The sequence below is a fragment of the Loxodonta africana genome, chromosome 11, assembly GCF_030014295.1.
Source record: "Loxodonta africana isolate mLoxAfr1 chromosome 11, mLoxAfr1.hap2, whole genome shotgun sequence".
Lineage (NCBI taxonomy): Eukaryota > Metazoa > Chordata > Mammalia > Proboscidea > Elephantidae > Loxodonta > Loxodonta africana.
The window spans coordinates 13413705-13474652 of NC_087352.1; the positions used below are offsets into that span (position 1 = coordinate 13413705).

General features: G+C 48.2%; 8 protein-coding genes across 8 annotated transcripts; all 8 read right to left on the reverse strand.

The window, feature by feature from the left end:
• Positions 1-25594: 25594 nt before the first annotated feature.
• LOC135232664 (melanoma antigen preferentially expressed in tumors-like) lies at positions 25595-27058 on the reverse strand. The gene has a single exon (XM_064293144.1). It carries the CDS (start codon positions 27056-27058, stop codon positions 25595-25597), a length of 1464 nt encoding a protein of 487 aa, XP_064149214.1.
• A 3217-nt stretch (positions 27059-30275) lies between these two features.
• On the reverse strand, positions 30276-31739 carry LOC135232665 (melanoma antigen preferentially expressed in tumors-like). Its single transcript, XM_064293145.1, has one exon. It carries the CDS (start codon positions 31737-31739, stop codon positions 30276-30278), a length of 1464 nt encoding a protein of 487 aa, XP_064149215.1.
• Positions 31740-34956: 3217 nt separating this feature from the next.
• On the reverse strand, positions 34957-36420 carry LOC135232666 (melanoma antigen preferentially expressed in tumors-like). The gene has a single exon (XM_064293146.1). The coding sequence runs from the start codon at positions 36418-36420 to the stop codon at positions 34957-34959; it is 1464 nt and encodes a 487-aa protein (XP_064149216.1).
• A 3217-nt stretch (positions 36421-39637) lies between these two features.
• Positions 39638-41101, reverse strand: LOC135232667 (melanoma antigen preferentially expressed in tumors-like). Its single transcript, XM_064293147.1, has one exon. The coding sequence runs from the start codon at positions 41099-41101 to the stop codon at positions 39638-39640; it is 1464 nt and encodes a 487-aa protein (XP_064149217.1).
• Positions 41102-44318: 3217 nt separating this feature from the next.
• Positions 44319-45782, reverse strand: LOC135232668 (melanoma antigen preferentially expressed in tumors-like). Its single transcript, XM_064293148.1, has one exon. It carries the CDS (start codon positions 45780-45782, stop codon positions 44319-44321), a length of 1464 nt encoding a protein of 487 aa, XP_064149218.1.
• A 3217-nt stretch (positions 45783-48999) lies between these two features.
• On the reverse strand, positions 49000-50463 carry LOC135232669 (melanoma antigen preferentially expressed in tumors-like). The gene has a single exon (XM_064293149.1). It carries the CDS (start codon positions 50461-50463, stop codon positions 49000-49002), a length of 1464 nt encoding a protein of 487 aa, XP_064149219.1.
• A 3217-nt stretch (positions 50464-53680) lies between these two features.
• Positions 53681-55144, reverse strand: LOC135232670 (melanoma antigen preferentially expressed in tumors-like). The gene has a single exon (XM_064293150.1). The coding sequence runs from the start codon at positions 55142-55144 to the stop codon at positions 53681-53683; it is 1464 nt and encodes a 487-aa protein (XP_064149220.1).
• Positions 55145-58361: 3217 nt separating this feature from the next.
• On the reverse strand, positions 58362-59825 carry LOC135232671 (melanoma antigen preferentially expressed in tumors-like). The gene has a single exon (XM_064293151.1). It carries the CDS (start codon positions 59823-59825, stop codon positions 58362-58364), a length of 1464 nt encoding a protein of 487 aa, XP_064149221.1.
• Positions 59826-60948: the final 1123 nt, after the last annotated feature.

Consider the following 60948-nt stretch of genomic DNA (forward strand, 5'->3'; position numbering starts at 1 on the left):
ATCCATGTAAAGGTTCCTCATGAGCACAATTAAGTGTTCTGGAATTCCCATTCTTCCCAGTGTTATCCATAGTTTGTTATGATCCACACAGTCGAATGCCTTTGCATAGTCAATAAAACACAGGTAAACATCCTTCTGGTATTCTCTGCTTTCAGCCAGGATCCATGTGACATCAGCAATGATATCCCTGGTTCCAGGTCCTCTTCTGAAACCGGCCTGAATTTCTGGCAGTTCCCTGTCGATATACTGCTGCACCCGTTTCTGAATGATCTTCAGCAAAATTTTGCTTGCGTGTAATATTAATGATATTGTTCTATCATTTCCACATTCGGTTGGATCACCTTTCTTGGGAATAGGCATAAATATGGATCTCTTCCAGCCAGTTGGCCAGGAAGCTGTCTTCCATATTTCTTTGCATAGATGAGTGAGCACCTCCAGTGCTGCATCTGTTTGTTGAAACATCTCAATTGATATTCCATCAATTCCTGGAGCCTTGTTTTTCGCCAATGCCTTCAGAGCAGCTTGGACTTCTTCCTTCAGTACCATCGGTTCCTGATCATATGCCACCTCTTGAAATGGTTGAATATCAACTAATTCTTTTTGGTATAATGACTCCGTGTATTCCTTCCATCTTCTTTGGATGCTTCCTGAGTCATTTAATATTTTCCCCATGGAATCCTTCACTATGCAACTAGAGGCTTGAATTTTTTCTTCAGTCCTTTCAGCTTGAGATATGCTGACTGTGCTCTTTCGTTTTGGGTTTCCATCTCCAGCTCTTCGCACATGTCATTGTAATACTTTACTTTGTGTTCTTGACAGGCCCTTTGAAATCTCGTGTTCAGTTCTTTTACTTCATCAATTCTTCCTTTTGCTCTAGCTGCTCTATGCTCAAGAGCAAGTTTCAGAGTCTCCTCTGACATCCATCTTGGTCTTTTCTTTCTTTCCTGTCTTTTCAATGACCTCTTGCTTTCTTCATGGATGATGTCCTTGATGTCATGCCACAACTCGTCTGGTCTGTGGTCACTAGTGTTCAATGTGTCGAATCTATTCTTCAGATGGTCTCTAAATTCAGGTGGGATATAGTCAAGGTCATATTTTGGCTCTCGTGGACTTGCTCTGATTTTCTTCAGTTTCAGCTTGAACTTGCATAGGAGCAACTGATGGTCTGTTTCACAGTCGGCCCCTGGCCTTGTTCTGACTGATGATATTGAGCTTTTCCATCATCTCTTTCCATAGACGTAGTCAATTTGATTTCTGTGTGTTCCATCTGGTGAGGTCCATGTGTATACTCGCCGTTTATGTTGGTGAAAGAAGGTATTTGCAATGAAGAAGTCGTTGGTCTTGCAAAATTCTATCATTTGATCTCTGGCATTGTTTCTATCCCCAAGGCCATATTTTCCAACTACTGATCCTTCTTCTTTGTTTCCAACTTTTGCGTTCCAATCGCCGGTAATTATCAATGCATCTTGATCGCATGTTCAATCAATTTCAGACTGCAGCAGCTGATAAAAACCTTCTATTTCTTCATCTCTGGCCCTAGTGCTTGGCGCATAAAGTTGAATAATAGTCTTATGAACTGGTCTTCCTTGTGGGCATATGGATATTATCCTATCAGTGACAGCATTGTACTTCAGGATAGATTTTGAAATGTTCTTTTTGACGATGAATGCAACACCATTCCTCTTCAAGTTGTCATTCCCAGCACAGCAGACTATATGATTGTCCAATTCAAAATGGCCAATACCAGTCCATTTCAGCTCACTAATGCCTAGGATATCGATGTTTATGAGTTCCATTTCATTTTGGACGATTTCCAATTTTCCTAGATTCATACTTCGTACATTCCAGTTTCAGATTATTAATGGCTGTTTGCAGCTATTTATTCTCATTTTGAGTCGTGTCACATCAGCAAATGAAGGTCCGGGACGCTTTACTCCAACCATGTCATTAAGATCGACTCTACTTTGAGGAGGCAGCTCTTCCCCAGTCATCTTTTGAGTGCCTTCCAACCTGGGGGGCTCATCTTCCAGCACTATATCAGACAATGTTCCGCTGCTATTCATAAGGTTTTCACTGGCTAATGCTTTTCAGAAGTAGACTGCCGGGTCCTTCTTCTAGTCTGTCTTAGTCTGGAAGCTCAGCTGAAACCTGTCCTCCATGGGTGACCCTGCTGGTATCTGAATACCGGTGGCATACATCCAGCATCACAGCAACACACAAGCCCCCACAGTACGACATTAGGCCCTTACAATCCTTCTCACACTGCCCCTTTCAATGGGAGCATTGAAGGAGAAAGGAGGGGACTGTTTTTCAGCAGAAAATCAAGTGCTACAGCCAGAAGAAAAGGGAATGGATTTGGGAGGATAGAACTAACAGGCTTCCACTAAACTTCTGTTTAATTTATAAAAAACATATATGTGTATTAGAGCCCTGGTGATGCCAAGGTTCAGAACTTGGCTGTTATCCAAAAGTTGGACAGTTCAAATCCACTAGCTGTAGGATCTTTAAAGTATTCGAGGCTGAGGCGGGGCCAAGATGGCGGACTAGGTAGACCCTACCTCGGATCCGTCTTGCAACAAAGACTCGGAAAAACAAGTGAATCGATCACATACATAACAATCTATGAACTCTGAACAACAAACACAGACTTAGAGATGGAGAACGAACAAATACAGGGAAGCAGCGACTGTTTTCAGAGCCTGGAGCCAGCATCCCAGTCAGGAAACCTTGGCGCCGGGCTTAGGTCTGGGCCCAGGGGAGCTGAACTTAAAAAACTTGTGACGGTGCAAACAAGGGGCACAGCCCTACCCCCCTGAACTGACCCTGGGAGGGGGCCCATCCAGTCCGCACTGGCGGGATGGCGACGCGGCGAAGCGGCTGGTGGGAGAAGTACCCGGGATGCAGTGACTGGATTTGGAGCCAGGAGTGCAGCGCCCAGCCAGGGAACCTTGGCGCCGGGCTTTTGACTGGACGCTGTCACAGTGAAAGCACGGGGCGTAGCCCTACTCCCCTGAACTAACCCCGGGAGGGGGCCCAGCGGGTCAGCAGGGACGGCGCGGTGACGCGGCTGCTGGAACGAGAAGTCCCCCGGGAGGCAGCAATTGATTTAGGAGCTGGGAGTGCAGTGACCCAGCAGAGGAACCTTGTCGCTGGGCTTTGGACTGGTAGCGGAGGATCTGACCGTGGCTTCAGCGGGCCAGACCCCCGGGGACAATCTCCACACAGCCAGCATACATAGGCGACATGCACCTCAGGAGTCTCAGATAAAATAGTCATTCCAAGCAAGACAAGTAACTTTGGCTATATTGCGGGGTGCTTTTTTTTTTTTTTTTTACTCTCCAGTTCCTCTGGACCCTTCCCCACCGTTCCCAGGCGGCTTCATTAACATTGGAATTTCCTGAGCCAGAGGGAGAACGCTCCCGCTCCACGGCGGCTTTGCTTTTCCCTTTTTTTTTTTTTTTTTCTGTCTTTTACTGACCCATTCTTCCGGCCTGAGAGAAGGAACAACGAAAAACCCAGGGACCAAAAATCCATCCCTAATTGGACTGAAAACACAGAAACAGCTACAGCCAAGCATATATGATCCAAATCTCGGACTTTCATCCTTACAGGGAACAAGGTGGTGGTTATAATCCAAAGGCAGTTCTGATAGGGATCTGACTGCATTTTTTTTTTTTAGCGGATTTTCTGGAAAAACAAGTTTCCCAGGTCTGATATCTCTGCTTATTCAACAGTGCCCTAACTGACCCACAACAGGGAACTGAGGACTGAGGCTCCGCCCAGACCACCTAGCCTCTAGCCTTAGGGGTCTAAGGAGGGTGACACCTACCAATCAGTAGAGGTACTTGCATTGGGGGCCTAAGGTACAGCTGCAGTGTCCTCCCACCAAGGTGCTACAGGAATAGAGACACACCTACCTCACTGACACTTCGGGGAAGCCTGTCAGCATCCTGCCCCCCCGGAGTGTGAACCCCAGCTGCTAATAGAATCTGGTGCACACAACTATCACCACTACTTCTCGAGGTGGATAGGTGTTAGGGTGCAGCACACTTGATGACCCAAAATCAGATTCTACTCAAGAATAGTGAATAGACTCAGGCATGTATATCTGGCAACAGCCCAAACCAGCTGGTAATAGGTCATAAGTAAGTCAAGGGCTACAACAAACAAGACATCACAATCTAGTAGCCCATCCACGTATATTGAAAGAAAACAAAACGAGATAAGACTCAGTGAGCAACTACAGAATAAACCACTACTATATTAGTGATGGCTTGGAGACAGCAGTCGATATCAAACCACATAAAGAAGCAGACCATGACAGCTTCTACAACCCCCCAAACAAAAGAATCAAAATCTTTCCCAAATGAAGATCCTATCCTGGAATTATCAGATAAAGAATATAAAAAACTAATTTACAGAATGCTTCAAGACATCAGGGATGACCTCAGAAACGAAATAAGCCAAAGGCAGAAAAAGCCAAGGAACACACTGATAAAACAGTTGAAGAACTCAAGAAGATTATTCAAGAGCATAGTGGAAAAATTAATAAGTTGCAAGAATCCATAGAGAGACGGCATGTAGAAATCCAAAAGATTAACAATACAATTACAGAATTAGACAGCGCAGTAGGATGTTAGAAGAGCAGACTCGAGCAATTAGAATGCAGAGTGGGAAATCTGGAGGACCAGGGAATTAACACCAACATAGCTGAAAAAAAATCAGATAAAAGAATTTAAAAAAATGAAGAAACCCTAAGAATCATGTGGGACTCTATCAAGAAGGATAACTTGCGTGTGATTGGAGTCCCAGAACAGGGAGGGAGGACAGAAAACACAGAGAAAATAGTTGAAGATCTGCTGACAGAAAACTTCCCTGACATCATGAAAGACGAAAGGATATCTATTCAAGATGCTCATCGAACCCCATTTAAGATTGATCCAAAAACAAAAACACCAAGACATATTATCATCAAATTTGCCAAAACCAAAGATAAAGAGAAAATTTTAAAAGCAGCCAGGGAGAAAAGAAAGGTTTCCTTCAAGGGAGAATCAATAAGAATAAGTTCAGACTACTCAGCAGAAACCATGCAGGCAAGAAGGCTATGGGATGACATATACAGAGCACTGAAGGAGAAAAACTGCCAGCCAAGGATCATATATCCAGCAAAACTCTCTCTGAAATATGAAGGCGAAATTCAGATATTTACAGATAAACACAAGCTTAGAGAATTTGCAAAAACCAAACCAAAGCTACAAGAAATACTAAAGGAAATTGGTCAGAAAACCAATAATATCAGATACCAGCACAACACAAGGTCACAAAACAGAACATCCTGATATCAACTCAAATAGGGAAATTACGAAAACAAATTAAGATTAATTAAAAAAAGAATGCTCATAAGAGGGAATCATTGAAGTCAATATGTAAAAGATCACAATAATCAAAAAGAGGGACTAAATATAGGTGGCATAGAACTACCCTACGGAGAGTGATACAAGGCGATATAGGACAATACAAGTTAGGTTTTTACTTAGAAAAATAGGGGTAAATATTAAGGTAACCACAAAGAGGTATAACAACTCCATAACTGAAGATAAAAGCCAAGAAAAACGTAACGACTCAACAAACATAAAGTCAAACACTATGAAAATGAGGATCTCACAATTTACTAAGAAAAACGTCTCAGCACAAAAAAGTAAGTGGAAAAATGAAATGGTCAACAACACACATAAAAAGGCATCAAAATGACAACACTAAACACTTATTTATCTATAATTACGCTGAATGTAAATGGACTAAATGCACCAATAAAGAGACAGAGAGTCTCGGACTGGATAAAGAAACACGATCCGTCTCTATGCTGCCTACAAGAGACACACCTTAGACTTAGAGACACAAGCAAACTAAAACTGAAAGGATGGAAAAAATATATCACGCAAACAATAAGCAAAAAAGAAGAGGAGTAGCAATATTAATTTCTGACAAAACAGACTTTAGACTTAAATCCACCACAAAGGATAAAGAAGGACACTACATAATGATAAAAGGGACAGTTGATCAGGAAGATATAACCATATTAAATATTTATGGACCCAATGACAGGGCTGCAAGATACATAAATCAAACTTTAACAGAACTGAAAAGTGAGATAGACACCTCCACAATTATAGTAGGAGACTTCAACACACCACTTTCGGAGAAGGACAGGACATCCAGTAAGAAGCTCAATAGAGACATGGAAGACCTAATTACAACAATCAACCAACTTGACCTCATTGACTTAGACAGAACTCTCCACCCAACTGTTGCAAAGTATACTTGTTTTTCTAGCACACATGGAACATTCTCTAGAATAGACCACATCTTAGGTCATAAAACAAACCTTTGCAGAATCCAAAACATCGAAATATTACAAAGCATCTTCTCAGACCACAAGGCAATAAAAGTAGAGATCAATAACAGAAAAACTAGGGAAAAGAAATCAAATACTTGGAAACTGAACAATACCCTCCTGAAAAAAGACTGGGTTATAGAAGACATCAAGGAGGGAATAAGAAAATTCATAGAATGCAACGGGAATGAAAATACTTCCTATCAAAACCTCTGGGACACAGCAAAAGCAGTGCTCAGAGCCCAATTTATATCGATAAATGCACACATACAAAAAGAAGAAAGAGCCAAAATCAGAGAACTGTCCCGACAACTTGAACAAATAGAAAGTGAGCAACAAAAGAATCCATCAGGCACCAGAAGAAAACAAATACTAAAAATTAGAGCTGAACTAAATGAATTAGAGAACAGAAAAACAATTGAAAGAATTAACAAAGCTAAAAGCTGGTTCTTTGAAAAAATTAACAAAATTGATAAACCATTGGCTAGACTGACTAAAGAAATACAGGAAAGGAAACAAATAACCCGAATAAGAAACGAGATGGGCCACATCACAACAGACCCAACTGAAATTAAAAGAATCATATCAGATTATTACCAAAAATTCTACTCTAACCAATTTGCAAACCTAGAAGAAATGGATGAATTCCTGGAAAAACACTACCTACCTAAACTAACACATTCAGAAGTAGAACAACTAAATAGACCCATAACAAAAAAGAGATTGAAACATTCATCAAAAAACTCCCAACAGAAAAAAGCCCTGGCCCGGACCGCTTCACTGCAACAGAGTTCTACCAAATTTTCAGAGAAGAGTTAACACCACTACTACTAAAGGTATTTCAAAACAGAGAAAATGACGGAATACTACCCAACTCATTCTATGAAGCCACCATCTCCCTGATACCAAAAGCAGGTAAAGACATTACAAAAAAAGAAAATTACAGACCTATATCCCTCATGAACATAGATGCAAAAATCCTCAACAAAATTCTAGCCAATAGAATTCAACAACATATCAAAAAAATGATTCACCACGACCAAGTGGGATTTATACCAGGTATTTATGCAAGGCTGGTTTAATATTAGAAAACCCATTAATGTAATCCACCACATAAATAAAACAAAAGACAGAAACCACATGATCTTATCAATTGATGCAGAAAAGGCATTTGACAAAGTCCAACACCTATTTGTGATAAAAACTCTCACCAAAATAGGAATTGAAGGAAAATTCCTCAACATATTAAAGGGCAACAGCCAACATCACTCTAAATGGAGAGAACCTGAAAGCATTTCGCTTGAGAACGGGAACCAGACAAGGATGCCCTTTATCACCGCTCTTATTCAACATTGTGCTAGAAGTCCTAGCCAGAGCAATTAGGCTAGACAAAGAAATAAAGGGCATCCGGATTGGCAAAGAGGAAGTAAAATTATCTCTATTTGCAGATGACATGATCTTATACACAGAAAACCCCAACGAATCCACCGGAAAACTACTGAAACTAATAGAAGAGCTTGGCAGAGTCTCAGGTTATAAGATAAACATACAAAAACCACTTGGATTCCTCTACATCAACAAAAAGAACATCGAAGAGGAAATCACCAAATCTATACCATTCACAGTAGCCCCCAAGAAGATAAAATGCTTAGGAATAAATCTTACCAAGGATGTAAAAGACCTATACGAAGAAAATTACAAAGCTCTACTACAAGAAATTCAAAAGGACATACTTAAGTGGAAAAACATACCTTGCTCATGGACAGGAAGACTTAACATAGTGAAAATGTCTATTCTACCAAAAGCCATCTATACATACAATGCACTTCCAATCCAAATTCCAATGTCATTTTTTAAGGTGATAGAGAAACAAATCACCAACTTCGTATGGAAGGGAAAGAAGCCTCAGATAAGCAAAGCAGTACTGAAAAAGAAGAAGAAAGTGGGAGGCCTCACTCTACCTGATTTCAGAACCTATTACACAGCCACAGTAGTCAAAACAGCCTGGTACTGGTACAACAACAGGCACATAGACCAGTGGAACAGAATTGAGAACCCAGATATAAATCCATCCACATACGAGCAGCTGATATTTGACAAAGACTCAGAGTCAGTTAACTGGGGAAAAGAGAGTCTTTTTAACAAATGGTGCTGGCATAACTGGATATCCATTTGCAAAAAGATGAAACAGGACCCATACCTCACACCATGCACAAAAACTAACTGCAAGTGGATCAAAGACCTAAACATAAAGACTAAAACGATAAAGATCATGGAAGAAAAAATAGGGACAACGTTAGGAGCCCTAATACAGGGCATAAACAGAATACAAAACGTTACCAAAAATGACGAAGAGAAACCAGGTAACTGGGAGCTCCTAAAAATCAAACACCTATGCTCATCTAAAGACTTCACCAAAAGAGTATAAAGACCACCTACAGAGTGGGAAAGAATTTTCAGCTATGACATCTCTGACCAGCGCCTGATCTCTAAAATCTACATGATTCTGTCAAAACTCAACCACAAAAAGACAAACAACCCAATCAAGAAGTGGGCAAAGGATATGAACACACACTTCACTAAAGAAGATATTCAGGCAGCTAACAGATACATGAGAAAATGCTCTTGATCATTAGCCATAAGAGAAATGCAAATTAAAACCACGATGAGATTCCATCTCACTCCAACAAGGCTGGCATTAATCCAAAAAACACGAAATAATAAATGTTGGAGAGGCTGTGGAGAGATTGGAACTCTTCTACACTGCTGGTGGGAATGTCAAATGGTACAACCACTTTGGAAATCTATCTGGTGTTATCTTAAACAGTTAGAAATAGAACTACCATACAACCCAGAAATGCCACTCCTCGGAATATACCCTAGAGAAATAAGAGCTTTCACACAAACAGATATATGCACACCCATGTTTATTGCAGCTCTGTTTACAATAGCAAAAAGTTGGAAGCAACCAAGGTGTCCATCAACGGATGAATAATGGCTGAATAAATTGTGGTATATTCACACAATGGAATACTACGGGTCGATAAAGAATAGTGACGATTCTATGAAACATTTCATAACGTGGAGGAACCTGGAAGGCATTATGCTGAGCGAAATTAGTCAGAGGCAAAAGGACAAATATTGCATAAGACCACTATTATAAGATCTTGAGAAATAGTATAAACTGAGAAGAACACATACTTCTGTGGTTACGAGGGGGGGAGGGAGGGAGGGTGGGAGAGGGTTTTTTACTGATTAATTAGTAGATAAGAACTGCTTTAGGTGAAGGGAAGGACAATACTCAATATATGGAAGGTCAGCTCAACTGGACTGGACCAAAAGCAAAGAAGTTTCCGGGATAAAATGAATGCTTCAAAGGTCGGCGGAGCAAGGGCGGGGGTTTTGGGACCATGGTTTAAGGTGACTTCTAAGTCAATTGGCAAAAGAATTCTATTATGAAAACATTCTGCATCCCACTTTGAAATGTGGCGTCTGGGGTCTTAAATGCTACCAAGCGGCCATCTAAGATGCATCAATTGGCCTCAACCCACCTGGAGCAAAGGAGAATGAAGAACACCAAGGCCACACGACAACTAAGAGCCCAAGAGACAGAAAGGGCCACATGAACCAGAGACCTACATCATCCTGAGACCAGAAGAACTAGTTGGTGCCCGACCACAATCGATGACTGCCCCGACAGGGAGCGCAACAGAGAACCCCTGAAGGAGCAGGAGATCAGTGGGATGCAGACCCGAAATTCGCATAAGAAGACCATACTTAATGGTCTGACTGAGACTAGAGGAATCCCGGCGGTCATGGTCCCCAAACCTTCTGTTGGCACAGGATAGGAACCATCCCCGAAGACAACTCATCAGACATGAAAGGGACTGGACAGTGGGTAGGTGAGAGATGCTGATGAAGAGTGAGCTAATTATATCAAGTGGTCACTTGAGACTGTGTTGGCATCTCCTGTCTGGAGGGGGTGATGGGAGGATAGAGAGAGTTGGAAGCTGGCAAAATTGTCATGAAAGGAGAGACTGGAAGGGCTGACTCATTAGGGGGAGAGCAAGTGGGAGTACTGAGTAAGGTGTATATAAACTTATATGTGACAGTCTGACTTGATTTGTAAACGTTCACTTGAAGCTCAATAAAAGTTAATAAAAAAATGTCATTGGAATTTGGATCGGAATTGTATTTATAGATAGCTTTTGGTAGAGTAGACATTTTTGCAATGTTAAGTCTTCGTATCAATGAGCAAGGTATGTTTTTCCACTTATGCAGGTCTCTTTTGGCTTCTTGGAGTGGTGTCTTGTAGTTTTCTTTGTAGAGGTATTTTATGTCTCTGGTAAGATTTATTCCTAAGTATTTATCTTTTGGGGGGCTACTGTAAATGGCATTGATACGGTGGGTTCCTCTTCGATGTTCTTTTTGTTAGTGTAGAGGAATCCAACTGATTTTTGTATGTTTATCTCGTATCCCAATACTCTGCTGAATGCTTCTATTAGTTTCAGTAGTTTTCTTGAGGAGTCTTTAGGGTTTTCTGTGTATAAGATCGTGTCACCTGCAAACAGAGATAATTTTACTTCTTCCTTACCAATCTGAATGCACTTTATTTCTTTCTCTAGCCTAGTTGCTCTGGCTAGGACCTCCAGCACAGTGTTAAATAAGAGTGGTGATAAAGGCCATCCTTGTCTGATTCTCCATCTCAAGGGGCATGCTTTCAGACTCTCTTCATTTAGGATGATGTTGGCCGTTAGCTTTGTATAAATGCCCTTTATTATGTTGAGGAATTTTCCTTCTGTTCCATTTTGCTGAGAGTTTTTATCATGAATGGCTGTTGAACTTTGTTAAACACTTTTTCTGCATCAATTGATAAGATCATGTGGTTCTTGTCTTTTGTTTTATTTATATCATGGAATACATTGTTTTTCTAATATTGAATGATCCCTGCATGAACCCCACTTAGTCATGGCGCATTTTTTTTATATATGTTGTTGAATTCTATTGGCTAGAATTTTGTTGAAGATTTTTCCATCTAAGTTCATGAGGGATATAGATTTGTAATTTTCTTTTTTTGTGTTGTCTTTACCTGGTTTTGGTATCAGGGATATGCTGGCTTCATAGAATGAGTTTGGGAGTACTCCGTCCTCTTCTGTGCTCTGAAATACCATTAGTAGTAGTGGTGTTAACTTTTCTCTGAAAGTTTGGTAGGACTCTTCAGTGAAGCCATCCCAACCAGGGCTTTTTTTTGGTTGGGAGTTTTTTAATTACCTTTTCAATCTCTTCTTTTGTTATGGGTTCATTTAGTTAGTTGAAGTAGCTAGTGTGTTTCTAGGAATTCATCCATTTCTTCTAGGTTTTCAAATTTTCTAGAGTACAATTTTTCTTAGGAATCTGATATGACTCTTTTAATTTCAGTTGGGTCTGTTGCGATATCGCCTGTCTCATTTCTTATTTGGGTTATTTGCTTCATCTCCTCTTTTTCTTTTGTCAGTCTGGTCAATGGTTTATCGATTTTGTCAATCTTTTCAGAGAACCAGCTTTTGATCTTGTTAATTCGTTCAATTGTTTTCTGTTTTCTATTTCATTTAATTCTGCTCTAATTTCTATTATTTGCTTTCTTCTGGTACCTGGAGGTTTCTTTTGTTGCTCTCTTTCTATTTATTCAGGGTGTCGGGATAATTCTTTGATTTTGGTCCTTTCTTCTTTTTGGATGTGTGCATTTATTGATCTAAATTGACCTCTGAGCACTGCTTTCACTGTGTCCCAAAGGTTCTGATAGGAAGTGTTTTCATTCTCATTGGATTCTCTGAATTTCTTCATTCCATCCTTACCATCTTCTATAACCCAGTCGTTTTTGAGCAGGGTATTGTTCAGTTTCCAAGTGTTTGATTTCTTTTCCCTACTTTTTCTGTTATTGATTACTACTTTTATGGCCTTATGGTCAGAGAAGATGCTTTGCAATATTTCAATATTTTGGATTCTGCTAATGCTTGCTTTGTGACCTAATATGTGGTCTATTCTAGAGAATGTCCCATGTGCACTAGAAAAGAAAGTATACTTGGCTGCTGTTGTGTGGAGTGTTCTGTATATGTCTGTAAGGTCAAGGTGGTTGATTGCGGCATTTAGTTCTTCTGTGTGTTTATTGAGCTTCTTTCTGGATGTCTTGTCCTTCACCAAACGTGGTGTTTTGAAGTCTCCTACTATTATCAGCCCCAGTATCTATCTCACTTTTCAAAGCTGTTAGAGTTTGATTTATGTATTTTGGAGTCCTATCATTGGGTGTGTAAGTATTATGGTTATGCCCTCCTGATGTATTGATCCTTTAGTCATTGTATAGTGTCCTTCCTTATCCTTTGTGGTGGATTTTACTTTAAAGTCTATTTTTTCAGAGATTAATATTGCCACTCCTGCTCTTTTTTGATTGTCGTTTGCTTGATATATATTTTTTTCCACATTTGAGGTTTTAGTCTGTTTTTTGCCTTTAAGCCTAAGGTGTGTCTCTTGTAGGCCGCATGTAGATGGATTGTGGTTTTTTTAATCCATTCTGCCACTTCCTGTCTCTTTATTGGTGTAGTTAGAGCATTTACATTGAGTGTAATTATTGACAGGTGTGAGTTCAGCGCTGTCATTTTGATGTTTTGTGTGTGTGTGTATTTTTCAGTTTCTTTGTTCCACTTAATTTTTTGTGCTGAGTTGTTTTTCTTTCTGTATTTTCTTTTCATTGTGTTGATTTTGTATTTGCCTGAGTCTTTATGTTTTTCTTGTTTTTTATTTTGGTGTGTAGGGTTGGTAGTTTCCTTCGTGGCTACCTCAATATTTAACCCTATTTTTCTAATCGGAAACATATCTTTTATTTCTTTATATCGCCTTGACTTCCTTTCCATAAGAATGATCTACGACTACATTTTTTAGTCCCTCTTTTTTACTTTAACGTTGTCATCTTTTACATATTGACGTCTCAGCTTCCCTATTTGGAATGTTTTTGCTTTGACTAATTTTTGTGACTTCCTTATCTGGTTACCGTGTCCTGTGCTCTAGTCTTGGGTTGTTACGTGATGTTGTTGATTTTCTAACCGGAGGACTCCCTTCAGTATTTCTTTTAATTTCGGTTTGGTTTTGCTGATTCCCTAAATTTCTGTTTATCTGAATGCCCTAATTTTGCCATTATATTTGAGATACAGCTTTGCTGGATATATAATTCTTGGTTGGCAATTGTTTTTCTTTCAAAGCTTTATATGTGGCATTCCATTGCCTTCTTGCCTGCGTGGTTTCTGCTGAGTAGTCTAAACTTAGTCTTACTGATTCTCTTTTGTAGACGACTTTCATTTATCCCTAAAAAGTATAAAGAGCCACTCTTAAATTTCTGTCTTCATGTTTGGTCTTGGCAAGTTTGATTATGATATGTCTTGGTGACTTTCTTTTCTAATCTACCTTGTGTGGTGATGATAAGCATCTTGGAGAGGTATCTTCTCATCTTTGATGATATTGGGGAAGTTTTCTGACAACAAATCTTCAATAGTTCTCTCTGTATTTTCTGTTACCCCCCGTTCGGGTACTCCAATCACATGTAGGTTATTCCTCTTGATAGAATCCCACGTAATTCTAGGATTTCTTCCTTTTTTAATTATTTAACTGATCTTTCCTCAAATAAGTTGGTGTCAAATGCTTTATCTTCACCCTCACTAATTCTGACTTCCATTGCCTCTGTTCTTCTCCTTTGACTTTCTATTGAGTTGTCAAATGCTGAAATTTTATTGTTAATCTTCTGTTTACTTTCTATGGATTCTTGCAGCCTATTAAATTTGTCGTCGTGCTCATCTCTATTCTTCTTAAATTCCTCTATTGCTTTGCCTATGTGCTTCTTGGCTTGTTCTGCATTTTGCCTGATCTCCTTCCTGATTTCTTGGAGCTCTGCATGTTTATCTTTTGTATTCTACTTCTGGTAATTCCAAGAAATTCTCTTGCTCCTGAAAGATTTCTTGATTCTTTGTTTTGGGAGCTTGCTGAAGCCATCATGGTCTGCCTCTGTATTTGATTTGGTATTGACTGTTGTCTCCAAGCCATGAATAAGTTACTATGTTTATCTATCGTATGTTCTCTTGCTGTGTCCTAGTTTTTTATTTTGTTTGGTTTTTATATTCCCATTCGGCTGAATGAGTGAGCTACCTTGGTTATTGGCATCTTTGAAGCTCTCATGTCTTATCACCTGGTGGTTAGAGCTACTAGTAGGTGTGTGAGGCCAGGAGTCTGTTTACTTTCCTTGTATGTATTCAGCTGTGGTATCCAGGAAGTCATTCACCAAGTGTGTGGTGCACGCTCTCATCTACAATCCTAGGTGGGGAAGCGTAATTGGAGTAGACACAGCTATCTGGTTGCAGTAGTCTGTCACTTGATGAGCAAGGCAAGGGGCTGACAGCTGCCCCTGAGTGTCTGGGAGGAAATCGTGTCCCTGTTCTCTAGAGTGCTTAGGTGGCCGGGTTTTGCAGCTGGAGTATGGGCACCCAGTGCTGTTGGCTGTAAGGACTGGGAGGCACAACTTATTCTTGGACACCTGTCGTGGGTGGGTAGGTGGCATGGGTGCAGCCTCCAGTAGTCAGGTCCCTGATGTGGGTAGGTGAAAAACCAAAACCAAATCCATTGCTCCCGAGTCAATTCCAACTCATAGCCACCTTCTAGAGCAGAGTAGAACTGCCCCATGGAGTTTTCAAACAGCACCTGGTGGATTTGAACTGCTGACCTCTTGGTTAGCAGCTGTAGCATCTAACCCTGGTGGCGTAGTGGTTAAGTGCTACAGCTGCTAAAGTCCTTAGTGGGCCAAGGGGTATCAAATGTCACAAACTTCCCACTCCACCATATAGCTGATACAGTTGAAGTTAGGCTTTAGGTATACACCCTGTTGTACTGTGTTAACAAGGGCCTACACTGTTGAAATATACCTACACAGGTCAATGCAGGGGGGAGAGGCATTCGAAGTCTGTGAACCCTTTATACCTGTGCCTAGGCAAAGGAGCTGTGCCTGCCCTGAGTTTTCAGCTTAGGGGAGCTGGCAGATTATTTATTTTCATGTGTGTTCATTTTTTCCCTCTGCAAGGCTGGGTGAATGGCTCAGGGCACTTGACAGGTCCTACTTCCAGCCCATGGAATGTGGCAATCTCTGAAGCTGGCTCAGGGCACAATGTAGAGCAGGGAAGGGGCAGGTAAATGGGAAAGAGGTATTTCCCAAAGAGGTGTTTTTTGATCCATGTTGTAGGTTAGATTCATGTACTTCTCTTTTGCTAACTGAAGGCCGCTTTTCACTGGTTCTTGAGACTTGAGTAGCCACTCTGCTGCTCAGCCTCTCCCGATGTGGAAAACACATCCCAAGTGCCACTTCTTGCCTCACCTCGCATGCCAGCCAATCTGACCTGCAGGGTGCTGGTTCCTGCTGGGTCAGGTCTGGCATCTTCTTGCTGTCTCTAAACCATCTCTCCCTCTCCCGGCCACTCAGTGCAATTCCTCAACTTTGCCTTTGATGTTAAGGGCTCCTACATTGGCATATATAATCAACTCACTTGTTTTTTGGGGTCTTTGTGTAAGAGCGATCCTACGAAGCATCTGACTACTCTGCTGTCTTAGTCCCATCTCCCTCATCCTTTGAGTTTTAGGTTGTTTGTGTCTTTGAGTCTAAGGTGTCTTTCTTGTAAGCAGCATATAGACAGATTGTGTTTTTAAATCCATTTTGCCACTCTCTGTCTCTTAATCGGTGCATTTCATCCATTAACATTTACCGTATCATAGATAGGTATGAGTTTAGTGCTGTTATTTTGATTTGCGTGTGTGTGTGTGTGTCGTGTTGACAGTTTCTTTGTTCCACTTAATTTTCTGTGCTGAGTTGTGTTTCTTTACGTATTTTCTTTTCATCTTTTTCATTGTTTTTGATTTCGTATTTGCTGAGTCTGTATGTTTTTCTTCCTTTTTGATGGGTAGATTTGTTAATTTCATTTGCGGTTCCCTTAAAATTTACCTCTATTTTTGTAAGTTTATACCAATCTTTTATGACCAGATATTGCCTCAACTTTCTCTCCATATGAAAGCTCTGTAAGTGCACTCTTTCATCCCTCTTTTTTTGTTTTAATGCTGTCATCTTTTACATATTGACATCAATGTTTCTCTATTTTTAGTGTTTTAGCTTTGACTTATTTTTTTGACTTCCTTCTCTGGGTTGATATCTGGTTGTTCTGTCCTGTGCTATAGTCGTGTATTGTTATCTGATATTGTTGGTACTCTAGTCAGATGAATCTCTTTAATATTTCTTGTAATTTTGTTTTTACAAACCCCCTTAAGTTTTGTTTATCTGGAAATGCCCTAATTTTACCTTCATATTTGAGAGACAGTGTTACTGGATGTATAATTCTGAGCTGGCAATTTTCTTTTCCTTCAAGGATTTATATGTATTATCCCATTGCCTTCTTGCCTGCATGGTTTTTGCTGAGTAGTCAGAATTTAGTCTTAGTGACTGTCCTTTGTAAGTGACTTTTGTTTATCCCACAGTGCTCTTAAGATTTTCTCTTTATCTTTGGTTTTGGCAAGTTTGATTATAAAATGTCTTGGAGACTTTCTCTGGGAATCTGCTCTGTGTGGGGTTCGATGAACTTCTTGGATAGATATCTTCTCGTTTATCACGATATCAGGGAATATTTCTGACAGCTAATCTTCAACAATTGTCTTTGTATTTTCTATCATCTCCCCCTGTTTTGGTACTGGAATTCCTCATAGGTTGTGCTGTTTGATAGTGCCCCACATAATTCTTAGATTTTGTTCATTTTTTTAAAAATTGTTTTATCTAATTTTTCCTCAAATAAATTGGTGCCAAGTGCTTTCTCTTCACCCTCACTATTTCTGACTTCCATTGCCTCAATCCTTCTCCTATGACTTTCTATTGAGTTGTCTAGTTCTGAAGTTTTATGGTTAATCTTTTGAATTTCTATTTGCTGCCTCTCTATGGATTCTCACAACCTCTTAAATTTGTCATTATGCTTTTCTATAACCTTCTTAAGTTTCTCTTTTGTTTTGTCTGTGTGCTCCTTGGCTTGTTCTGCATTTGCCTGATCTCCTTCCTGATCTCTTGGAGAGTTCTGTATATTAACCTTTTGTATTCTACCTCCAGTAATTCCAAGAAATTATCTTCCTCTGAAGGATTTCTTGATTCTTTCTTTTGGGAGCTTGCTGAAGCCATCATGGTCTGCCTCTGTATGTGATTTGATATCGACTGATGTCTCCAAGCCACCAATAAGTCACTGTATTTATTGTATGCTTGCTTACTGTGTCCTAGTTTTTTTTTTTTTAATCTTGCTTTGTTTTTATGAGACCAAATAGGCTGGGCGTGTGAGCTACCTTGGTTATTGGCTTCTTTGAATCTCTCCTGTCTTGTCACCTGGTGGTTAGAGCTGCTACTAGGTGTGTGAGGCCAGGAGTCCATTTACTTTTCTTGTGTGAATTCAGCTCTGGCGTCTAGGTAGTCAGTCACTGAGTGTGTGGTGCAGGCTCTCAGCTACTTTCCTGTATGGGCGAGGCTATATAGGGTTGATCAGAGCAGGCACGGTTATCCAAGGGCTTATCGATTTTGTTGATCTTTTCAAAGGGATCAACTTTTTGTTTTGTTGATTCTTTCTATTGTTTTGCTATCATCTATTTCATTTATTTCTGCTCTGATCTTTATTATTTCCTTTCTTCTGGTGGCTGTGGGCTTCTTTTACTGTTCTCTTTCTGTTGGTTTGAGTCATGGAGCTAATGTTTTGATTTTGACCCCCCTTTTTGATATGTGCATCTATTGCTGTAAATTGACCTCTGAGCATTGCCTTTGCTGTGTCCCAAATGTTTTCATATGATGTGTTGTCATTCTTGTTTGATTCTAGGAATTTTTTTTTATTCCATCTTTGACTTCTTTTATTACCCAATGTTTTTTAAGCAGGGTGTTATTCAGTTTCTATATATTTTATTTTTTTCCCCTTGCTCTTCCTTTTGTTAATTTCTACTTTTATGGCACTGTGATCAGAGAATATACTTTGTATTATCTCATTGTTTTGGACTTTTTGAGGGTTTGTTTGTTGCCTAAGATATGGTCTATTCTAGAGAACGTTCTATGTGTGTTTGAAAAGAATGTGTGCTTTGCTGCTGCTGGGTGGAGCGTTATATACATTTCTATGAGGTTAAGTTAGCTGATTTTGGCTTTTAGATCTTCTGTATCTTTGTTGAGTTTCTTTCCAGATGTGCTGTCTTTTCCCGTGAGTGGTATGTTGAAGTGTCCTACTATTATTGTGGAACCGTCAATTTCTCTTTTCAATGCTGTTAGTTTGTTTCTTGTATTTTGGAGTCCTGTAATTAGGTGCACAGGTATTTAGTAGGCTTCTGTCCTCATGGTGGATTGTCCCTTTAATCATTATATACTATCTTTCCTTGTCTTTTATGGTGGATTTTGATTTGAAGTCTACTTTATCTGAAATTCATATTGCCACTCTTGCTCTTTTTTTGGTTGCTGTTTGTTTGATTTTCTTCAATGCTTTGTTATTTAATATATTTATGTCTTTGTTTCCATGGTGTGTCTCTTTTAGATAGCATATCGATGGGCTGTCTCTCTCTTTTTTTTATCCATTCTATGCCTCTCTGTCTTTGGGTGCATTTAAGACATTTAAGTTCAGTGTCATTATTGATAAGTGTAAGTTTATTTTTGTCATTTTGTAATGCTTTTTTGGTGAAGCTGACTTTTTTCTTTGTCCCTCTCATTCTTCTGTGTTGAATTACTTTTGCTTGTGCATTTTTTTTTATTCCAGCTGGTTCATCTGGTGTTTTATTTTGGTCACTTTCTGGAGTCTTCTGTACTCTTTTTTTTTTTTTTTTTTTAAAGTGTTTTGATATTGTCTGCTGTCTCTGGGACATTCATTTATTATTGCAGAATTATTTGTTTCATCTTGCTTTTTGTTTTATACTCTTATGTCTGGGCATGAGGGCTGGGTGTGATTTGTTGCTTGCTTGCTTGTGGGAATGATGTTTCTCAACAACTTGTCCAAGTGAGCAGGGCTGATCACTCAGCTATGGTGCTGCTGGATGAGTCCAGTGGGGGAAGGGACCAGGATCAATAGCTCGTGGCACAAACTGAAGCCAAGTGAGCAGGACTGAAGGGCAGTGCAGGCCGGGGTCCAGGAGCCTATGTGAGTGCTCCTCTGGGGCACAGAGCTCAGTGGGCAGTGCTGGTAGGCAGCAGGGTAGGGAGTGGATGTGATGCACAGAGCTAAGTGGGTAGTGAAAGAAGAGAAAGGAGAGAAACAAAAACAAAACAAGATAAAGATGAAGGAAATAAGAAAAAACTAAATAAAATGGCAACACAGTGGCATTCACCAAGTGTGTGTCAAGCAGACACTATCAGACTGTGTACTGATGAATCTCTAACTGAGCAGTGTGGCTCAACCTGTCAAGAAGGGGCTTGAGGGGTGCATGGGGCTAGGTGGGTCAGAGAAGGAAAGGAAAGATGGGAAAGAGAGAGAGGAAAACAATCAACAACAAAAAAGAAATATAAAAACAGCAGCAAAATCAATAAATATGATGGGTGAGTGGTCTGTTTGGTGCAGGGTGGAATTGGGGTGGTGGCAAATTGATGTCTTTCTCACTGGGTAGTTAGGCATGACCCCTCAGGAAGGTGCAAAGGCAGCTCATGGCCTAGGTGGGAGAGAGAAGGGAAAAGATAAAGAAATTAAAAAACATAGTGCTGAGTGGGGCCAAGATGGTGGAGTAGTCAGAGGCTTTCGGGGATCCCTTTTATAAGAAAAACCTGAACAAACAAGTGAAACAATTATATTCATGACAAGCTAGGGACCCTGAACATAAACGGCAAAGTTACAAAATGGACTGAGGGGCAGGGGCAGGGAGAGATTGTTCAGAAGCAGTGAAGGTTGCCAGACTTGAGTCACCGGGAACCTTCAGGCAACATTCCTGGGAGTGACCATGACAGGCTGGTGGTAGCATTCAGCTGTAGTTTCCTCAGGGAGAAACAGCCAGCCACACAGCCTACTCACACCTCCAGAACCAGAGAAGAGTGGTGCTCTCGGCAAAAGCTAAGTACTTGCATTTATTTTACTGTGCTCCCTGCCCCCAAGCCAGCTTCAGTGGCTATCGATTTCCCTGGGCCTGAGATAGGCTCTGCTGAGCACCCTGAGCCATTCTCCCTGCCTGGAAAAGGAATAAATTCACAATTGGGGAAAAGATAATCTGACGGCTCCACTAACCTGAGGAGCTTAGGACAGAAGTGGCTGTTGTCCAGGCATAAACGGTCCACAGACTTTGAATACCTTTCTCCCCACGTAGACCTCTGTGGGCCTATTTCAGGAGAATAGGTCCCTGTTGGCAGACTTCAACTGTTTCAGCTGTGCAGTGGAGAGGTGGGTGTTAGATGGTTTACACCACTTTGCCTATTAAACAGGGTCCTCAACTACCACATCAGGTGCCTAAGGATTGGTGGCACTACTCACATTATCCAGCCACCCATGACAGGGATCCAAGGGTAACTGGTACTTCCCAGTCCTTACAACCAAAATCAATGGGGGCCCATGATCCATCTGCAGAACCGAGCCACTTGTGCGCTCAAGGGAACAGGGACGCCCTTCCCTCACAGACACTTGGTGGACGGTTGTAAGCCCCCTGCATTGTTGACAGCATGACCTCCTGCTGCAATCAAATACTGGTACCTACACCAATCAACCCCCCACCCAGGACTGTAGGACAGAGCCTGTACCACACACTTGATGACCAAACACCTGGACACTTGAGCTGAAGCCATACAAGAAAAATGAATGGACTCCTAGGTTCATAGACCTGATAACAGCTCTAGTCCTCTGGTGACAGGACGTTAGAACTTCAAAGGCAAAAATAATCAAGCTAGCTCACTCAAGCAACCTATCTGGGCATATCAAAACAAAACAAAGCCAGAAGCTAGGATACAGTAAGCAAACATAAAATAAACTAATACAAAAACTTATAGATGGCTCGGAGACAACAGCCAATATAAAATCACAGAAAGAAGCTGACCGTGATCGCTTCAACAAGCTCTCAGAACAAAGAATCAAGGGATTTTCAGAATGAAGGTGCCTTCCTGGAATTACCGGATGCAGAATACAAACAATTAATATACAGAACCCTTCAAGACATCAGGAAGGAGATCAGGCAACACACAGGACAAGCCAAGGAGCACACAGAGAAAGTAGTTGAAGAAATTAAAAAGGTTGTTCAAGAACATGATGAAAAATTTAATAAGCTACAAGAATCCGTAGAGAGACAGCAATCAGAAATCGAGAAGATTAACACTAAAATTACAGAATTAGACAACTCAATAGAAAGTCAGAGGTGCAGAATTGTGGAAGTGGAAGGCAGAGTTAGTGAGTTTGAAGATAAAACACTTGGCACCAATATATTTGAAGAAAATCGTAAAAAAAGAACTTAAAAAAATGAAGAAACCCTAAGAATCATGTGGGACTCTGTCAAGAGAAACAACCTATAGGTGCTTGGAGTACCAGAACCGGGAGGGAGAACAGAAAATACAGAGAGAATTTTGAAGATTTTTTGGCAGAAAACTTCCCCGATATCTTGAAATATATGAAGACATCTATCCAAGATGCTCATAAAACTCCACATAAGGTAGATCTTAAAAGAAAGCCACCAAGACATATTATAATCAAACTTGCCAAAATCAAAGCTAAAGAGAGAATTTTAAGAGCAGCTAGGGAGAAAAGAAAAGTCACCTACAAAGAAGAGGTAATAGGAATAAGCTCAGACTACTCAGCAGAAACCATGCAGGCAAGAAGGCAATGGGATGACTTATATACAGCACTGAAGGAAAAAAAATTGGCAGCCAAGAATCGTATACCCGGAAAAACTGTTTCTCAAATATAAAGGCGAAATTAGGACATTTCCAGATAAACAGAAGTTTAGGGAATTTGTAAAAACCAAACCAAAGCTACAAGAAATCCTAAAGGGAGTTCTCTGGTTAGAAAATCAATAATATCAGATATCGACCCAAGACTAGAATACAGGACAGGGCAACCAGATATCAACCCAGATAGGGGAATCACAAAAATAAACCAAGATGAAAAAAGCTCAAAGCAGGGAAGCCGTGAAGCCATTATGTAAAAGAAGACAACATGAAAACAATAAAGAGGGATTAAGAAATGTAGTCATAGATCTTTCATATGGAGAGGAAGACAATATGACATAAGGAAATAAAAGTTAGGTTTAAACTTAGAAAAATAGGGTAAATATTTAAAAAAAAGGCAGCTACAAAAGAGACTAACAATCCTACACATCAAAATAAAAAACAAGAAAAAAATAGAGGCTCTGCAGAAACAAAATCAACAACAACAAATTAGAGGAAAGGACAATGTATAAAGATAAACTACTCAGCACAAAAAAATTAAGTGGGAAAAAGAAACTGTCAACAACACACACAAAAAGATATCAAAATGACAGCACTAAACTCATCAAAAAAAACTCATACGTATCTATAATTATGCTGAATGTAAATGGACTAAATGCACCAATAAAGAGACAGAGAGTGGCAGAATGGATTTAAAAAACATGATCCATCTGTATGCTGCCTCCAAGAGATATGCCTTAGACTTAGAGACACAAACAAACTAAAAGTCAAAAGATGAAAAAAAATACGTCAAGCAAACAACAAAAATCAGGAATGGCAATACTAATTTCTGACAAAACAGACGTTAAAGCTAAATCTACCACAAAGGATAAGGAAGAACACTACAGAATGATTAAAGGGACAGTATACCGGGAATCTATAACCATATTAAATACTTATGCACCCAATGACAGGCCTTCAAATACATAAAACAAACTCTAACAGCATTGAAAAGTGAGACAGACAGCTCTATAATCATAGTAGGAGACTTCAACACACCACTTTCGGTGAAGGACAGAACATCCAGAAAGAAGCTCAATAAAGACACGGAAGATCTAAATGCCACAATCAAACAACTTCACCTCATAGGCATATCCAGAAAACTCCACACAACAGCAGCCAAGTATGCTTTCTTCCCAACTCACATGGAACATTCTCCAGGATAGACCATGTATTAGGCTATAAAGCAAGCCTTAACAGAATCCAAAACATCCAAGTATTACAAAATATCTTTTCTGACCATAAAGCCATGAAAGTAGAAATCAATAACAGAAAAATCAAGGGAAAAAAAATCAACTACAGGAAAACTGAAAAACAAAAACTAGTGGGTTATAGAAGAAATTAAGGACGGAATACAGAAATTCACAAAATCAAATGAGAATGAAAGAACATCCTACCAGAACTCTGGGACACAGCAAAACCAGTGCTCAAAGGTCAATTTATACAGATAAATGCACACATCCAAAAAGAAGAAAAGGACAAAATCAAAACATTAACCTACAACACGAAAAAATAGAAAGACAGCACCAAAACAGGCCCTGCGACACCACAAAAAAAAGCAAATAAAACTTTGAACGGAATTAAATGTAATAATGAATAGAGAAACAACTGAAAGAGTTAATGAGAACAAAAGCTGGTTCCTTGAAAAGATGAACAAAATCCATAAACGACTGGTCAAACTGACAAAAGGAAAACAAGAGAGGAAGCAAATAAACTGAAGAAGAAATGACATACGTGATATCTCAACAGACTGGGGAGAGCAGCACAACTTGACAAGGAAAGGCATGGATCCTGCATAGATACATCTAAACTCCCTGAAGAAACAAATGACTGGTGTGACAGTTGGAGACGTTGGTCTCAGGGGTCATGTAGCTCAATTGGCAATGCAGAGTGTCATGGATCGAATTTGGTCCCTAAAAAACATCTGTACCACTTTGGCTAGGCCACAATTCCCAGTACGCTGTCATCCATTTTGCGATTGATAAAATTTCCTTTCTGTTTTAAATCCCCCTGTCAACTGATTGGCTGCTCATGGCAGACCTCATCACGGAAGTCAGTCTGTAATCTTCGATCTCATCATGGAGATGATTGTACTATTCCATGACTGCAAAACTACAAACCATCTACCGAACCACTCAGGATAAGGGAACAGCTAAGTTCGCACACCACCTTACCCATCACCATTCCACACCTGTAAAGCCTACATGCCCCTCAGTGGCTCCCTCACTTTGGAAACCATTTGAGAACAACGGGTTTGGTTGGGGGTTTGTCTGTTTCTTTGCTTGTTCATTTGGAAGGCTGTACACAATACTGGGGAGAGCAGCACAACTTGATCAAGGAAAGGTCATGGATGATTCCTAGATACACCCAAACTCCCTGAGGGAGCGAATGACTGGCCTGACAGCTGGGGACCGTGGTCTCGGAGAACATGTAGCTCGACGGGCAGAACAGAGTGTCGGGGATTCACTATGGTCCCAATAGAATATCTGTATCACTTTGCCTAGGCCACGATTGCCAGGATGCTGTCCTCCATTTTGTGAATTGATGCAACTGGCCTATGTATTGGAAATCCTAATCTCTGGCCCTGCCGAACGAGGCAGCATTGGGCCCTGTTGAGGAGGCTTAGGGTGGGATGTAAAACCCTTTCTGAGATCACATCCTGATCCCAATGGAAAGAGAGGTTCCCTGGGGAGGGCCTGCGTCACCTTTTGTCTTCCAAGAGATGAAAGGAGAGACGAGCGAGCAGAGAGCCGGGGACGTCACAGCACCAAGAAAGCAGCGCTGGGAAGAGAGCGTGTGCTTTGGACCCGGGCTTCCTGCACGGACAAACTCCCAGGCCAAGGGAAGACTGATGACAAGGATCTTCCTCCAGAGCCAACAGAGGGAGAAAGCCTTCCCCGGAGCTGGTGCCCCGAATTTGGACTTCAAGGCTACTAGGCTAGAACAACCCCGAGTCGATGGCCCCCGGACACCCTTTCAACTCAGTATGGAAGTCACTCCCGAAGTTCACCCCTCAGCCAAAGATTCCACTGACCCTCAAACCAAAGGAGACCAAATGGGCACACCAGTCCAGGGGCACGAATGAGAAGGCAGGGGGTGACAGGAGAGCCGGTAACGGGATACCCGAGGTGGAGAAAGGGAGAGTGTTGCCGTACCGTGGGCTTGGCGATAAATGTCACAACACAATATGTGTATGAATTGTTTCATGAGAAACACGTCTGCCCTGCAAGCCCTCGTCTAAAGCACGAGTGAAAATGACATCAGGCCACGCAATAGAGGAGAATCACATCATAGGTCCAGGCGCTGTCGCTGAACAATAAGACCGAATTGGGCCGCCCTAAGTCCTGCAGTATCAGTCTCAGCTCGGCCAGAGAGCGTCGAAGATTGCCCAGGTCGACGGTGCCTTGGAGGCCCACATAGCACTCCAGAGGGACAGGAAAAAGTCCGAGTCTGAACCTGCTCAGCAGGACGGTGTGCCGCAGCAGGCTCTGCAGGGCCGCAACGGACACTGGGTTTCCACGGAAGCTGAAGCTGGTGAGCTGGGAGCAGTGGCCCAGAGCAGGCAAGATGGACATGAGCTGGGAGTCCCTGATCCCGCACCCATCTAATGCCAGGCGGTGGAGGGTGGCTGAGGCTCTCTCTAGCACAACTTGGAGGAACTCGGGACTTAAGGCCATCACGTTGACCTCACTCAAATTCAGGTACCTTAGGTGGCTGGTGTTCAGGCAGGACGCCAGGTGGGTCAAGTCAGACTCCAAAAGCAAGCAATTAGTCAGCGAGAGGGTCACCAAAGGGCTCTTCAGGCACCTGAGCACCTGGTCTAGGCGGCCTTCCAGGAAGAAGACAGAGTCTAGGTGGAGCTCCTGGAGCTGGTGCAGACTGAGCAACTGAGCGCTGAACTGGGAAAGTAGCTTGTCCACTCCCTCCGCCGCCCAGGGAATGAAGGAGATCGTCATGATGTGAGAGACGCGCAGTCTGCTCACATTCACCATCTGGCTGAGGTGAGGAGCAAAGCTGGCCAGGGTGAGCAGGTCCCAGTGGCCATTCACTTCTACCTCTTGGACACAGTCCAGCTGCACCATTCTCAGGATCTTCTGAATGTGTCCGAGTGACATATCAAGAAACTCCAGCTTCCTACAGCACAGCTGTGGCAGACCTTTTCCCTGCTTGACCCTCTTCATGAGGAAGGTGAGGAATTCATCGGGGGTGGCTTTCCGGAGACAAAAGTCTTCTAGGAGCACCTGCACAGGGGCCAAGAGCTCTTTCTCCTCCTTCCTTGAGTCGTCCACTTTTGGCCTCTTCGTCTTAGGCTGGGCGGCCTCCGGCTCCTCCAACGAGCGCACGGAGGACCAGTCCCAGGTTCTAGGCGCTACGTCCCAGAAGTTGGTATTAGCATTCAGCCGTAAATCCAGCACTTGCAGTTTCCATCTTCTGGGGCGGATCTTGTGGGCAAGCAGGTCATCGAGCCCATCCAGCGCAGCTTTTAAGATGTCCTGCTGAGGCTGCTGAGCCTTCATCAGAGCCCCCAGGGCAAGGTGGCTGAAGGGCCAGGCCCGCACCATTGCCTTCAGAGTCTCGCTGTGTCTCCCAGCAACAGCCTCCAGGAACAAGGGCAGGAAGAGTTGCGCGGGCAGTGACTCCAGAGAGGCAACGGCCAAGGCTTCGTTCTGCAGCAGGCTCTGCTTGGCAAGGTCCAAGAGCCTGGCTGGGCTTCGGCTGCTCATGCCGATCGATATGTGCTCCAAAAGCAATCCTGACCTGAGCTGGGCGGGAAGGGTCTTCTAAGGCCTCGGGGAGAGCCAAGGTGATGACTCCAGCACTCCGTGTTCTGGGTCCCTCCTTAGCTCCTCAGAAGCCTTTCGAAAGAAACCTGTCTGCTTTCAAGCCACGGTGGTAGGGTCTGGCAAGTCCAAAGTTCATGGGTCAGATGTCAGGCTGGAGGCTTCTCCTGATTCACGTAGCTGCAGGGGCTGAAGAACCCAAGATCTGCTGGCCAGACCGCTGCAACAAGCTCACGGGCCGCAAAGGAGCAGGAATCCGACGTCAGCAGGGAAGACCGCCGCTGGCTGCCTCAAGTCCCAAGAACCGCAGGGCAGCTGGTGACGAGCTGGATGCAGGATCCTGAGTGAAGGCAGCCTTGCACGAACAGCCCCCTATATACTGGAGGCAGGCCACTCACACACACGCACACACACCCCCCTCCAACAAATCCCCCTCTCAACTGATTGGCTGCTCAGGGCAGATCTCATCACCGAAGTCAGTGCCTAATCTTCCATCTCATCACGGAGATGATTGCGTTAGTCTGTAACTGCCAAACAAGAAACGATCTACCGAACTACTCAGGATCACGGCACAGCTCAGTTCGCACACCACCTTACCCAACACCATTCCCCACCGGTCAAGCCTACATCGTCCTAGGATGGCCTCAGCGGCTCCCTCCTTTTCCTCTCACTCATTTTCTGAGTAGAAAAGACATTCCCCTTTGAACTTGTGGAAGTTTCACCATCATCTGGGTTATCCCGGGGAACGGTCGTGGGGTTGCTAGTCAGAAAACGAGTGAGAGTTTTCGCTAGGGGCCTTATTTCTTTTTTTCCCCACACGTATGTCACGAAAACGTCTCCCTGTTTCATGAATCTGTCAACTCTATCAAATCGATCGGCATTTGGGTCCACATTTTCTGGCACATGCAGCCCCCGATTTAGTTGAGGAAACACCCCAGCTAACCCTTTCAGGGTCAAATGTTTTGACAGTCTATCTCCTCCCTCTTCTCTCATGAGGTCTTTCCTCTTTAACATTTCTTTCATCCTCAGAATCCATTAAGTCCTTATCATGGATCAAATTTCCACCCCCCACCCCCACCTCTATGCCTCCACTTGGCTAGGCCAGGGTTCCCAGAATTGTGTGGTTGTCCTTTTTCTGATTGGATGTTATGATACTGTGTTTTGTCAATCCTGCCCTCCAAGATGTTAATGAGGTGGGATTAGAGGCAGTTATTTGAATGAGGCAGGACTCAAATACTGCGTTAGCTTATATCCGGAGTCAATCTCTTTTGACCCAGAGTCCTTTCTCTGACAAACGCCTAGACCCAGGGGAAGATCGTTATGGAGGATCTTAATCCAAGAGCTGACCGAGAGAAAGAGAGAGAGAAAGAGAACTTTCCCCTGAAGCTGGGGCCCTCAACTTGGACTTGTACCCTCCTAAACTGGGAGAGAATACATTTCTCCGAAAGCCATCCAGAGTGGTTTCTCTTTCTTAGAAGCACTAGATAACCGAGAGAGTCCTGATTGGTCAGTTTCCCTTCTTCGTGATCTATCTGCCTTTCCACACCGGCGAAATCAGGTTCTAAATTCAGCGTCCTTGCCAGATGGACGACTTTTCCCCGATCTCTTCCACCATGTTATCCCCCCCTGATGCTTGGAGCAAGTTGACTCAACTCCCTCCAACTCATCACATGCACACAACTTCTCTTGAAAGAACTATGCTACGGGGTCTCTATGAGTCCGGTACATCACACAAGGGAATAGCACGCAATGACAAAGCACAGTGAAGCATCCGCGACACTTCTCACAACATGGATGAATGTGGAAGGCATTCTGTTGAGTGAAATCAATCAATCCCAAAAGGACAGATAAATACACCCAGAACAACTCATGAAAAGGTTTACCAAGAGAAAGAAACAATCTTCTAGGGAGGGGAGGGGAGGCGCGGGAAGGGAAAAAAAACTAACTAGACAAGAGATAAGTGGTGCCTTTTTTTTCGGAGAAGGGTAAGACAGCACACGGTGGAACCCCGCTGGCCCAGTGGTGAAGATCTCGGCTGCTAGGCAAAAGGCTGGCAGTTCAACTCCACCAGCGGCTCCTTGGAAGCCGTATGGGGCAGTTCTACCCTTTCCTACAGGGTTGCGATGAGTTGGAAACCACTCGAGAACAACGGGTTTGGTTGGGGGTTTGTCTGTTTCTTTGCTTGTTCGTTTGGTAGGCTGGACACACTACTGGGGAGAGCAGCACAGCTTGACCAAGGAAAGGTCATGGATGATTCCTAGATACACCCAAACTCCCTGAGGGAGCGAATGACTCGGCTGACAGCTGGGGACCGTGGTCTCGGAGAACATGTAGCTCGACGGGCAGAACAGAGTGTCGGGGGTTCACTTTGGTCCCCCTAGAAGATGTGTGTCACTTTGCCTAGGCCACGATTGCCAGGATGCTGTCCTCCATTTTGTGAATTGATGCAACTGGCCTATGTATTGGAAATCCTAATCTCTGGCCCTGCCGAACGAGGCAGCATTGGGCCCTGTTGAGGAGGCTTAGGGTGGGATGTAAAACCCTTTCTGAGATCACATCCTGATCCCAATGGAAAGAGAGGTTCCCTGGGGAGGGCCTGCGTCACCTTTTGTCTTCCAAGAGATGAAAGGAGAGACGAGCGAGCAGAGAGCCGGGGACGTCACAGCACCAAGAAAGCAGCGCTGGGAAGAGAGCGTGTGCTTTGGACCCGGGCTTCCTGCACGGACAAACTCCCAGGCCAAGGGAAGACTGATGACAAGGATCTTCCTCCAGAGCCAACAGAGGGAGAAAGCCTTCCCCGGAGCTGGTGCCCCGAATTTGGACTTCAAGGCTACTAGGCTAGAACAACCCCGAGTCGATGGCCCCCAGACACCCTTTCAACTCAGTATGGAAGTCACTCCCGAAGTTCACCCCTCAGCCAAAGATTCCACTGACCCTCAAACCAAAGGAGACCAAATGGGCACACCAGTCCAGGGGCACGAATGAGAAGGCAGGGGGTGACAGGAGAGCCGGTACCGGGATAGCCGAGGTGGAGAAAGGGAGAGTGTTGCCGTACCGTGGGCTTGGCGATAAATGTCACAACACAATATGTGTATGAATTGTTTCATGAGAAACACGTCTGCCCTGCAAGCCCTCGTCTAAAGCACGAGTGAAAATGACATCAGGCCACGCAATAGAGGAGAATCACATCATAGGTCCAGGCGCTGTCGCTGAACAATAAGACCGAATTGGGCCGCCCTAAGTCCTGCAGTATCAGTCTCAGCTCGGCCAGAGAGCGTCGAAGATTGCCCAGGTCGACGGTGCCTTGGAGGCCCACATAGCACTCCAGAGGGACAGGAAAAAGTCCGAGTCTGAACCTGCTCAGCAGGACGGTGTGCCGCAGCAGGCTCTGCAGGGCCGCCACGGAGACTGGGTTTCCACGGAAGCTGAAGCTGGTGAGCTGGGAGCAGTGGCCCAGAGCAGGCAGGATGGACATGAGCTGGGAGTCCCTGATCCCGCACCCATCTAATGCCAGGCGGTGGAGGGTGGCTGAGGCTCTCTCTAGCACAACTTGGAGGAACTCGGGACTTAAGGCCATCATGTTGACCTCACTCAAATTCAGGTACCTTAGGTGGCTGGTGTTCAGGCAGGACGCCAGGTGGGTCAAGTCAGACTCCAAAAGCAAGCAATTAGTCAGCGAGAGGGTCACCAAAGGGCTCTTCAGGCACCTGAGCACCTGGTCTAGGCGGCCTTCCAGGAAGAAGACAGAGTCTAGGTGGAGCTCCTGGAGCTGGTGCAGACTGAGCAACTGAGCGCTGAACTGGGAAAGTAGCTTGTCCACTCCCTCCGCCGCCCAGGGAATGAAGGAGATCGTCATGATGTGAGAGACGCGCAGTCTGCTCACATTCACCATCTGGCTGAGGTGAGGAGCAAAGCTGGCCAGGGTGAGCAGGTCCCAGTGGCCATTCACTTCTACCTCTTGGACACAGTCCAGCTGCACCATTCTCAGGATCTTCTGAATGTGTCCGAGTGACATATCAAGAAACTCCAGCTTCCTACAGCACAGCTGTGGCAGACCTTTTCCCTGCTTGACCCTCTTCATGAGGAAGGTGAGGAATTCATCGGGGGTGGCTTTCTGGAGACAAAAGTCTTCTAGGAGCACCTGCACAGGGGCCAAGAGCTCTTTCTCCTCCTTCCTTGAGTCGTCCACTTTTGGCCTCTTCGTCTTAGGCTGGGCGGCCTCCGGCTCCTCCAACGAGCGCACGGAGGACCAGTCCCAGGTTCTAGGCGCTACGTCCCAGAAGTTGGTATTCGCATTCAGCCGTAAATCCAGCACTTGCAGTTTCCATCTTCTGGGGCGGATCTTGTGGGCAAGCAGGTCATCGAGCCCATCCAGCGCAGCTTTTAAGATGTCCTGCTGAGGCTGCTGAGCCTTCATCAGAGCCCCCAGGGCAAGGTGGCTGAAGGGCCAGGCCCGCACCATTGCCTTCAGAGTCTCGCTGTGTCTCCCAGCAACAGCCTCCAGGAACAAGGGCAGGAAGAGTTGCGCGGGCAGTGACTCCAGAGAGGCAACGGCCAAGGCTTCGTTCTGCAGCAGGCTCTGCTTGGCAAGGTCCAAGAGCCTGGCTGGGCTTCGGCTGCTCATGCCGATCGATATGTGCTCCAAAAGCAATCCTGACCTGAGCTGGGCGGGAAGGGTCTTCTAAGGCCTCGGGGAGAGCCAAGGTGATGACTCCAGCACTCCGTGTTCTGGGTCCCTCCTTAGCTCCTCAGAAGCCTTTCGAAAGAAACCTGTCTGCTTTCAAGCCACGGTGGTAGGGTCTGGCAAGTCCAAAGTTCATGGGTCAGATGTCAGGCTGGAGGCTTCTCCTGATTCACGTAGCTGCAGGGGCTGAAGAACCCAAGATCTGCTGGCCAGACCGCTGCAACAAGCTCACGGGCCGCAAAGGAGCAGGAATCCGACGTCAGCAGGGAAGACCGCCGCTGGCTGCCTCAAGTCCCAAGAACCGCAGGGCAGCTGGTGACGAGCTGGATGCAGGATCCTGAGTGAAGGCAGCCTTGCACGAACAGCCCCCTATATACTGGAGGCAGGCCACTCACACACACGCACACACACCCCCCTCCAACAAATCCCCCTCTCAACTGATTGGCTGCTCAGGGCAGATCTCATCACCGAAGTCAGTGCCTAATCTTCCATCTCATCACGGAGATGATTGCGTTAGTCTGTAACTGCCAAACAAGAAACGATCTACCGAACTACTCAGGATCACGGCACAGCTCAGTTCGCACACCACCTTACCCAACACCATTCCCCACCGGTCAAGCCTACATCGTCCTAGGATGGCCTCAGCGGCTCCCTCCTTTTCCTCTCACTCATTTTCTGAGTAGAAAAGACATTCCCCTTTGAACTTGTGGAAGTTTCACCATCATCTGGGTTATCCCGGGGAACGGTCGTGGGGTTGCTAGTCAGAAAACGAGTGAGAGTTTTCGCTAGGGGCCTTATTTCTTTTTTTCCCCACACGTATGTCACGAAAACGTCTCCCTGTTTCATGAATCTGTCAACTCTATCAAATCGATCGGCATTTGGGTCCACATTTTCTGGCACATGCAGCCCCCGATTTAGTTGAGGAAACACCCCAGCTAACCCTTTCAGGGTCAAATGTTTTGACAGTCTATCTCCTCCCTCTTCTCTCATGAGGTCTTTCCTCTTTAACATTTCTTTCATCCTCAGAATCCATTAAGTCCTTATCATGGATCAAATTTCCACCCCCCACCCCCACCTCTATGCCTCCACTTGGCTAGGCCAGGGTTCCCAGAATTGTGTGGTTGTCCTTTTTCTGATTGGATGTTATGATACTGTGTTTTGTCAATCCTGCCCTCCAAGATGTTAATGAGGTGGGATTAGAGGCAGTTATTTGAATGAGGCAGGACTCAAATACTGCGTTAGCTTATATCCGGAGTCAATCTCTTTTGACCCAGAGTCCTTTCTCTGACAAACGCCTAGACCCAGGGGAAGATCGTTATGGAGGATCTTAATCCAAGAGCTGACCGAGAGAAAGAGAGAGAGAAAGAGAACTTTCCCCTGAAGCTGGGGCCCTCAACTTGGACTTGTACCCTCCTAAACTGGGAGAGAATACATTTCTCCGAAAGCCATCCAGAGTGGTTTCTCTTTCTTAGAAGCACTAGATAACCGAGAGAGTCCTGATTGGTCAGTTTCCCTTCTTCGTGATCTATCTGCCTTTCCACACCGGCGAAATCAGGTTCTAAATTCAGCGTCCTTGCCAGATGGACGACTTTTCTCCGATCTCTTCCACCATGTTATCCCCCCCTGATGCTTGGAGCAAGTTGACTCAACTCCCTCCAACTCATCACATGCACACAACTTCTCTTGAAAGAACTATGCAACGGGGTCTCTATGAGTCCGGTACATCACACAAGGGAATAGCACGCAATGACAAAGCACAGTGAAGCATCCGCGACACTTCTCACAGCATGGATGAATGTGGAAGGCATTCTGTTGAGTGAAATCAATCAATCCCAAAAGGACAGATAAATACACCCAGAACAACTCATGAAAAGGTTTACCAAGAGAAAGAAACAATCTTCTAGGGAGGGGAGGGGAGGCGCGGGAAGGGAAAAAAAACTAACTAGACAAGAGATAAGTGGTGCCTTTTTTTTCGGAGAAGGGTAAGACAGCACACGGTGGAACCCCGCTGGCCCAGTGGTGAAGATCTCGGCTGCTAAGCAAAAGGCTGGCAGTTCAACTCCACCAGCGGCTCCTTGGAAGCCGTATGGGGCAGTTCTACCCTTTCCTATAGGGTTGCGATGAGTTGGAAACCACTCGAGAACAACGGGTTTGGTTGGGGGTTTGTCTGTTTCTTTGCTTGTTCGTTTGGTAGGCTGGACACACTACTGGGGAGAGCAGCACAGCTTGACCAAGGAAAGGTCATGGATGATTCCTAGATACACCCAAACTCCCTGAGGGAGCGAATGACTCGGCTGACAGCTGGGGACCGTGGTCTCGGAGAACATGTAGCTCGACGGGCAGAACAGAGTGTCGGGGGTTCACTTTGGTCCCCCTAGAAGATGTGTGTCACTTTGCCTAGGCCACGATTGCCAGGATGCTGTCCTCCATTTTGTGAATTGATGCAACTGGCCTATGTGTTGGAAATCCTAATCTCTGGCCCTGCCGAACGAGGCAGCATTGGGCCCTGTTGAGGAGGCTTAGGGTGGGATGTAAAACCCTTTCTGAGATCACATCCTGATCCCAATGGAAAGAGAGGTTCCCTGGGGAGGGCCTGCGTCACCTTTTGTCTTCCAAGAGATGAAAGGAGAGACGAGCGAGCAGAGAGCCGGGGACGTCACAGCACCAAGAAAGCAGCGCTGGGAAGAGAGCGTGTGCTTTGGACCCGGGCTTCCTGCACGGACAAACTCCCAGGCCAAGGGAAGACTGATGACAAGGATCTTCCTCCAGAGCCAACAGAGGGAGAAAGCCTTCCCCGGAGCTGGTGCCCCGAATTTGGACTTCAAGGCTACTAGGCTAGAACAACCCCGAGTCGATGGCCCCCAGACACCCTTTCAACTCAGTATGGAAGTCACTCCCGAAGTTCACCCCTCAGCCAAAGATTCCACTGACCCTCAAACCAAAGGAGACCAAATGGGCACACCAGTCCAGGGGCACGAATGAGAAGGCAGGGGGTGACAGGAGAGCCGGTACCGGGATAGCCGAGGTGGAGAAAGGGAGAGTGTTGCCGTACCGTGGGCTTGGCGATAAATGTCACAACACAATATGTGTATGAATTGTTTCATGAGAAACACGTCTGCCCTGCAAGCCCTCGTCTAAAGCACGAGTGAAAATGACATCAGGCCACGCAATAGAGGAGAATCACATCATAGGTCCAGGCGCTGTCGCTGAACAATAAGACCGAATTGGGCCGCCCTAAGTCCTGCAGTATCAGTCTCAGCTCGGCCAGAGAGCGTCGAAGATTGCCCAGGTCGACGGTGCCTTGGAGGCCCACATAGCACTCCAGAGGGACAGGAAAAAGTCCGAGTCTGAACCTGCTCAGCAGGACGGTGTGCCGCAGCAGGCTCTGCAGGGCCGCCACGGAGACTGGGTTTCCACGGAAGCTGAAGCTGGTGAGCTGGGAGCAGTGGCCCAGAGCAGGCAGGATGGACATGAGCTGGGAGTCCCTGATCCCGCACCCATCTAATGCCAGGCGGTGGAGGGTGGCTGAGGCTCTCTCTAGCACAACTTGGAGGAACTCGGGACTTAAGGCCATCATGTTGACCTCACTCAAATTCAGGTACCTTAGGTGGCTGGTGTTCAGGCAGGACGCCAGGTGGGTCAAGTCAGACTCCAAAAGCAAGCAATTAGTCAGCGAGAGGGTCACCAAAGGGCTCTTCAGGCACCTGAGCACCTGGTCTAGGCGGCCTTCCAGGAAGAAGACAGAGTCTAGGTGGAGCTCCTGGAGCTGGTGCAGACTGAGCAACTGAGCGCTGAACTGGGAAAGTAGCTTGTCCACTCCCTCCGCCGCCCAGGGAATGAAGGAGATCGTCATGATGTGAGAGACGCGCAGTCTGCTCACATTCACCATCTGGCTGAGGTGAGGAGCAAAGCTGGCCAGGGTGAGCAGGTCCCAGTGGCCATTCACTTCTACCTCTTGGACACAGTCCAGCTGCACCATTCTCAGGATCTTCTGAATGTGTCCGAGTGACATATCAAGAAACTCCAGCTTCCTACAGCACAGCTGTGGCAGACCTTTTCCCTGCTTGACCCTCTTCATGAGGAAGGTGAGGAATTCATCGGGGGTGGCTTTCTGGAGACAAAAGTCTTCTAGGAGCACCTGCACAGGGGCCAAGAGCTCTTTCTCCTCCTTCCTTGAGTCGTCCACTTTTGGCCTCTTCGTCTTAGGCTGGGCGGCCTCCGGCTCCTCCAACGAGCGCACGGAGGACCAGTCCCAGGTTCTAGGCGCTACGTCCCAGAAGTTGGTATTCGCATTCAGCCGTAAATCCAGCACTTGCAGTTTCCATCTTCTGGGGCGGATCTTGTGGGCAAGCAGGTCATCGAGCCCATCCAGCGCAGCTTTTAAGATGTCCTGCTGAGGCTGCTGAGCCTTCATCAGAGCCCCCAGGGCAAGGTGGCTGAAGGGCCAGGCCCGCACCATTGCCTTCAGAGTCTCGCTGTGTCTCCCAGCAACAGCCTCCAGGAACAAGGGCAGGAAGAGTTGCGCGGGCAGTGACTCCAGAGAGGCAACGGCCAAGGCTTCGTTCTGCAGCAGGCTCTGCTTGGCAAGGTCCAAGAGCCTGGCTGGGCTTCGGCTGCTCATGCCGATCGATATGTGCTCCAAAAGCAATCCTGACCTGAGCTGGGCGGGAAGGGTCTTCTAAGGCCTCGGGGAGAGCCAAGGTGATGACTCCAGCACTCCGTGTTCTGGGTCCCTCCTTAGCTCCTCAGAAGCCTTTCGAAAGAAACCTGTCTGCTTTCAAGCCACGGTGGTAGGGTCTGGCAAGTCCAAAGTTCATGGGTCAGATGTCAGGCTGGAGGCTTCTCCTGATTCACGTAGCTGCAGGGGCTGAAGAACCCAAGATCTGCTGGCCAGACCGCTGCAACAAGCTCACGGGCCGCAAAGGAGCAGGAATCCGACGTCAGCAGGGAAGACCGCCGCTGGCTGCCTCAAGTCCCAAGAACCGCAGGGCAGCTGGTGACGAGCTGGATGCAGGATCCTGAGTGAAGGCAGCCTTGCACGAACAGCCCCCTATATACTGGAGGCAGGCCACTCACACACACGCACACACACCCCCCTCCAACAAATCCCCCTCTCAACTGATTGGCTGCTCAGGGCAGATCTCATCACCGAAGTCAGTGCCTAATCTTCCATCTCATCACGGAGATGATTGCGTTAGTCTGTAACTGCCAAACAAGAAACGATCTACCGAACTACTCAGGATCACGGCACAGCTCAGTTCGCACACTACCTTACCCAACACCATTCCCCACCGGTCAAGCCTACATCGTCCTAGGATGGCCTCAGCGGCTCCCTCCTTTTCCTCTCACTCATTTTCTGAGTAGAAAAGACATTCCCCTTTGAACTTGTGGAAGTTTCACCATCATCTGGGTTATCCCGGGGAACGGTCGTGGGGTTGCTAGTCAGAAAACGAGTGAGAGTTTTCGCTAGGGGCCTTATTTCTTTTTTTCCCCACACGTATGTCACGAAAACGTCTCCCTGTTTCATGAATCTGTCAACTCTATCAAATCGATCGGCATTTGGGTCCACATTTTCTGGCACATGCAGCCCCCGATTTAGTTGAGGAAACACCCCAGCTAACCCTTTCAGGGTCAAATGTTTTGACAGTCTATCTCCTCCCTCTTCTCTCATGAGGTCTTTCCTCTTTAACATTTCTTTCATCCTCAGAATCCATTAGGTCCTTATCATGGATCAAATTTCCACCCCCCACCCCCACCTCTATGCCTCCACTTGGCTAGGCCAGGGTTCCCAGAACTGTGTGGTTGTCCTTTTTCTGATTGGATGTTATGATACTGTGTTTTGTCAATCCTGCCCTCCAAGATGTTAATGAGGTGGGATTAGAGGCAGTTATTTGAATGAGGCAGGACTCAAATACTGCGTTAGCTTATATCCGGAGTCAATCTCTTTTGACCCAGAGTCCTTTCTCTGACAAACGCCTAGACCCAGGGGAAGATCGTTATGGAGGATCTTAATCCAAGAGCTGACCGAGAGAAAGAGAGAGAGAAAGAGAACTTTCCCCTGAAGCTGGGGCCCTCAACTTGGACTTGTACCCTCCTAAACTGGGAGAGAATACATTTCTCCGAAAGCCATCCAGAGTGGTTTCTCTTTCTTAGAAGCACTAGATAACCGAGAGAGTCCTGATTGGTCAGTTTCCCTTCTTCGTGATCTATCTGCCTTTCCACACCGGCGAAATCAGGTTCTAAATTCAGCGTCCTTGCCAGATGGACGACTTTTCCCCGATCTCTTCCACCATGTTATCCCCCCCTGATGCTTGGAGCAAGTTGACTCAACTCCCTCCAACTCATCACATGCACACAACTTCTCTTGAAAGAACTATGCAACGGGGTCTCTATGAGTCCGGTACATCACACAAGGGAATAGCACGCAATGACAAAGCACAGTGAAGCATCCGCGACACTTCTCACAACATGGATGAATGTGGAAGGCATTCTGTTGAGTGAAATCAATCAATCCCGAAAGGACAGATAAATACACCCAGAACAACTCATGAAAAGGTTTACCAAGAGAAAGAAAGAATCTTCTAGGGAGGGGAGGGGAGGCGCGGGAAGGGAAAAAAAACTAACTAGACAAGAGATAAGTGGTGCCTTTTTTTTCGGAGAAGGGTAAGACAGCACACGGTGGAACCCCGCTGGCCCAGTGGTGAAGATCTCGGCTGCTAAGCAAAAGGCTGGCAGTTCAACTCCACCAGCGGCTCCTTGGAAGCCGTATGGGGCAGTTCTACCCTTTCCTATAGGGTTGCGATGAGTTGGAAACCACTCGAGAACAACGGGTTTGGTTGGGGGTTTGTCGGTTTCTTTGCTTGTTCGTTTGGTAGGCTGGACACACTACTGGGGAGAGCAGCACAGCTTGACCAAGGAAAGGTCATGGATGATTCCTAGATACACCCAAACTCCCTGAGGGAGCGAATGACTCGGCTGACAGCTGGGGACCGTGGTCTCGGAGAACATGTAGCTCGACGGGCAGAACAGAGTGTCGGGGGTTCACTTTGGTCCCCCTAGAATATGTGTGTCACTTTGCCTAGGCCACGATTGCCAGGATGCTGTCCTCCATTTTGTGAATTGATGCAACTGGCCTATGTATTGGAAATCCTAATCTCTGGCCCTGCCGAACGAGGCAGCATTGGGCCCTGTTGAGGAGGCTTAGGGTGGGATGTAAAACCCTTTCTGAGATCACATCCTGATCCCAATGGAAAGAGAGGTTCCCTGGGGAGGGCCTGCGTCACCTTTTGTCTTCCAAGAGATGAAAGGAGAGACGAGCGAGCAGAGAGCCGGGGACGTCACAGCACCAAGAAAGCAGCGCTGGGAAGAGAGCGTGTGCTTTGGACCCGGGCTTCCTGCACGGACAAACTCCCAGGCCAAGGGAAGACTGATGACAAGGATCTTCCTCCAGAGCCAACAGAGGGAGAAAGCCTTCCCCGGAGCTGGTGCCCCGAATTTGGACTTCAAGGCTACTAGGCTAGAACAACCCCGAGTCGATGGCCCCCGGACACCCTTTCAACTCAGTATGAAAGTCACTCCCGAAGTTCACCCCTCAGCCAAAGATTCCACTGACCCTCAAACCAAAGGAGACCAAATGGGCACACCAGTCCAGGGGCACGAATGAGAAGGCAGGGGGTGACAGGAGAGCCGGTAACGGGATACCCGAGGTGGAGAAAGGGAGAGTGCTGCCGTACCGTGGGCTTGGCGATAAATGTCACAACACAATATGTGTATGAATTGTTTCATGAGAAACACGTCTGCCCTGCAAGCCCTCGTCTAAAGCACGAGTGAAAATGACATCAGGCCACGCAATAGAGGAGAATCACATCATAGGTCCAGGCGCTGTCGCTGAACAATAAGACCGAATTGGGCCGCCCTAAGTCCTGCAGTATCAGTCTCAGCTCGGCCAGAGAGCGTCGAAGATTGCCCAGGTCGACGGTGCCTTGGAGGCCCACATAGCACTCCAGAGGGACAGGAAAAAGTCCGAGTCTGAACCTGCTCAGCAGGACGGTGTGCCGCAGCAGGCTCTGCAGGGCCGCCACGGAGACTGGGTTTCCACGGAAGCTGAAGCTGGTGAGCTGGGAGCAGTGGGCCAGAGCAGGCAAGAGGGACATGAGCTGGGAGTCCCTGATCCCGCACCCATCTAATGCCAGGCGGTGGAGGGTGGCTGAGGCTCTCTCTAGCACAACTTGGAGGAACTCGGGACTTAAGGCCATCATGTTGACCTCACTCAAATTCAGGTACCTTAGGTGGCTGGTGTTCAGGCAGGACGCCAGGTGGGTCAAGTCAGACTCCAAAAGCAAGCAATTAGTCAGCGAGAGGGTCACCAAAGGGCTCTTCAGGCACCTGAGCACCTGGTCTAGGCGGCCTTCCAGGAAGAAGACAGAGTCTAGGTGGAGCTCCTGGAGCTGGTGCAGACTGAGCAACTGAGCGCTGAACTGGGAAAGTAGCTTGTCCACTCCCTCCGCCGCCCAGGGAATGAAGGAGATCGTCATGATGTGAGAGACGCGCAGTCTGCTCACATTCACCATCTGGCTGAGGTGAGGAGCAAAGCTGGCCAGGGTGAGCAGGTCCCAGTGGCCATTCAATTCTACCTCTTGGACACAGTCCAGCTGCACCATTCTCAGGATCTTCTGAATGTGTCCGAGTGACATATCAAGAAACTCCAGCTTCCTACAGCACAGCTGTGGCAGACCTTTTCCCTGCTTGACCCTCTTCATGAGGAAGGTGAGGAATTCATCGGGGGTGGCTTTCTGGAGACAAAAGTCTTCTAGGAGCACCTGCACAGGGGCCAAGAGCTCTTTCTCCTCCTTCCTTGAGTCGTCCACTTTTGGCCTCTTCGTCTTAGGCTGGGCGGCCTCCGGCTCCTCCAACGAGCGCACGGAGGACCAGTCCCAGGTTCTAGGCGCTACGTCCCAGAAGTTGGTATTCGCATTCAGCCGTAAATCCAGCACTTGCAGTTTCCATCTTCTGGGGCGGATCTTGTGGGCAAGCAGGTCATCGAGCCCATCCAGCGCAGCTTTTAAGATGTCCTGCTGAGGCTGCTGAGCCTTCATCAGAGCCCCCAGGGCAAGGTGGCTGAAGGGCCAGGCCCGCACCATTGCCTTCAGAGTCTCGCTGTGTCTCCCAGCAACAGCCTCCAGGAACAAGGGCAGGAAGAGTTGCGCGGGCAGTGACTCCAGAGAGGCAACGGCCAAGGCTTCGTTCTGCAGCAGGCTCTGCTTGGCAAGGTCCAAGAGCCTGGCTGGGCTTCGGCTGCTCATGCCGATCGATATGTGCTCCAAAAGCAATCCTGACCTGGGCTGGGCGGGAAGGGTCTTCTAAGGCCTCGGGGAGAGCCAAGGTGATGACTCCAGCACTCCGTGTTCTGGGTCCCTCCTTAGCTCCTCAGAAGCCTTTCGAAAGAAACCTGTCTGCTTTCAAGCCACGGTGGTAGGGTCTGGCAAGTCCAAAGTTCATGGGTCAGATGTCAGGCTGGAGGCTTCTCCTGATTCACGTAGCTGCAGGGGCTGAAGAACCCAAGATCTGCTGGCCAGACCGCTGCAACAAGCTCACGGGCCGCAAAGGAGCAGGAATCCGAAGTCAGCAGGGAAGACCGCCGCTGGCTGCCTCAAGTCCCAAGAACCGCAGGGCAGCTGGTGACGAGCTGGATGCAGGATCCTGAGTGAAGGCAGCCTTGCACGAACAGCCCCCTATATACTGGAGGCAGGCCACTCACACACACGCACACACACCCCCCTCCAACAAATCCCCCTCTCAACTGATTGGCTGCTCAGGGCAGATCTCATCACCGAAGTCAGTGCCTAATCTTCCATCTCATCACGGAGATGATTGCGTTAGTCTGTAACTGCCAAACAAGAAACGATCTACCGAACTACTCAGGATCACGGCACAGCTCAGTTCGCACACCACCTTACCCAACACCATTCCCCACCGGTCAAGCCTACATCGTCCTAGGATGGCCTCAGCGGCTCCCTCCTTTTCCTCTCACTCATTTTCTGAGTAGAAAAGACATTCCCCTTTGAACTTGTGGAAGTTTCACCATCATCTGGGTTATCCCGGGGAACGGTCGTGGGGTTGCTAGTCAGAAAACGAGTGAGAGTTTTCGCTAGGGGCCTTATTTCTTTTTTTCCCCACACGTATGTCACGAAAACGTCTCCCTGTTTCATGAATCTGTCAACTCTATCAAATCGATCGGCATTTGGGTCCACATTTTCTGGCACATGCAGCCCCCGATTTAGTTGAGGAAACACCCCAGCTAACCCTTTCAGGGTCAAATGTTTTGACAGTCTATCTCCTCCCTCTTCTCTCATGAGGTCTTTCCTCTTTAACATTTCTTTCATCCTCAGAATCCATTAGGTCCTTATCATGGATCAAATTTCCACCCCCCACCCCCACCTCTATGCCTCCACTTGGCTAGGCCAGGGTTCCCAGAATTGTGTGGTTGTCCTTTTTCTGATTGGATGTTATGATACTGTGTTTTGTCAATCCTGCCCTCCAAGATGTTAATGAGGTGGGATTAGAGGCAGTTATTTGAATGAGGCAGGACTCAAATACTGCGTTAGCTTATATCCGGAGTCAATCTCTTTTGACCCAGAGTCCTTTCTCTGACAAACGCCTAGACCCAGGGGAAGATCGTTATGGAGGATCTTAATCCAAGAGCTGACCGAGAGAAAGAGAGAGAGAAAGAGAACTTTCCCCTGAAGCTGGGGCCCTCAACTTGGACTTGTACCCTCCTAAACTGGGAGAGAATACATTTCTCCGAAAGCCATCCAGAGTGGTTTCTCTTTCTTAGAAGCACTAGATAACCGAGAGAGTCCTGATTGGTCAGTTTCCCTTCTTCGTGATCTATCTGCCTTTCCACACCGGCGAAATCAGGTTCTAAATTCAGCGTCCTTGCCAGATGGACGACTTTTCCCCGATCTCTTCCACCATGTTATCCCCCCCTGATGCTTTTAGCAAGGTGACTCAACTCCCTCCAACTCATCACATGCACACAACTTCTCTTGAAAGAACTATGCAACGGGGTCTCTATGAGTCCGGTACATCACACAAGGGAATAGCACGCAATGACAAAGCACAGTGAAGCATCCGCGACACTTCTCACAACATGGATGAATGTGGAAGGCATTCTGTTGAGTGAAATCAATCAATCCCAAAAGGACAGATAAATACACCCAGAACAACTCATGAAAAGGTTTACCAAGAGAAAGAAAGAATCTTCTAGGGAGGGGAGGGGAGGCACGGGAAGGGAAAAAAAACTAACTAGACAAGAGATAAGTGGTGCCTTTTTTTTCGGAGAAGGGTAAGACAGCACACGGTGGAACCCCGCTGGCCCAGTGGTGAAGATCTCGGCTGCTAAGCAAAAGGCTGGCAGTTCAACTCCACCAGCGGCTCCTTGGAAGCCGTATGGGGCAGTTCTACCCTTTCCTATAGGGTTGCGATGAGTTGGAAACCACTCGAGAACAACGGGTTTGGTTGGGGGTTTGTCTGTTTCTTTGCTTGTTCGTTTGGTAGGCTGGACACACTACTGGGGAGAGCAGCACAGCTTGACCAAGGAAAGGTCATGGATGATTCCTAGATACACCCAAACTCCCTGAGGGAGCGAATGACTCGGCTGACAGCTGGGGACCGTGGTCTCGGAGAACATGTAGCTCGACGGGCAGAACAGAGTGTCGGGGGTTCACTTTGGTCCCCCTAGAATATGTGTGTCACTTTGCCTAGGCCACGATTGCCAGGATGCTGTCCTCCATTTTGTGAATTGATGCAACTGGCCTATGTATTGGAAATCCTAATCTCTGGCCCTGCCGAACGAGGCAGCATTGGGCCCTGTTGAGGAGGCTTAGGGTGGGATGTAAAACCCTTTCTGAGATCACATCCTGATCCCAATGGAAAGAGAGGTTCCCTGGGGAGGGCCTGCGTCACCTTTTGTCTTCCAAGAGATGAAAGGAGAGACGAGCGAGCAGAGAGCCGGGGACGTCACAGCACCAAGAAAGCAGCGCTGGGAAGAGAGCGTGTGCTTTGGACCCGGGCTTCCTGCACGGACAAACTCCCAGGCCAAGGGAAGACTGATGACAAGGATCTTCCTCCAGAGCCAACAGAGGGAGAAAGCCTTCCCCGGAGCTGGTGCCCCGAATTTGGACTTCAAGGCTACTAGGCTAGAACAACCCCGAGTCGATGGCCCCCGGACACCCTTTCAACTCAGTATGGAAGTCACTCCCGAAGTTCACCCCTCAGCCAAAGATTCCACTGACCCTCAAACCAAAGGAGACCAAATGGGCACACCAGTCCAGGGGCACGAATGAGAAGGCAGGGGGTGACAGGAGAGCCGGTACCGGGATAGCCGAGGTGGAGAAAGGGAGAGTGTTGCCGTACCGTGGGCTTGGCGATAAATGTCACAACACAATATGTGTATGAATTGTTTCATGAGAAACACGTCTGCCCTGCAAGCCCTCGTCTAAAGCACGAGTGAAAATGACATCAGGCCACGCAATAGAGGAGAATCACATCATAGGTCCAGGCGCTGTCGCTGAACAATAAGACCGAATTGGGCCGCCCTAAGTCCTGCAGTATCAGTCTCAGCTCGGCCAGAGAGCGTCGAAGATTGCCCAGGTCGACGGTGCCTTGGAGGCCCACATAGCACTCCAGAGGGACAGGAAAAAGTCCGAGTCTGAACCTGCTCAGCAGGACGGTGTGCCGCAGCAGGCTCTGCAGGGCCGCCACGGAGACTGGGTTTCCACGGAAGCTGAAGCTGGTGAGCTGGGAGCAGTGGCCCAGAGCAGGCAGGATGGACATGAGCTGGGAGTCCCTGATCCCGCATCCATCTAATGCCAGGCGGTGGAGGGTGGCTGAGGCTCTCTCTAGCACAACGTGGAGGAACTCGGGACTTAAGGCCATCATGTTGACCTCACTCAAATTCAGGTACCTTAGGTGGCTGGTGTTCAGGCAGGACGCCAGGTGGGTCAAGTCAGACTCCAAAAGCAAGCAATTAGTCAGTGAGAGGGTCACCAAAGGGCTCTTCAGGCACCTGAGCACCTGGTCTAGGCGGCCTTCCAGGAAGAAGACAGAGTCTAGGTGGAGCTCCTGGAGCTGGTGCAGACTGAGCAACTGAGCACTGAACTGGGAAAGTAGCTTGTCCACTCCCTCCGCCGCCCAGGGAATGAAGGAGATCGTCATGATGTGAGAGACGCGCAGTCTGCTCACATTCACCATCTGGCTGAGGTGAGGAGCAAAGCTGGCCAGGGTGAGCAGGTCCCAGTGGCCATTCACTTCTACCTCTTGGACACAGTCCAGCTGCACCATTCTCAGGATCTTCTGAATGTGTCCGAGTGACATATCAAGAAACTCCAGCTTCCTACAGCACAGCTGTGGCAGACCTTTTCCCTGCTTGACCCTCTTCATGAGGAAGGTGAGGAATTCATCGGGGGTGGCTTTCTGGAGACAAAAGTCTTCTAGGAGCACCTGCACAGGGGCCAAGAGCTCTTTCTCCTCCTTCCTTGAGTCGTCCACTTTTGGCCTCTTCGTCTTAGGCTGGGCGGCCTCCGGCTCCTCCAACGAGCGCACGGAGGACCAGTCCCAGGTTCTAGGCGCTACGTCCCAGAAGTTGGTATTCGCATTCAGCCGTAAATCCAGCACTTGCAGTTTCCATCTTCTGGGGCGGATCTTGTGGGCAAGCAGGTCATCGAGCCCATCCAGCGCAGCTTTTAAGATGTCCTGCTGAGGCTGCTGAGCCTTCATCAGAGCCCCCAGGGCAAGGTGGCTGAAGGGCCAGGCCCGCACCATTGCCTTCGGAGTCTCGCTGTGTCTCCCAGCAACAGCCTCCAGGAACAAGGGCAGGAAGAGTTGCGCGGGCAGTGACTCCAGAGAGGCAACGGCCAAGGCTTCGTTCTGCAGCAGGCTCTGCTTGGCAAGGTCCAAGAGCCTGGCTGGGCTTCGGCTGCTCATGCCGATCGATATGTGCTCCAAAAGCAATCCTGACCTGGGCTGGGCGGGAAGGGTCTTCTAAGGCCTCGGGGAGAGCCAAGGTGATGACTCCAGCACTCCGTGTTCTGGGTCCCTCCTTAGCTCCTCAGAAGCCTTTCGAAAGAAACCTGTCTGCTTTCAAGCCACGGTGGTAGGGTCTGGCAAGTCCAAAGTTCATGGGTCAGATGTCAGGCTGGAGGCTTCTCCTGATTCACGTAGCTGCAGGGGCTGAAGAACCCAAGATCTGCTGGCCAGACCGCTGCAACAAGCTCACGGGCCGCAAAGGAGCAGGAATCCGACGTCAGCAGGGAAGACCGCCGCTGGCTGCCTCAAGTCCCAAGAACCGCAGGGCAGCTGGTGACGAGCTGGATGCAGGATCCTGAGTGAAGGCAGCCTTGCACGAACAGCCCCCTATATACTGGAGGCAGGCCACTCACACACACGCACACACACCCCCCTCCAACAAATCCCCCTCTCAACTGATTGGCTGCTCAGGGCAGATCTCATCACCGAAGTCAGTGCCTAATCTTCCATCTCATGACGGAGATGATTGCGTTAGTCTGTAACTGCCAAACAAGAAACGATCTACCGAACTACTCAGGATCACGGCACAGCTCAGTTCGCACACCACCTTACCCAACACCATTCCCCACCGGTCAAGCCTACATCGTCCTAGGATGGCCTCAGCGGCTCCCTCCTTTTCCTCTCACTCATTTTCTGAGTAGAAAAGACATTCCCCTTTGAACTTGTGGAAGTTTCACCATCATCTGGGTTATCCCGGGGAACGGTCGTGGGGTTGCTAGTCAGAAAACGAGTGAGAGTTTTCGCTAGGGGCCTTATTTCTTTTTTTCCCCACACGTATGTCATGAAAACGTCTCCCTGTTTCATGAATCTGTCAACTCTATCAAATCGATCGGCATTTGGGTCCACATTTTCTGGCACATGCAGCCCCCGATTTAGTTGAGGAAACACCCCAGCTAACCCTTTCAGGGTCAAATGTTTTGACAGTCTATCTCCTCCCTCTTCTCTCATGAGGTCTTTCCTCTTTAACATTTCTTTCATCCTCAGAATCCATTAAGTCCTTATCATGGATCAAATTTCCACCCCCCACCCCCACCTCTATGCCTCCACTTGGCTAGGCCAGGGTTCCCAGAATTGTGTGGTTGTCCTTTTTCTGATTGGATGTTATGATACTGTGTTTTGTCAATCCTGCCCTCCAAGATGTTAATGAGGTGGGATTAGAGGCAGTTATTTGAATGAGGCAGGACTCAAATACTGCGTTAGCTTATATCCGGAGTCAATCTCTTTTGACCCAGAGTCCTTTCTCTGACAAACGCCTAGACCCAGGGGAAGATCGTTATGGAGGATCTTAATCCAAGAGCTGACCGAGAGAAAGAGAGAGAGAAAGAGAACTTTCCCCTGAAGCTGGGGCCCTCAACTTGGACTTGTACCCTCCTAAACTGGGAGAGAATACATTTCTCCGAAAGCCATCCAGAGTGGTTTCTCTTTCTTAGAAGCACTAGATAACCGAGAGAGTCCTGATTGGTCAGTTTCCCTTCTTCGTGATCTATCTGCCTTTCCACACCGGCGAAATCAGGTTCTAAATTCAGCGCCCTTGCCAGATGGACGACTTTTCCCCGATCTCTTCCACCATGTTATCCCCCCCTGATGCTTTTAGCAAGGTGACTCAACTCCCTCCAACTCATCACATGCACACAACTTCTCTTGAAAGAACTATGCAACGGGGTCTCTATGAGTCCGGTACATCACACAAGGGAATAGCACGCAATGACAAAGCACAGTGAAGCATCCGCGACACTTCTCACAACATGGATGAATGTGGAAGGCATTCTGTTGAGTGAAATCAATCAATCCCGAAAGGACAGATAAATACACCCAGAACAACTCATGAAAAGGTTTACCAAGAGAAAGAAACAATCTTCTAGGGAGGGGAGGGGAGGCGCGGGAAGGGAAAAAAAACTAACTAGACAAGAGATAAGTGGTGCCTTTTTTTTCGGAGAAGGGTAAGACAGCACACGGTGGAACCCCGCTGGCCCAGTGGTGAAGATCTCGGCTGCTAAGCAAAAGGCTGGCAGTTCAACTCCACCAGCGGCTCCTTGGAAGCCGTATGGGGCAGTTCTACCCTTTCCTATAGGGTTGCGATGAGTTGGAAACCACTCGAGAACAACGGGTTTGGTTGGGGGTTTGTCTGTTTCTTTGCTTGTTCGTTTGGTAGGCTGGACACACTACTGGGGAGAGCAGCACAGCTTGACCAAGGAAAGGTCATGGATGATTCCTAGATACACCCAAACTCCCTGAGGGAGCGAATGACTCGGCTGACAGCTGGGGACCGTGGTCTCGGAGAACATGTAGCTCGACGGGCAGAACAGAGTGTCGGGGGTTCACTTTGGTCCCCCTAGAATATGTGTGTCACTTTGCCTAGGCCACGATTGCCAGGATGCCGTCCTCCATTTTGTGAATTGATGCAACTGGCCTATGTATTGGAAATCCTAATCTCTGGCCCTGCCGAACGAGGCAGCATTGGGCCCTGTTGAGGAGGCTTAGGGTGGGATGTAAAACCCTTTCTGAGATCACATCCTGATCCCAATGGAAAGAGAGGTTCCCTGGGGAGGGCCTGCGTCACCTGTTCTCTTCCAAGAGATGAAAGGAGAGACGAGCGAGCAGAGAGCCGGGGACGTCACAGCACCAAGAAAGCAGCGCTGGGAAGAGAGCGTGTGCTTTGGACCCGGGGTTCCTGCACGGACAAACTCCCAGGCCAAGGGAAGACCGATGACAAGGATCTTCCTCCAGAGCCAACAGAGGGAGAAAGCCTTCCCCGGAGCTGGTGCCCCGAATTTGGACTTCAAGGCTACTAGGCTAGAACAACCCCGAGTCGATGGCCCCCGGACACCCTTTCAACTCAGTATGGAAGTCACTCCCGAAGTTCACCCCTCAGCCAAAGATTCCACTGACCCTCAAACCAAAGGAGACCAAATGGGCACACCAGTCCAGGGGCACGAATGAGAAGGCAGGGGGTGACAGGAGAGCCGGTAACGGGATAGCCGAGGTGGAGAAAGGGAGAGTGTTGCCGTACCGTGGGCTTGGCGATAAATGTCACAACACAATATGTGTATGAATTGTTTCATGAGAAACACGTCTGCCCTGCAAGCCCTCGTCTAAAGCACGAGTGAAAATGACATCAGGCCACGCAATAGAGGAGAATCACATCATAGGTCCAGGCGCTGTCGCTGAACAATAAGACCGAATTGGGCCGCCCTAAGTCCTGCAGTATCAGTCTCAGCTCGGCCAGAGAGCGTCGAAGATTGCCCAGGTCGACGGTGCCTTGGAGGCCCACATAGCACTCCAGAGGGACAGGAAAAAGTCCGAGTCTGAACCTGCTCAGCAGGACGGTGTGCCGCAGCAGGCTCTGCAGGGCCGCCACGGAGACTGGGTTTCCACGGAAGCTGAAGCTGGTGAGCTGGGAGCAGTGGCCCAGAGCAGGCAGGATGGACATGAGCTGGGAGTCCCTGATCCCGCACCCATCTAATGCCAGGCGGTGGAGAGTGGCTGAGGCTCTCTCTAGCACAACTTGGAGGAACTCGGGACTTAAGGCCATCATGTTGACCTCACTCAAATTCAGGTACCTTAGGTGGCTGGTGTTCAGGCAGGACGCCAGGTGGGTCAAGTCAGACTCCAAAAGCAAGCAATTAGTCAGCGAGAGGGTCACCAAAGGGCTCTTCAGGCACCTGAGCACCTGGTCTAGGCGGCCTTCCAGGAAGAAGACAGAGTCTAGGTGGAGCTCCTGGAGCTGGTGCAGACTGAGCAACTGAGCGCTGAACTGGGAAAGTAGCTTGTCCACTCCCTCCGCCGCCCAGGGAATGAAGGAGATCGTCATGATGTGAGAGACGCGCAGTCTGCTCACATTCACCATCTGGCTGAGGTGAGGAGCAAAGCTGGCCAGGGTGAGCAGGTCCCAGTGGCCATTCAATTCTACCTCTTGGACACAGTCCAGCTGCACCATTCTCAGGATCTTCTGAATGTGTCCGAGTGACATATCAAGAAACTCCAGCTTCCTACAGCACAGCTGTGGCAGACCTTTTCCCTGCTTGACCCTCTTCATGAGGAAGGTGAGGAATTCATCGGGGGTGGCTTTCTGGAGACAAAAGTCTTCTAGGAGCACCTGCACAGGGGCCAAGAGCTCTTTCTCCTCCTTCCTTGAGTCGTCCACTTTTGGCCTCTTCGTCTTAGGCTGGGCGGCCTCCGGCTCCTCCAACGAGCGCACGGAGGACCAGTCCCAGGTTCTAGGCGCTACGTCCCAGAAGTTGGTATTCGCATTCAGCCGTAAATCCAGCACTTGCAGTTTCCATCTTCTGGGGCGGATCTTGTGGGCAAGCAGGTCATCGAGCCCATCCAGCGCAGCTTTTAAGATGTCCTGCTGAGGCTGCTGAGCCTTCATCAGAGCCCCCAGGGCAAGGTGGCTGAAGGGCCAGGCCCGCACCATTGCCTTCGGAGTCTCGCTGTGTCTCCCAGCAACAGCCTCCAGGAACAAGGGCAGGAAGAGTTGCGCGGGCAGTGACTCCAGAGAGGCAACGGCCAAGGCTTCGTTCTGCAGCAGGCTCTGCTTGGCAAGGTCCAAGAGCCTGGCTGGGCTTCGGCTGCTCATGCCGATCGATATGTGCTCCAAAAGCAATCCTGACCTGGGCTGGGCGGGAAGGGTCTTCTAAGGCCTCGGGGAGAGCCAAGGTGATGACTCCAGCACTCCGTGTTCTGGGTCCCTCCTTAGCTCCTCAGAAGCCTTTCGAAAGAAACCTGTCTGCTTTCAAGCCACGGTGGTAGGGTCTGGCAAGTCCAAAGTTCATGGGTCAGATGTCAGGCTGGAGGCTTCTCCTGATTCACGTAGCTGCAGGGGCTGAAGAACCCAAGATCTGCTGGCCAGACCGCTGCAACAAGCTCACGGGCCGCAAAGGAGCAGGAATCCGACGTCAGCAGGGAAGACCGCCGCTGGCTGCCTCAAGTCCCAAGAACCGCAGGGCAGCTGGTGACGAGCTGGATGCAGGATCCTGAGTGAAGGCAGCCTTGCACGAACAGCCCCCTATATACTGGAGGCAGGCCACTCACACACACGCACACACACCCCCCTCCAACAAATCCCCCTCTCAACTGATTGGCTGCTCAGGGCAGATCTCATCACCGAAGTCAGTGCCTAATCTTCCATCTCATCATGGAGATGATTGCGTTAGTATGTAACTGCCAAACAAGAAACGATCTACCGAACTACTCAGGATCACGGCACAGCTCAGTTCGCACACCACCTTACCCAACACCATTCCCCACCGGTCAAGCCTACATCGTCCTAGGATGGCCTCAGCGGCTCCCTCCTTTTCCTCTCACTCATTTTCTGAGTAGAAAAGACATTCCCCTTTGAACTTGTGGAAGTTTCACCATCATCTGGGTTATCCCGGGGAACGGTCGTGGGGTTGCTAGTCAGAAAACGAGTGAGAGTTTTCGCTAGGGGCCTTATTTCTTTTTTTCCCCACACGTATGTCACGAAAACGTCTCCCTGTTTCATGAATCTGTCAACTCTATCAAATCGATCGGCATTTGGGTCCACATTTTCTGGCACATGCAGCCCCCGATTTAGTTGAGGAAACACCCCAGCTAACCCTTTCAGGGTCAAATGTTTTGACAGTCTATCTCCTCCCTCTTCTCTCATGAGGTCTTTCCTCTTTAACATTTCTTTCATCCTCAGAATCCATTAAGTCCTTATCATGGATCAAATTTCCACCCCCCACCCCCACCTCTATGCCTCCACTTGGCTAGGCCAGGGTTCCCAGAATTGTGTGGTTGTCCTTTTTCTGATTGGATGTTATGATACTGTGTTTTGTCAATCCTGCCCTCCAAGATGTTAATGAGGTGGGATTAGAGGCAGTTATTTGAATGAGGCAGGACTCAAATACTGCGTTAGCTTATATCCGGAGTCAATCTCTTTTGACCCAGAGTCCTTTCTCTGACAAACGCCTAGACCCAGGGGAAGATCGTTATGGAGGATCTTAATCCAAGAGCTGACCGAGAGAAAGAGAGAGAGAAAGAGAACTTTCCCCTGAAGCTGGGGCCCTCAACTTGGACTTGTACCCTCCTAAACTGGGAGAGAATACATTTCTCCGAAAGCCATCCAGAGTGGTTTCTCTTTCTTAGAAGCACTAGATAACCGAGAGAGTCCTGATTGGTCAGTTTCCCTTCTTCGTGATCTATCTGCCTTTCCACACCGGCGAAATCAGGTTCTAAATTCAGCGCCCTTGCCAGATGGACGACTTTTCCCCGATCTCTTCCACCATGTTATCCCCCCCTGATGCTTTTAGCAAGGTGACTCAACTCCCTCCAACTCATCACATGCACACAACTTCTCTTGAAAGAACTATGCAACGGGGTCTCTATGAGTCCGGTACATCACACAAGGGAATAGCACGCAATGACAAAGCACAGTGAAGCATCCGCGACACTTCTCACAACATGGATGAATGTGGAAGGCATTCTGTTGAGTGAAATCAATCAATCCCGAAAGGACAGATAAATACACCCAGAACAACTCATGAAAAGGTTTACCAAGAGAAAGAAACAATCTTCTAGGGAGGGGAGGGGAGGCGCGGGAAGGGAAAAAAAACTAACTAGACAAGAGATAAGTGGTGCCTTTTTTTTCGGAGAAGGGTAAGACAGCACACGGTGGAACCCCGCTGGCCCAGTGGTGAAGATCTCGGCTGCTAAGCAAAAGGCTGGCAGTTCAACTCCACCAGCGGCTCCTTGGAAGCCGTATGGGGCAGTTCTACCCTTTCCTATAGGGTTGCGATGAGTTGGAAACCACTCGAGAACAACGGGTTTGGTTGGGGGTTTGTCTGTTTCTTTGCTTGTTCGTTTGGTAGGCTGGACACACTACTGGGGAGAGCAGCACAGCTTGACCAAGGAAAGGTCATGGATGATTCCTAGATACACCCAAACTCCCTGAGGGAGCGAATGACTCGGCTGACAGCTGGGGACCGTGGTCTCGGAGAACATGTAGCTCGACGGGCAGAACAGAGTGTCGGGGGTTCACTTTGGTCCCCCTAGAATATGTGTGTCACTTTGCCTAGGCCACGATTGCCAGGATGCCGTCCTCCATTTTGTGAATTGATGCAACTGGCCTATGTATTGGAAATCCTAATCTCTGGCCCTGCCGAACGAGGCAGCATTGGGCCCTGTTGAGGAGGCTTAGGGTGGGATGTAAAACCCTTTCTGAGATCACATCCTGATCCCAATGGAAAGAGAGGTTCCCTGGGGAGGGCCTGCGTCACCTGTTCTCTTCCAAGAGATGAAAGGAGAGACGAGCGAGCAGAGAGCCGGGGACGTCACAGCACCAAGAAAGCAGCGCTGGGAAGAGAGCGTGTGCTTTGGACCCGGGGTTCCTGCACGGACAAACTCCCAGGCCAAGGGAAGACCGATGACAAGGATCTTCCTCCAGAGCCAACAGAGGGAGAAAGCCTTCCCCGGAGCTGGTGCCCCGAATTTGGACTTCAAGGCTACTAGGCTAGAACAACCCCGAGTCGATGGCCCCCGGACACCCTTTCAACTCAGTATGGAAGTCACTCCCGAAGTTCACCCCTCAGCCAAAGATTCCACTGACCCTCAAACCAAAGGAGACCAAATGGGCACACCAGTCCAGGGGCACGAATGAGAAGGCAGGGGGTGACAGGAGAGCCGGTAACGGGATAGCCGAGGTGGAGAAAGGGAGAGTGTTGCCGTACCGTGGGCTTGGCGATAAATGTCACAACACAATATGTGTATGAATTGTTTCATGAGAAACACGTCTGCCCTGCAAGCCCTCGTCTAAAGCACGAGTGAAAATGACATCAGGCCACGCAATAGAGGAGAATCACATCATAGGTCCAGGCGCTGTCGCTGAACAATAAGACCGAATTGGGCCGCCCTAAGTCCTGCAGTATCAGTCTCAGCTCGGCCAGAGAGCGTCGAAGATTGCCCAGGTCGACGGTGCCTTGGAGGCCCACATAGCACTCCAGAGGGACAGGAAAAAGTCCGAGTCTGAACCTGCTCAGCAGGACGGTGTGCCGCAGCAGGCTCTGCAGGGCCGCCACGGAGACTGGGTTTCCACGGAAGCTGAAGCTGGTGAGCTGGGAGCAGTGGCCCAGAGCAGGCAGGATGGACATGAGCTGGGAGTCCCTGATCCCGCACCCATCTAATGCCAGGCGGTGGAGAGTGGCTGAGGCTCTCTCTAGCACAACTTGGAGGAACTCGGGACTTAAGGCCATCATGTTGACCTCACTCAAATTCAGGTACCTTAGGTGGCTGGTGTTCAGGCAGGACGCCAGGTGGGTCAAGTCAGACTCCAAAAGCAAGCAATTAGTCAGCGAGAGGGTCACCAAAGGGCTCTTCAGGCACCTGAGCACCTGGTCTAGGCGGCCTTCCAGGAAGAAGACAGAGTCTAGGTGGAGCTCCTGGAGCTGGTGCAGACTGAGCAACTGAGCGCTGAACTGGGAAAGTAGCTTGTCCACTCCCTCCGCCGCCCAGGGAATGAAGGAGATCGTCATGATGTGAGAGACGCGCAGTCTGCTCACATTCACCATCTGGCTGAGGTGAGGAGCAAAGCTGGCCAGGGTGAGCAGGTCCCAGTGGCCATTCAATTCTACCTCTTGGACACAGTCCAGCTGCACCATTCTCAGGATCTTCTGAATGTGTCCGAGTGACATATCAAGAAACTCCAGCTTCCTACAGCACAGCTGTGGCAGACCTTTTCCCTGCTTGACCCTCTTCATGAGGAAGGTGAGGAATTCATCGGGGGTGGCTTTCTGGAGACAAAAGTCTTCTAGGAGCACCTGCACAGGGGCCAAGAGCTCTTTCTCCTCCTTCCTTGAGTCGTCCACTTTTGGCCTCTTCGTCTTAGGCTGGGCGGCCTCCGGCTCCTCCAACGAGCGCACGGAGGACCAGTCCCAGGTTCTAGGCGCTACGTCCCAGAAGTTGGTATTCGCATTCAGCCGTAAATCCAGCACTTGCAGTTTCCATCTTCTGGGGCGGATCTTGTGGGCAAGCAGGTCATCGAGCCCATCCAGCGCAGCTTTTAAGATGTCCTGCTGAGGCTGCTGAGCCTTCATCAGAGCCCCCAGGGCAAGGTGGCTGAAGGGCCAGGCCCGCACCATTGCCTTCGGAGTCTCGCTGTGTCTCCCAGCAACAGCCTCCAGGAACAAGGGCAGGAAGAGTTGCGCGGGCAGTGACTCCAGAGAGGCAACGGCCAAGGCTTCGTTCTGCAGCAGGCTCTGCTTGGCAAGGTCCAAGAGCCTGGCTGGGCTTCGGCTGCTCATGCCGATCGATATGTGCTCCAAAAGCAATCCTGACCTGGGCTGGGCGGGAAGGGTCTTCTAAGGCCTCGGGGAGAGCCAAGGTGATGACTCCAGCACTCCGTGTTCTGGGTCCCTCCTTAGCTCCTCAGAAGCCTTTCGAAAGAAACCTGTCTGCTTTCAAGCCACGGTGGTAGGGTCTGGCAAGTCCAAAGTTCATGGGTCAGATGTCAGGCTGGAGGCTTCTCCTGATTCACGTAGCTGCAGGGGCTGAAGAACCCAAGATCTGCTGGCCAGACCGCTGCAACAAGCTCACGGGCCGCAAAGGAGCAGGAATCCGACGTCAGCAGGGAAGACCGCCGCTGGCTGCCTCAAGTCCCAAGAACCGCAGGGCAGCTGGTGACGAGCTGGATGCAGGATCCTGAGTGAAGGCAGCCTTGCACGAACAGCCCCCTATATACTGGAGGCAGGCCACTCACACACACGCACACACACCCCCCTCCAACAAATCCCCCTCTCAACTGATTGGCTGCTCAGGGCAGATCTCATCACCGAAGTCAGTGCCTAATCTTCCATCTCATCATGGAGATGATTGCGTTAGTATGTAACTGCCAAACAAGAAACGATCTACCGAACTACTCAGGATCACGGCACAGCTCAGTTCGCACACCACCTTACCCAACACCATTCCCCACCGGTCAAGCCTACATCGTCCTAGGATGGCCTCAGCGGCTCCCTCCTTTTCCTCTCACTCATTTTCTGAGTAGAAAAGACATTCCCCTTTGAACTTGTGGAAGTTTCACCATCATCTGGGTTATCCCGGGGAACGGTCGTGGGGTTGCTAGTCAGAAAACGAGTGAGAGTTTTCGCTAGGGGCCTTATTTCTTTTTTTCCCCACACGTATGTCACGAAAACGTCTCCCTGTTTCATGAATCTGTCAACTCTATCAAATCGATCGGCATTTGGGTCCACATTTTCTGGCACATGCAGCCCCCGATTTAGTTGAGGAAACACCCCAGCTAACCCTTTCAGGGTCAAATGTTTTGACAGTCTATCTCCTCCCTCTTCTCTCATGAGGTCTTTCCTCTTTAACATTTCTTTCATCCTCAGAATCCATTAAGTCCTTATCATGGATCAAATTTCCACCCCCCACCCCCACCTCTATGCCTCCACTTGGCTAGGCCAGGGTTCCCAGAATTGTGTGGTTGTCCTTTTTCTGATTGGATGTTATGATACTGTGTTTTGTCAATCCTGCCCTCCAAGATGTTAATGAGGTGGGATTAGAGGCAGTTATTTGAATGAGGCAGGACTCAAATACTGCGTTAGCTTATATCCGGAGTCAATCTCTTTTGACCCAGAGTCCTTTCTCTGACAAACGCCTAGACCCAGGGGAAGATCGTTATGGAGGATCTTAATCCAAGAGCTGACCGAGAGAAAGAGAGAGAGAAAGAGAACTTTCCCCTGAAGCTGGGGCCCTCAACTTGGACTTGTACCCTCCTAAACTGGGAGAGAATACATTTCTCCGAAAGCCATCCAGAGTGGTTTCTCTTTCTTAGAAGCACTAGATAACCGAGAGAGTCCTGATTGGTCAGTTTCCCTTCTTCGTGATCTATCTGCCTTTCCACACCGGCGAAATCAGGTTCTAAATTCAGCGTCCTTGCCAGATGGACGACTTTTCCCCGATCTCTTCCACCATGTTATCCCCCCCTGATGCTTTTAGCAAGGTGACTCAACTCCCTCCAACTCATCACATGCACACAACTTCTCTTGAAAGAACTATGCAACGGGGTCTCTATGAGTCCGGTACATCACACAAGGGAATAGCACGCAATGACAAAGCACAGTGAAGCATCCGCGACACTTCTCACAACATGGATGAATGTGGAAGGCATTCTGTTGAGTGAAATCAATCAATCCCGAAAGGACAGATAAATACACCCAGAACAACTCATGAAAAGGTTTACCAAGAGAAAGAAACAATCTTCTAGGGAGGGGAGGGGAGGCGCGGGAAGGGAAAAAAAACTAACTAGACAAGAGATAAGTGGTGCCTTTTTTTTCGGAGAAGGGTAAGACAGCACACGGTGGAACCCCGCTGGCCCAGTGGTGAAGATCTCGGCTGCTAAGCAAAAGGCTGGCAGTTCAACTCCACCAGCGGCTCCTTGGAAGCCGTATGGGGCAGTTCTACCCTTTCCTATAGGGTTGCGATGAGTTGGAAACCACTCGAGAACAACGGGTTTGGTTGGGGGTTTGTCTGTTTCTTTGCTTGTTCGTTTGGTAGGCTGGACACACTACTGGGGAGAGCAGCACAGCTTGACCAAGGAAAGGTCATGGATGATTCCTAGATACACCCAAACTCCCTGAGGGAGCGAATGACTCGGCTGACAGCTGGGGACCGTGGTCTCGGAGAACATGTAGCTCGACGGGCAGAACAGAGTGTCGGGGGTTCACTTTGGTCCCCCTAGAAGATGTGTGTCACTTTGCCTAGGCCACGATTGCCAGGATGCCGTCCTCCATTTTGTGAATTGATGCAACTGGCCTATGTATTGGAAATCCTAATCTCTGGCCCTGCCGAACGAGGCAGCATTGGGCCCTGTTGAGGAGGCTTAGGGTGGGATGTAAAACCCTTTCTGAGATCACATCCTGATCCCAATGGAAAGAGAGGTTCCCTGGGGAGGGCCTGCGTCACCTGTTCTCTTCCAAGAGATGAAAGGAGAGACGAGCGAGCAGAGAGCCGGGGACATCACAGCACCAAGAAAGCAGCGCTGGGAAGAGAGCGTGTGCTTTGGACCCGGGCTTCCTGCACGGACAAACTCCCAGGCCAAGGGAAGACTGATGACAAGGATCTTCCTCCAGAGCCAACAGAGGGAGAAAGCCTTCCCCGGAGCTGGTGCCCCGAATTTGGACTTCAAGGCTACTAGGCTAGAACAACCCCGAGTCGATGGCCCCCGGACACCCTTTCAACTCAGTATGGAAGTCACTCCCGAAGTTCACCCCTCAGCCAAAGATTCCACTGACCCTCAAACCAAAGGAGACCAAATGGGCACACCAGTCCAGGGGCACGAATGAGAAGGCAGGGGGTGACAGGAGAGCCGGTAACGGGATAGCCGAGGTGGAGAAAGGGAGAGTGTTGTCGTACCGTGGGCTTGGCGATAAATGTCACAACACAATATGTGTATGAATTGTTTCATGAGAAACACGTCTGCCCTGCAAGCCCTCGTCTAAAGCCCGAGTGAAAATGACATCAGGCCACGCAATAGAGGAGAATCACATCATAGGTCCAGGCGCTGTCGCTGAACAATAAGACCGAATTGGGTCGCCCTAAGTCCTGCAGTATCAGTCTCAGCTCGGCCAGAGAGCGTCGAAGATTGCCCAGGTCGACGGTGCCTTGGAGGCCCACATAGCACTCCAGAGGGACAGGAAAAAGTCCGAGTCTGAACCTGCTCAGCAGGACGGTGTGCCGCAGCAGGCTCTGCAGGGCCGCCACGGAGACTGGGTTTCCACGGAAGCTGAAGCTGGTGAGCTGGGAGCAGTGGCCCAGAGCAGGCAGGATGGACATGAGCTGGGAGTCCCTGATCCCGCACCCATCTAATGCCAGGCGGTGGAGAGTGGCTGAGGCTCTCTCTAGCACAACTTGGAGGAACTCGGGACTTAAGGCCATCATGTTGACCTCACTCAAATTCAGGTACCTTAGGTGGCTGGTGTTCAGGCAGGATGCCAGGTGGGTCAAGTCAGACTCCAAAAGCAAGCAATTAGTCAGCGAGAGGGTCACCAAAGGGCTCTTCAGGCACCTGAGCACCTGGTCTAGGCGGCCTTCCAGGAAGAAGACAGAGTCTAGGTGGAGCTCCTGGAGCTGGTGCAGACTGAGCAACTGAGCGCTGAACTGGGAAAGTAGCTTGTCCACTCCCTCCGCCGCCCAGGGAATGAAGGAGATCGTCATGATGTGAGAGACGCGCAGTCTGCTCACATTCACCATCTGGCTGAGGTGAGGAGCAAAGCTGGCCAGGGTGAGCAGGTCCCAGTGGCCATTCAATTCTACCTCTTGGACACAGTCCAGCTGCACCATTCTCAGGATCTTCTGAATGTGTCCGAGTGACATATCAAGAAACTCCAGCTTCCTACAGCACAGCTGTGGCAGACCTTTTCCCTGCTTGACCCTCTTCATGAGGAAGGTGAGGAATTCATCGGGGGTGGCTTTCTGGAGACAAAAGTCTTCTAGGAGCACCTGCACAGGGGCCAAGAGCTCTTTCTCCTCCTTCCTTGAGTCGTCCACTTTTGGCCTCTTCGTCTTAGGCTGGGCGGCCTCCGGCTCCTCCAACGAGCGCACGGAGGACCAGTCCCAGGTTCTAGGCGCTACGTCCCAGAAGTTGGTATTCGCATTCAGCCGTAAATCCAGCACTTGCAGTTTCCATCTTCTGGGGCGGATCTTGTGGGCAAGCAGGTCATCGAGCCCATCCAGCGCAGCTTTTAAGATGTCCTGCTGAGGCTGCTGAGCCTTCATCAGAGCCCCCAGGGCAAGGTGGCTGAAGGGCCAGGCCCGCACCATTGCCTTCGGAGTCTCGCTGTGTCTCCCAGCAACAGCCTCCAGGAACAAGGGCAGGAAGAGTTGCGCGGGCAGTGACTCCAGAGAGGCAACGGCCAAGGCTTCGTTCTGCAGCAGGCTCTGCTTGGCAAGGTCCAAGAGCCTGGCTGGGCTTCGGCTGCTCATGCCGATCGATATGTGCTCCAAAAGCAATCCTGACCTGGGCTGGGCGGGAAGGGTCTTCTAAGGCCTCGGGGAGAGCCAAGGTGATGACTCCAGCACTCCGTGTTCTGGGTCCCTCCTTAGCTCCTCAGAAGCCTTTAGAAAGAAACCTGTCTGCTTTCAAGCCACGGTGGTAGGGTCTGGCAAGTCCAAAGTTCATGGGTCAGATGTCAGGCTGGAGGCTTCTCCTGATTCACGTAGCTGCAGGGGCTGAAGAACCCAAGATCTGCTGGCCAGACCGCTGCAACAAGCTCACGGGCCGCAAAGGAGCAGGAATCCGACGTCAGCAGGGAAGACCGCCGCTGGCTGCCTCAAGTCCCAAGAACCGCAGGGCAGCTGGTGACGAGCTGGATGCAGGATCCTGAGTGAAGGCAGCCTTGCACGAACAGCCCCCTATATACTGGAGGCAGGCCACTCACACACACGCACACACACCCCCCTCCAACAAATCCCCCTCTCAACTGATTGGCTGCTCAGGGCAGATCTCATCACCGAAGTCAGTGCCTAATCTTCCATCTCATCATGGAGATGATTGCGTTAGTATGTAACTGCCAAACAAGAAACGATCTACCGAACTACTCAGGATCACGGCACAGCTCAGTTCGCACACCACCTTACCCAACACCATTCCCCACCGGTCAAGCCTACATCGTCCTAGGATGGCCTCAGCGGCTCCCTCCTTTTCCTCTCACTCATTTTCTGAGTAGAAAAGACATTCCCCTTTGAACTTGTGGAAGTTTCACCATCATCTGGGTTATCCCGGGGAACGGTCGTGGGGTTGCTAGTCAGAAAACGAGTGAGAGTTTTCGCTAGGGGCCTTATTTCTTTTTTTCCCCACACGTATGTCACGAAAACGTCTCCCTGTTTCATGAATCTGTCAACTCTATCAAATCGATCGGCATTTGGGTCCACATTTTCTGGCACATGCAGCCCCCGATTTAGTTGAGGAAACACCCCAGCTAACCCTTTCAGGGTCAAATGTTTTGACAGTCTATCTCCTCCCTCTTCTCTCATGAGGTCTTTCCTCTTTAACATTTCTTTCATCCTCAGAATCCATTAAGTCCTTATCATGGATCAAATTTCCACC

Coding starts and splice junctions, on each gene's coding strand:
- LOC135232669 (XM_064293149.1), bottom strand. CDS start 50,463: ATGAGCAGCCGAAGCCCAGCCAGGCTCTTGGACCTTGCCAAGCAGAGC.
- LOC135232665 (XM_064293145.1), bottom strand. CDS start 31,739: ATGAGCAGCCGAAGCCCAGCCAGGCTCTTGGACCTTGCCAAGCAGAGC.
- LOC135232667 (XM_064293147.1), bottom strand. CDS start 41,101: ATGAGCAGCCGAAGCCCAGCCAGGCTCTTGGACCTTGCCAAGCAGAGC.
- LOC135232670 (XM_064293150.1), bottom strand. CDS start 55,144: ATGAGCAGCCGAAGCCCAGCCAGGCTCTTGGACCTTGCCAAGCAGAGC.
- LOC135232668 (XM_064293148.1), bottom strand. CDS start 45,782: ATGAGCAGCCGAAGCCCAGCCAGGCTCTTGGACCTTGCCAAGCAGAGC.
- LOC135232666 (XM_064293146.1), bottom strand. CDS start 36,420: ATGAGCAGCCGAAGCCCAGCCAGGCTCTTGGACCTTGCCAAGCAGAGC.
- LOC135232671 (XM_064293151.1), bottom strand. CDS start 59,825: ATGAGCAGCCGAAGCCCAGCCAGGCTCTTGGACCTTGCCAAGCAGAGC.
- LOC135232664 (XM_064293144.1), bottom strand. CDS start 27,058: ATGAGCAGCCGAAGCCCAGCCAGGCTCTTGGACCTTGCCAAGCAGAGC.